The following is a 72,089-nucleotide window of genomic DNA, read 5'->3' as shown; positions in this document are numbered from 1 at the left end:
TATTTTAAAAGTTTAACATTTTGAAAAGTTCTTAGTAAGTGTTGGAATAATGTATACCTTAAATAAATAAAATAGAAAAAAAAAGAAAAATATACTAAAAAAATCTCATTTTCGATACTCGAACTGATGTCCAGCAAAACTGAACGGCTCGTTCTGCCGATCAGGGCACGAAGCTTCGTACCCGGAGAGCGTCTGAATGGCCTAAGACTCTCATTAAGATTATAAACTAAAAGTTTTAACTCGGTGTCATTCTGGTCTAAAATCATAATGCTTTGGATAGGAATGAATTCTGCGCATGTGCGTGAACTTGACTCCTAAAATTTCTCTTGAATATAGAAATATTTTGACATTAAATTTTATTTTAAAAGTTTAACATTTTGAAAAGTTCTTAGTAAGTGTTGGAATACTGTATACCTAAAATAAATAAAATAGAAAAAAAAAGAAAAATATACTAAAAAAATCTCATTTTCGAGACTCGAACTGATGTCCAGCAAAACTAAACGGCTCGTTCTGCCGATCAGGCCACGAAGCGTCGTACCCGGAGAGCGTCTGAATGGCCTAAGACTCTCATTAAGATTATAAACTAAAAGTTTTAACACGGTGTCATTCTGGTCTAAAATCATAATGCTTTGGATAGGAATGAATTCTGCGCATGTGCGTGAACTTGACTCCTAAAATTTCTCTTGAATATAGAAATATTTTGACATTAAATTTTATTTTAAAAGTTTAACATTTTGAAAAGTTCTTAGTAAGTGTTGGAATAATGTATACCTAAAATAAATAAAATAGAAAAAAAAAGAAAAATATACTAAAAAAATCTCATTTTCGAGACTCGAACTGATGTCCAGCAAAACTAAACGGCTCGTTCTGCCGATCAGGCCACGAAGCTTCGTACCCGGAGAGCGTCTGAATGGCCTAAGACTCTCATTAAGATTATAAACTAAAAGTTTTAACAGGGTGTCATTCTGGTCTAAAATCATAATGCTTTGGATAGGAATGAATTCTGCGCATGTGCGTGAACTTGACTCCTAAAATTTCTCTTGAATATAGAAATATTTTGACATTAAATTTTATTTTAAAAGTTTAACATTTTGAAAAGTTCTTAGTAAGTGTTGGAATAATGTATACCTTAAATAAATAAAATAGAAAAAAAAAAAGAAAAATATACTAAAAAAATCTCATTTTCGATACTCGAACTGATGTCCAGCAAAACTAAACGGCTCGTTCTGCCGATCAGGGCACGAAGCTTCGTACCCGGAGAGCGTCTGAATGGCCTAAGACTCTCATTAAGATTATAAACTAAAAGTTTTAACACGGTGTCATTCTGGTCTAAAATCATAATGCTTTGGATAGGAATGAATTCTGCGCATGTGCGTGAACTTGACTCCTAAAATTTCTCTTGAATATAGAAATATTTTGACATTAAATTTTATTTTAAAAGTTTAACATTTTGAAAAGTTCTTAGTAAGTGTTGGAATACTGTATACCTAAAATAAATAAAATAGAAAAAAAAAGAAAAATATACTAAAAAAATCTCATTTTCGAGACTCGAACTGATGTCCAGCAAAACTGAACGGCTCGTTCTGCCGATCAGGCCACGAAGCTTCGTACCCGGAGAGCGTCTGAATGGCCTAAGACTCTCATTAAGATTATAAACTAAAAGTTTTAACACGGTGTCATTCTGGTCTAAAATCATAATGCTTTGGATAGGAATGAATTCTGCGCATGTGCGTGAACTTGACTCCTAAAATTTCTCTTGAATATAGAAATATTTTGACATTAAATTTTATTTTAAAAGTTTAACATTTTGAAAAGTTCTTAGTAAGTGTTGGAATAATGTATACCTAAAATAAATAAAATAGAAAAAAAAAGAAAAATATACTAAAAAAATCTCATTTCCGAGACTCGAACTGATGTCCAGCAAAACTAAACGGCTCGTTCTGCCGATCAGGCCACGAAGCGTCGTACCCGGAGAGCGTCTGAATGGCCTAGGAATCTCATTAAGATTATAAACTAAAAGTTTTAACACGGTGTCATTCTGGTCTAAAATCATAATGCTTTGGATAGGAATGAATTCTGCGCATGTGCGTGAACTTGACTCCTGAAATTTCTCTTGAATATAGAAATATTTTGACATTAAATTTTATTTTAAAAGTTTAACATTTTGAAAAGTTCTTAGTAAGTGTTGGAATAATGTATACCTAAAATAAATAAAATAGAAAAAAAAAAAGAAAAATATACTAAAAAAATCTCATTTTCGAGACTCGAACTGATGTCCAGCAAAACTAAACGGCTCGTTCTGCCGATCAGGGCACGAAGCTTCGTACCCGGAGAGCGTCTGAATGGCCTAAGACTCTCATTAAGATTATAAACGAAAAGTTTTAACACGGTGTCATTCTGGTCTAAAATCATAATGCTTTGGATAGGAATGAATTCTGCGCATGTGCGTGAACTTGACTCCTAAAATTTCTCTTGAATATAGAAATATTTTGACATTAAATTTTATTTTAAAAGTTTAACATTTTGAAAAGTTCTTAGTAAGTGTTGGAATAATATATACCTAAAATAAATAAAATAGAAAAAAAAGAAAAATATACTAAAAAAATCTCATTTTCGAGACTCGAACTGATGTCCAGCAAAACTAAACGGCTCGTTCTGCCGATCAGGCCACTAAGCTTCGTACCCGGAGAGCGTCTGAATGGCCTAAGACTCTCATTAAGATTATAAACTAAAAGTTTTAACACGGTGTCATTCTGCTCTAAAATCATAATGCTTTGGATAGGAATGAATTCTGCGCATATGCGTGAACTTGACTCCTAAAATTTCTCTTGAATATAGAAATATTTTGACATTAAATTTTATTTTAAAAGTTAAACATTTTGAAAAGTTCTTAGTAAGTGTTGGAATAATGTATACCTAAAATAAATAAAATAGAAAAAAAAAGAAAAATATACTAAAAAAATCTCTTTTTCGAGACTCGAACTGATGTCCAGCAAAACTAAACGGCTCATTCTGCCGATCAGGCCACGAAGCTTCGTACCCGGAGAGCGTCTGAATGGCCTAAGACTCTCATTAAGATTATAAACTAAAAGTTTTAACACGGTGTCATTCTGGTCTAAAATCATAATGCTTAGGATAGGAATGAATTCTGCGCATGTGCGTGAACTTGATCCTAAAATTTCTCTTGAATATAGAAATATTTTGACATTAAATTTTATTTTAAAAGTTTAACATTTTGAAAAGTTCTTAGTAAGTATTGGAATAATGTATAAATAAAATAAATAAAATAGAAAAAAAAGAAAAATATATTAAAAAAATCTCATTTTCGAGACTCGAACTGAAGACGAGCAAAACTAAGTGGCTCGTTCAACCGATCTGGCCACGAAGCTTCGTACCCGGAGAGCGTCTGAATGGTCTAAGACTCTCATCAAGATTATAAACTAAAAGTTTTAACACGGTGTCATTCTGGTCTAAAATCATAATGCTTTGGATAGGAATGAATTCTGCGCATGTGCGTGAACTTGACTCCTAAAATTTCTCTTGAATATAGAAATATTTTGACATTAAATTTTATTTTAAAAGTTTAACATTTTGAAAAGTTCTTAGTAAGTGTTGGAATAATGTATACCTAAAATAAATAAAAAAGAAAAAAAAAGAAAAATATACTAAAAAAATCTCATTTTCGAGACTCGAACTGAAGCCCAGCAAAACTAAGTGGCTCGTTCAGCCGCTCCGGCCACGAAGCTTCGTACCCGGAGAGCGTCTGAATGGTCTAAGACTCTCATCAAGATTATAAACTAAAAGTTTTAACACGGTGTCAATCTGGTCTAAAAGCATAATGATTTGAATAGGAATGAATTCTGCGCATGTGCGTGAACTTTACTCATAAAATTTCTCTTGAATATAGAAATATTTTGAAATTAAATTTTATTTTTAAAGTATAACATTTTGAAAAGTTCTTAGTAAGTGTTGGAATAATGGATAAATATACCTAAAATAAATAAAAGAAAGAAAAAAAACAAAAGAAAAATATATTTAAAAATTTTCATTTTCGAGACTCGAACTGATGTCCAGCAAAACTAAACGGCTCGTTCTGCCGATCAGGTTACGAAGCGTGGTACCCGGAGAGCGTCTGAATGGCCTAAGACTCTCATTAAGATTATAAACTAAAAGTTTTAACACGGTGTCATTCTGCTCTAAAATCATAATGCTTTGGATAGGAATGAATTCTGCGCATGTGCGTGAACTAGACTCCTAAAATTTCTCTTGAATATAGAATTATTTTGACATTAAATTTTATTTTAAAAGTTTAACATTTTGAAAAGTTCTTAGTAAGTGTTGGAATAATGTATACCTAAAATAAATAAAATAGAAAAAGAAAGAAAAATATACTAAAAAAATCTCATTTTCGAGACTCGAACTGATGTCCAGCAAAACTAAACGGCTCGTTCTGCCGATCAGGCCACGAAGCTTCGTACCCGGAGAGCGTCTGAATGGCCTAAGACTCTCATTAAGATTATAAACTAAAAGTTTTAACACGGTTTCATTCTGGTCTAAAATCATAATGCTTTGGATAGGAATGAATTCTGCGCATGTGCGTGAACTTGACTCCTAAAATTTCTCTTGAATATCGAAATATTTTGACATTAAATTTTATTTTAAAAGTTTAACATTTTGAAAAGTTCTTAGTAAGTGTTGGAATAATGTATACCTAAAATAAATAAAATAGAAAAAAAAAAGAAAAATATACTAAAAAAATCTCATTTTCGAGACTCGAACTGATGTCCAGCAAAACTAAACAGCTCGTTCTGCCGATCAGGCCATGAAGCTTCGTACCCGAAGAGCGTCTGAATGGCCTAAGATTCTCATTAAGATTATAAACTGAAAGTTTTAACACGGTGTCATTCTGGTCTAAAATCATATTGCTTTGGATAGGAATGAATTCTGCGCATGTGCGTGAACTTGACTCCTAAAATTTCTCTTGAATATAGAAATATTTTGACATTAAATTTTATTTTAAAAGTTTAACATTTTGAAAAGTTCTTAGTAAGTGTTGGAATAATGTATACCTAAAATAAATAAAATAGAAAAAAAAAGAAAAATATACTAAAAAAATCTCATTTTCGAGACTCGAACTGATGTCCAGCAAAACTGAACGGCTCGTTCTGCCGATCACTCCACGAAGCTTCGTACCCGGAGAGCGTCTGAATGGCCTAAGACTCTCATTAAGATTATAAACTAAAAGTTTTAACACGGTGTCATTCTGGTCTAAAATCATAATGCTTTGGATAGGAATGAATTCTGCGCATGTGCGTGAACTTGACTCCTAAAATTTCTCTTGAATATAGAAATATTTTGACATTAAATTTTATTTTAAAAGTTTAACATTTTGAAAAGTTCTTAGTAAGTGTTGGAATAATGTATACCTAAAATAAATAAAATAGAAAAAGAAAGAAAAATATACTAAAAAAATCTCATTTTCGAGACTCGAACTGATGTCCAGCAAAACCAAACGGCTCGTTCTGCCGGTCAGGCCACGAAGCTTCGTATCCGGAGAGCGTCTGAATGGCCTAAGACTCTCATTAAGATTATAAACAAAAAGTTTTAACACGGTGTCATTCTGGTCTAAAATCATAATGCTTTGGATAGGAATGAATTCTGCGCATGTGCGTGAACTTGACTCCTAAAATTTCTCTTGAATATAGAAATATTTTGACATTAAATTTTATTTTAAAAGTTTAACATTTTGAAAAGTTCTTAGTAAGTGTTGGAATAATGTATACCTAAAATAAATAAAATAGAAAAAAAAAGAAAAATATACTAAAAAAATCTCATTTTCGAGACTCGAACTGATGTCCAGCAAAACTGAACGGCTCGTTCTGCCGATCACTCCACGAAGCTTCGTACCCGGAGAGCGTCTGAATGGCCTAAGACTCTCATTAAGATTATAAACTAAAAGTTTTAACACGGTGTCATTCTGGTCTAAAATCATAATGCTTTGGATAGGAATGAATTCTGCGCATGTGCGTGAACTTGACTCCTAAAATTTCTCTTGAATATAGAAATATTTTGACATTAAATTTTATTTTAAAAGTTTAACATTTTGAAAAGTTCTTAGTAAGTGTTGGAATAATGTATACCTAAAATAAATAAAATAGAAAAAGAAAGAAAAATATACTAAAAAAATCTCATTTTCGAGACTCGAACTGATGTCCAGCAAAACCAAACGGCTCGTTCTGCCGGTCAGGCCACGAAGCTTCGTATCCGGAGAGCGTCTGAATGGCCTAAGACTCTCATTAAGATTATAAACAAAAAGTTTTAACACGGTGTCATTCTGGTCTAAAATCATAATGCTTTGGATAGGAATGAATTCTGCGCATGTGCGTGAACTTGACTCCTAAAATTTCTCTTGAATATAGAAATATTTTGACATTAAATTTTATTTTAAAAGTTTAACATTTTGAAAAGTTCTTAGTAAGTGTTGGAATAATGTATACCTAAAATAAATAAAATAGAAAAAAAAAAGAAAAATATACTAAAAAAATCTCATTTTCGAGACTCGAACTGATGTCCAGCAAAACTAAACGGCTCGTTCTGCCGATCAGGCCACGAAGCTTCGTATCCGGAGAGCGTCTGAATGGCCTAAGACTCTCATTAAGATTATAAACAAAAAGTTTTAACACGGTGTCATTCTGGTCTAAAATCATAATGCTTTGGATAGGAATGAATTCTGCGCATGTGCGTGAACTTGACTCCTAAAATTTCTCTTGAATATAGAATTATTTTGACATTAAATTTTATTTTAAAAGTTTAACATTTTTAAAAGTTCTTAGTAAGTGTTGGAATAATGTATACCTAAAATAAATAAAATAGAAAAAAAAAGAAAAATATACTAAAAAAATCTCATTTTCGAGACTCGAACTGATGTCCAGCAAAACTAAACGGCTCGTTCTGCCGATCAGGCCACGAAGCTTCGTACCCGGAGAGCGTCTGAATGGCCTAAGACTCTCATTAAGATTATAAACTAAAAGTTTTAACACGGTGTCATTCTGGTCTAAAATCATAATGCTTTGGATAGGAATGAATTCTGCGCATGTGCGTGAACTTGACTCCTAAAATTTCTCTTGAATATAGAAATATTTTGACATTAAATTTTATTTTAAAAGTTTAACATTTTGAAAAGTTCTTAGTAAGTGTTGGAATAATGTATACCTAAAATAAATAAAATAGAAAAAAAAAGAAAAATATACTAAAAAAATCTCATTTTCGAGACTCGAACTGATGTCCAGCAAAACTAAACGGCTCGTTCTGCCGATCAGGCCACGAAGCTTCGTACCCGGAGAGCGTCTGAATCGCCTAAGACTTTCATTAAGATTATAAACTAAAAGTTTTAACACGGTGTCATTCTGGTCTAAAATCATAATGGTTTGGATAGGAATGAATTCTGCGCATGTGCGTGAACTTGACTCCTAAAATTTCTCTTGAATATAGAAATATTTTGACATTACATTTTTTTTAAAAGTTTAACATTTTGAAAAGTTCTTAGTAAGTGTTGGAATAATGTATACCTAAAATAAATAAAATAGAAAAAAAAAGAAAAATATACTAAAAAAATCTCATTTTCGAGACTCGAACTGATATCCAGCAAAACTAAACGGCTCGTTCTGCCGATCAGGCCACGAAGCTTCGTACCCGGAGAGCGTCTGAATGGCCTAAGACTGTCATTAAGATTATAAACTAAAAGTTTTAACACGGTGTCATTCTGGTCTAAAATCATAATGCTTTGGATAGGAATGAATTCTGCGCATGTGCGTGAACTTGACTCCTAAAATTTCTCTTGAATATAGAAATATTTTGACATTAAATTTTATTTTAAAAGTTTAACATTTTGAAAAGTTCTTAGTAAGTGTTGGAATAATGTATACCTAAAATAGATAAAATAGAAAAAAAAAAAGAAAAATATACTAAAAAAATCTCATTTTCGAGACTCGAACTGATGTCCAGCAAAACTAAACGGCTCGTTCTGCCGATCAATCCACGAAGCTTCGTACCCGGAGAGCGTCTGAATGGCCTAAGACTGTCATTAAGATTATAAACTAAAAGTTTTAACACGGTGTCATTCTGGTCTAAAATCATAATGCTTTGGATAGGAATGAATTCTGCGCATGTGCGTGAACTTGACTCCTAAAATTTCTCTTGAATATAAAAATATTTTGACATTAAATTTTATTTTAAAAGTTTAACATTTTGAAAAGTTCTTAGTAAGTGTTGGAATAATGTATACCTAAAATAAATAAAATAGAAAAAAAAAGAAAAATATACTAAAAAAATCTCATTTTCGAGACTCGAACTGATGTCCAGCAAAACTGAACGTCTCGTTCTGCCGATCAGGCCACGAAGCTTCGTACCCGGAGAGCGTCTGAATGGCCTAAGACTCTCATTAAGATTATAAACTAAAAGTTTTAACACGGTGTCATTCTGGTCTAAAATCATAATGCTTTGGATAGGAATGAAATCTGCGCATGTGCGTGAACTTGACTCCTAAAATTTCTCTTGAATATAAAATTATTTTGACATTAAATTTTATTTTAAAAGTTTATCATTTTGAAAAGTTCTTAGTAAGTGTTGGAATAATGTATACCTAAAATAAATAAAATAGAAAAAAAAAAAGAAAAATATACTAAAAAAATCTCATTTTCGAGACTCGAACTGATGTCCAGCAAAACTAAACGGCTCGTTCTGCCGATCAGGCCACGAAGCTTCGTACCCGGAGAGCGTCTGAATGGCCTAAGACTCTCATTAAGATTATAAACAAAGTTTTAACACGGTGTCATTCTGGTCTAAAATCATAATGCTTTGGATAGGAATGAATTCTGCGCATGTGCGTGAACTTGACTCCTAAAATTTCTCTTGAATATAGAAATATTTTGACATTAAATTTTATTTTAAAAGTTTAACATTTTGAAAAGTTCTTAGTAAGTGTTGGAATAATGTATACCTAAAATAAATAAAATAGAAAAAAAAAGAAAAATATACTAATAAAATCTCATTTTCGAGACTCGAACTGATGTCCAGCAAAACTAAACGGCTCGTTCTGCCGATCAGGCCACGAAGCTTCGTACCCGGAGAGCGTCTGAATGGCCTAAGACTCTCATTAAGATTATAAACTAAAAGTTTTAACACGGTGTCATTCTGGTCTAAAATCATAATGCTTTGGATAGGAATGAATTCTGCGCATGTGCGTGAACTTGACTCCTAAAATTTCTCTTGAATATAGAAATATTTTGCCATTAAATTTTATTTTAAAAGTTTAACATTTTGAAAAGTTCTTAGTAAGTGTTGGAATAATGTATACCTAAAATAAATAAAATAGAAAAAAAAAGAAAAATATACTAAAAAAATCTCATTTTCGAGACTCGAACTGATGTCCAGCAAAACTGAACGGCTCGTTCTGCCGATCAGGCCACGAAGCTTCGTACCCGGAGAGCGTCTGAATGGCCTTAGACTCTCATTAAGATTATAAACTAAAAGTTTTAATACGGTGTCATTCTGGTCTAAAATCATAATGCTTTGGATAGGAATGAAATCTGCGCATGTGCGTGAACTTCACTCCTAAAATTTCTCTTGAATATAGAATTATTTTGACATTAAATTTTATTTTAAAAGTTTAACATTTTGAAAAGTTCTTAGTAAGTGTTGGAATAATGTATACCTAAAATAAATAAAATAGAAAAAAAAAGAAAAATATACTAAAAAAATCTCATTTTCGAGACTCGAACTGATATCCAGCAAAACTAAACGGCTCGTTCTGCCGATCAGACCACGAAGCTTCGTACCCGGAGAGCGTCTGAATGGCCTAAGACTCTCATTAAGATTATAAACTAAAAGTTTTAACACGGTGTCATTCTGGTCTAAAATCATAATGCTTTGGATAGGAATGAATTCTGCGCATGTGCGTGAACTTGACTCCTAAAATTTCTCTTGAATATAGAAATATTTTGACATTAAATTTTATTTTAAAAGTTTAACATTTTGAAAAGTTCTTAGTAAGTGTTGGAATACTGTATACCTAAAATAAATAAAATAGAAAAAAAAAAGAAAAATATACTAAAAAAATCTCATTTTCGAGACTCGAACTGATGTCCAGCAAAACTGAACGGCTCGTTCTGCCGATCAGGGCACGAAGCTTCGTACCCGGAGAGCGTCTGAATGGCCTAAGACTCTCATTAAGATTATAAACTAAAAGTTTTAACACGGTGTCATTCTGGTCTAAAATCATAATGCTTTGGATAGGAATGAATTCTGCGCATGTGCGTGAACTTGACTCCTAAAATTTCTCTTGAATATAGAAATATTTTGACATTAAATTTTATTTTAAAAGTTTAACATTTTGAAAAGTTCTTAGTAAGTGTTGGAATAATGTATACCTTAAATAAATAAAATAGAAAAAAAAAGAAAAGAAAAATATATTTAAAAATTTTCATTTTCGAGACTCGAACTGATGTCCAGCAAAACTAAACGGCTCGTTCTGCCGATCAGACCACGAAGCTTCGTACCCGGAGAGCGTCTGAATGGCCTAAGACTCTCATTAAGATTATAAACTAAAAGTTTTAACACGGTGTCATTCTGGTCTAAAATCATAATGCTTTGGATAGGAATGAATTCTGCGCATGTGCGTGAACTTGACTCCTAAAATTTCTCTTGAATATAGAAATATTTTGACATTAAATTTTATTTTAAAAGTTTAACATTTTGAAAAGTTCTTAGTAAGTGTTGGAATACTGTATACCTAAAATAAATAAAATAGAAAAAAAAAAAGAAAAATATACTAAAAAAATCTCATTTTCGAGACTCGAACTGATGTCCAGCAAAACTGAACGGCTCGTTCTGCCGATCAGGGCACGAAGCTTCGTACCCGGAGAGCGTCTGAATGGCCTAAGACTCTCATTAAGATTATAAACTAAAAGTTTTAACACGGTGTCATTCTGGTCTAAAATCATAATGCTTTGGATAGGAATGAATTCTGCGCATGTGCGTGAACTTGACTCCTAAAATTTCTCTTGAATATAGAAATATTTTGACATTAAATTTTATTTTAAAAGTTTAACATTTTGAAAAGTTCTTAGTAAGTGTTGGAATACTGTATACCTAAAATAAATAAAATAGAAAAAAAAAAGAAAAATATACTAAAAAAATCTCATTTTCGAGACTCGAACTGATGTCCAGCAAAACTGAACGGCTCGTTCTGCCAATCAGGCCACGAAGCTTCGTACCCGGAGAGCGTCTGAATGGCCTAAGACTCTCATTAAGATTATAAACTAAAAGTTTTAACACGGTGTCATTCTGGTCTAAAATCATAATGCTTTGGATAGGAATGAATTCTGCGCATGTGCGTGAACTTGACTCCTAAAATTTCTCTTGAATATAGAAATATTTTGACATTAAATTTTATTTTAAAAGTTTAACATTTTGACAAGTTCTTAGTAAGTGTTGGAATAATGTATACCTAAAATAAATAAAATAGAAAAAAAAGAAAAATATACTAAAAAAATCTCATTTTCGAGACTCGAACTGATGTCCAGCAAAACTAAACGGCTCGTTCTGCCGATCAGGCCACGAAGCTTCGTACCCGGAGAGCGTCTGAATGGCCTAAGACTCTCTTTAAGATTATAAACTAAAAGTTTTAACAGGGTGTCATTCTGGTCTAAAATCATAATGCTTTGGATAGGAATGAATTCTGCGCATGTGCGTGAACTTGACTCCTAAAATTTCTCTTGAATATAGAAATATTTTGACATTAAATTTTATTTTAAAAGTTTAACATTTTGAAAAGTTCTTAGTAAGTGTTGGAATAATGTATACCTTAAATAAATAAAATAGAAAAAAAAAGAAAAATATACTAAAAAAATCTCATTTTCGATACTCGAACTGATGTCCAGCAAAACTGAACGGCTCGTTCTGCCGATCAGGGCACGAAGCTTCGTACCCGGAGAGCGTCTGAATGGCCTAAGACTCTCATTAAGATTATAAACTAAAAGTTTTAACACGGTGTCATTCTGGTCTAAAATCATAATGCTTTGGATAGGAATGAATTCTGCGCATGTGCGTGAACTTGACTCCTAAAATTTCTCTTGAATATAGAAATATTTTGACATTAAATTTTATTTTAAAAGTTTAACATTTTGAAAAGTTCTTAGTAAGTGTTGGAATACTGTATACCTAAAATAAATAAAATAGAAAAAAAAAGAAAAATATACTAAAAAAATCTCATTTTCGAGACTCGAACTGATGTCCAGCAAAACTAAACGGCTCGTTCTGCCGATCAGGCCACGAAGCGTCGTACCCGGAAAGCGTCTGAATGGCCTAAGACTCTCATTAAGATTATAAACTAAAAGTTTTAACACGGTGTCATTCTGGTCTAAAATCATAATGCTTTGGATAGGAATGAATTCTGCGCATGTGCGTGAACTTGACTCCTAAAATTTCTCTTGAATATAGAAATATTTTGACATTAAATTTTATTTTAAAAGTTTAACATTTTGAAAAGTTCTTAGTAAGTGTTGGAATAATGTATACCTAAAATAAATAAAATAGAAAAAAAAAGAAAAATATACTAAAAAAATCTCATTTTCGAGACTCGAACTGATGTCCAGCAAAACTAAACGGCTCGTTCTGCCGATCAGGCCACCAAGCTTCGTACCCGGAGAGCGTCTGAATGGCCTAAGACTCTCATTAAGATTATAAACTAAAAGTTTTAACAGGGTGTCATTCTGGTCTAAAATCATAATGCTTTGGATAGGAATGAATTCTGCGCATGTGCGTGAACTTGACTCCTAAAATTTCTCTTGAATATAGAAATATTTTGACATTAAATTTTATTTTAAAAGTTTAACATTTTGAAAAGTTCTTAGTAAGTGTTGGAATAATGTATACCTTAAATAAATAAAATAGAAAAAAAAAAGAAAAATATACTAAAAAAATCTCATTTTCGATACTCGAACTGATGTCCAGCAAAACTAAACGGCTCGTTCTGCCGATCAGGGCACGAAGCTTCGTACCCGGAGAGCGTCTGAATGGCCTAAGACTCTCATTAAGATTATAAACTAAAAGTTTTAACACGGTGTCATTCTGGTCTAAAATCATAATGCTTTGGATAGGAATGAATTCTGCGCATGTGCGTGAACTTGACTCCTAAAATTTCTCTTGAATATAGAAATATTTTGACATTAAATTTTATTTTAAAAGTTTAACATTTTGAAAAGTTCTTAGTAAGTGTTGGAATACTGTATACCTAAAATAAATAAAATAGAAAAAAAAAGAAAAATATACTAAAAAAATCTCATTTTCGAGACTCGAACTGATGTCCAGCAAAACTGAACGGCTCGTTCTGCCGATCAGGCCACGAAGCTTCGTACCCGGAGAGCGTCTGAATGGCCTAAGACTCTCATTAAGATTATAAACTAAAAGTTTTAACACGGTGTCATTCTGGTCTAAAATCATAATGCTTTGGATAGGAATGAATTCTGCGCATGTGCGTGAACTTGACTCCTAAAATTTCTCTTGAATATAGAAATATTTTGACATTAAATTTTATTTTAAAAGTTTAACATTTTGAAAAGTTCTTAGTAAGTGTTGGAATACTGTATACCTAAAATAAATAAAATAGAAAAAAAAAAGAAAAATATACTAAAAAAATCTCATTTTCGAGACTCGAACTGATGTCCAGCAAAACTAAACGGCTCGTTCTGCCGATCAGGGCACGAAGCTTCGTACCCGGAGAGCGTCTGAATGGCCTAAGACTCTCATTAAGATTATAAACGAAAAGTTTTAACACGGTGTCATTCTGGTCTAAAATCATAATGCTTTGGATAGGAATGAATTCTGCGCATGTGCGTGAACTTTACTCCTAAAATTTCTCTTGAATATAGAATTATTTTGACATTAAATTTTATTTTAAAAGTTTAACATTTTGAAAAGTTCTTAGTAAGTATTGGAATAATGTATAAATAAAATAAATAAAATAGAAAAAAAAGAAAAATATATTAAAAAAATCTCATTTTCGAGACTCGAACTGAAGACGAGCAAAACAAAGTGGCTCGTTCAACCGATCTGGAAAAGAAGCTTCGTACCCGGAGAGCGTCTGAATGGTCTAAGACTCTCATCAAGATTATAAACTAAAAGTTTTAACACGGTGTCATTCTGGTCTAAAATCATAATGCTTTGGATAGGAATGAATTCTGCGCATGTGCGTGAACTTGACTCCTAAAATTTCTCTTGAATATAGAAATATTTTGACATTAAATTTTATTTTAAAAGTTTAACATTTTGAAAAGTTCTTAGTAAGTGTTGGAATAATGTATACCTAAAATAAATAAAAAAGAAAAAAAAAAGAAAAATATACTAAAAAAATCTCATTTTCGAGACTCGAACTGAAGCCCAGCAAAACTAAGTGGCTCGTTCAGCCGCTCCGGCCACGAAGCTTCGTACCCGGAGAGCGTCTGAATGGTCTAAGACTCTCATCAAGATTATAAACTAAAAGTTTTAACACGGTGTCAATCTGGTCTAAAAGCATAATGATTTGAATAGGAATGAATTCTGCGCATGTGCGTGAACTTTACTCATAAAATTTCTCTTGAATATAGAAATATTTTGAAATTAAATTTTATTTTTAAAGTATAACATTTTGAAAAGTTCTTAGTAAGTGTTGGAATAATGGATAAATATACCTAAAATAAATAAAAGAAAGAAAAAAAACAAAAGAAAAATATATTTAAAAATTTTCATTTTCGAGACTCGAACTGATGTCCAGCAAAACTAAACGGCTCGTTCTGCCGATCAGGTTACGAAGCTTGGTACCCGGAGAGCGTCTGAATGGCCTAAGACTCTCATTAAGATTATAAACTAAAAGTTTTAACACGGTGTCATTCTGCTCTAAAATCATAATGCTTTGGATAGGAATGAATTCTGCGCATGTGCGTGAACTAGACTCCTAAAATTTCTCTTGAATATAGAATTATTTTGACATTAAATTTTATTTTAAAAGTTTAACATTTTGAAAAGTTCTTAGTAAGTGTTGGAATAATGTATACCTAAAATAAATAAAATAGAAAAAGAAAGAAAAATATACTAAAAAAATCTCATTTTCGAGACTCGAACTGATGTCCAGCAAAACTAAACGGCTCGTTCTGCCGATCAGGCCACGAAGCTTCGTACCCGGAGAGCGTCTGAATGGCCTAAGACTCTCATTAAGATTATAAACTAAAAGTTTTAACACGGTTTCATTCTGGTCTAAAATCATAATGCTTTGGATAGGAATGAATTCTGCGCATGTGCGTGAACTTGACTCCTAAAATTTCTCTTGAATATCGAAATATTTTGACATTAAATTTTATTTTAAAAGTTTAACATTTTGAAAAGTTCTTAGTAAGTGTTGGAATAATGTATACCTAAAATAAATAAAATAGAAAAAAAAAAGAAAAATATACTAAAAAAATCTCATTTTCGAGACTCGAACTGATGTCCAGCAAAACTAAACAGCTCGTTCTGCCGATCAGGCCATGAAGCTTCGTACCGGAAGAGCGTCTGAATGGCCTAAGATTCTCATTAAGATTATAAACTGAAAGTTTTAACACGGTGTCATTCTGGTCTAAAATCATATTGCTTTGGATAGGAATGAATTCTGCGCATGTGCGTGAACTTGACTCCTAAAATTTCTCTTGAATATAGAAATATTTTGACATTAAATTTTATTTTAAAAGTTTAACATTTTGAAAAGTTCTTAGTAAGTGTTGGAATAATGTATACCTAAAATAAATAAAATAGAAAAAAAAAGAAAAATATACTAAAAAAATCTCATTTTCGAGACTCGAACTGATGTCCAGCAAAACTAAACAGCTCGTTCTGCCGATCAGGCCATGAAGCTTCGTACCCGAAGAGCGTCTGAATGGCCTAAGATTCTCATTAAGATTATAAACTGAAAGTTTTAACACGGTGTCATTCTGGTCTAAAATCATATTGCTTTGGATAGGAATGAATTCTGCGCATGTGCGTGAACTTGACTCCTAAAATTTCTCTTGAATATAGAAATATTTTGACATTAAATTTTATTTTAAAAGTTTAACATTTTGAAAAGTTCTTAGTAAGTGTTGGAATAATGTATACCTAAAATAAATAAAATAGAAAAAAAAAGAAAAATATACTAAAAAAATCTCATTTTCGAGACTCGAACTGATGTCCAGCAAAACTAAACAGCTCGTTCTGCCGATCAGGCCATGAAGCTTCGTACCCGAAGAGCGTCTGAATGGCCTAAGACTCTCATTAAGATTATAAACTAAAAGTTTTAACACGGTTTCATTCTGGTCTAAAATCATAATGCTTTGGATAGGAATGAATTCTGCGCATGTGCGTGAACTTGACTCCTAAAATTTCTCTTGAATATAGAAATATTTTGACATTAAATTTTATTTTAAAAGTTTAACATTTTGAAAAGTTCTTAGTAAGTGTTGGAATAATGTATACCTAAAATAAATAAAATAGAAAAAAAAAGAAAAATATACTAAAAAAATCTCATTTTCGAGACTCGAACTGATGTCCAGCAAAACTAAACGGCTCGTACAGCCGATCCGGCCACGAAGCTTCGTACCCGGAGAGCGTCTGAATGGTCTAAGACTCTCAACAAGATTATAAACTATAAGTTTTAACACGGTGACAATCTGGTCTAAAAGCATAATGATTTGAATAGGAATGAATTCTGCGCATGTGCGTGAACTTGACTCATAAAATTTCTCTTGAATATAGAAATATTTTGAAATTAAATTTTACTTTCAAAGTATAAAATTTTGAAAAGTTCTTAGTAAGTGTTGGAATAATGGATAAATATACCTAAAATAAATAAAAGAAAAAAAAACAAAAGAAAAATATATTTAAAAATTTTCATTTTCGAGACTCGAACTGATGTCCAGCAAAACTAAACGGCTCGTTCTGCCGATCAGGCTACGAAGCTTGGTACCCGGAGAGCGTCTGAATGGCCTAAGACTCTCATTAAGATTATAAACTAAAAGTTTTAACACGGTGTCATTCTGCTCTAAAATCATAATGCTTTGGATAGGAATGAATTCTGCGCATGTGCGTGAACTTCACTCCTAAAATTTCTCTTGAATATAGAAATATTTTGACATTAAATTTTATTTTAAAAGTTTAACATTTTGAAAAGTTCTTAGTAAGTGTTGGAATAATGTATACCTAAAATAATTCAAATAGAAAAAAAAAAGAAAAATATACTAAAAAAATCTCATTTTCGAGACTCGAACTGAAGCCCAGCAAAGCTAAGTGGCTCGTTCAACCGATCTGGCCACGAAGCTTCGTACCCGGAGAGCGTCTGAATGGTCTAAGACTCTCATCAAGATTATAAACTAAAAGTTTTAACACGGTGTCAATCTGGTCTAAAAGCATAATGATTTAAATAGGAATGAATTCTGATCATGTGCGTGAACTGGACTCATAAAATTTCTCTTGAATATAGAAATATTTTGAAATTAAATTTTATTTTTAAAGTATAACATTTTGAAAAGTTCTTACTAAGTGTTGGAATAATGGATAAATATACCTAAAATAAATAAAAGAAAAAAAAAGAAAAGAAAAATATATTTAAAAATTTTCATTTTCGAGACTCGAACTGATGTCCAGCAAAACTAAACGGCTCGTTCTGCCGATCAGGCCACGATGCTTTGTAACCGGAGAGCGTCTGAATGGCCTAAGACTCTTATTAAGATTATAAACTAAAAGTTTTAACATGGTGTCATTCTGGTCTAAAATCATAATGCTTTGGATAGGAATGAATTCTGCGCATGTGCGTGAACTTGACTCCTAAAATTTCTCTTGAATATAGAAATATTTTGACATTAAATTTTATTTTAAAAGTTTAACATTTTGAAAAGTTCTTAGTAAGTGCTGGAATAATGTATACCTAAAATAAATAAAATAGAAAAAAAAAAAATATATACGAAAAAAATCTCATTTTCGAGACTCGAACTGAAGCCCAGCAAAACAAAGTGGCTCGTTCAACCGATCTGGACACGATGCTTCGTACCCAGAGAGCGTCTGAATGGTCTAAGACTCTCATCAAGATTATAAACTAAAAGTTTTAACACGGTGTCAATCTGGTCTAAAAGCATTATGATTTGAATAGGAATGAATTCTGCGCATGTGCGTGAACTGGACTCATTAAATTTCTCTTGAATATAGAAATATTTTGAAATTAAATTTTATTTTTAAAGTATAACATTTTGAAAAGTTCTTAGTAAGTGTTGGAATATTGGATAAATATACCTAAAATAAATAAAAGAAAAAAAAAAACAAAAGAAAAATATATTTAAAAATTTTCATTTTCGAGACTCGAACTGATGTCCAGCAAAACTAAACGGCTTGTTCAGCCGATCCGGCCACGAAGCTTCGTAGCCGGAGAGCGTCTGAATGGTCTAAGACTCTCATCAAGATTATAAACTAAAAGTTTTAACACGGTGACAATCTGGTCTAAAAGCATAATGATTTGAATAGGAATGAATTCTGCGCATGTGCGTGAACTTGACTCCTAAAATTTCTCTTGAATATAGAAATATTTTGACATTAAATTTTATTTCAAAAGTTTAACATTTTGAAAAGTTCTTAGTAAGTGTTGGAATAATGTATACCTAAAATAAATAAAATAGAAAAAAAAAGAAAAGAAAAATATATTTAAAAATTTTCATTTTCGAGACTCGAACTGATGTCCAGCAAAACTAAACGGCTCGTTCTGCCGATCAGGCCACGAAGCATCGTACCCGGAGAGCGTCTGAATGGCCTAAGACTCTCATTAAGATTATAAACTAAAAGTTTTAACACGGTGTCATTCTGGTCTAAAATCATAATGCTTTGGATAGGAATGAATTCTGCGCATGTGCGGGAACTTGACTCCTAAAATTTCTCTTGAATATAGAAATATTTTGACATTAAATTTTATTTTAAAAGTTTAACATTTTGAAAAGTTCTTAGTAAGTGTTGGAATAATGTATACCTAAAATAAATAAAATAGAAAAAAAAAGAAAAATATACTAAAAAAATCTCATTTTCGAGACTCGAACTGATGTCCAGCAAAACTAAACGGCTCGTTCAGCCGATCCGGCCACGAAGCTTCGTACCCGGAGAGCGTCTGAATGGCCTAAGACTCTCATTAAGATTATAAACTAAAAGTTTTAACACGGTGTCAATCTGGTCTAAAAGCATAATGATTTGAATAGGAATGAATTCTGCGCATGTGCGTGAACTTGACTCATAAAATTTCTCTTGAATATAGAAATATATTGAAATTAAATTTTATTTTTAAAGTATAACATTTTGAAAAGTTCTTAGTAAGTGTTGGAATAATGGATAAATATACCTAAAATAAATAAAAGAAAAAAAAACAAAAGAAAAATATATTTAAAAATTTTCATTTTCGAGACTCGAACTGATGTCCAGCAAAACTAAACGGCTCGTTCTGCCGATCAGGCTACGAAGCTTGGTACCCGGAGAGCGTCTGAATGGCCTAAGACTCTCATTAAGATTAAAAACTAAAAGTTTTAACACGGTGTCATTCTGGTCTAAAATCATAATGCTTTGGATAGGAATGAATTCTGCGCATGTGCGTGAACTTGACTCCTAAAATTTCTCTTGAATATAGAAATATTTTGACATTAAATTTTATTTTAAAAGTTTAACATTTTGAAAAGTTCTTAGTAAGTGTTGGAATAATGTATACCTAAAATAAATAAAATAGAAAAATAAAGAAAAATATACTAAAAAAATCTCATTTTCGAGACTCGAACTGATGTCCAGCAAAACTAAACGGCTCGTTCAGCCGATCCGGCCACGAAGCTTCGTACCCGGAGAGCGTCTGAATGGTCTAAGACTCTCATCAAGATTATAAACTAAAAGTTTTAACACGGTGTCAATCTGGTCTAAAAGCATAATGATTTGAATAGGAATGAATTCTGCGCATGTGCGTGAACTTGACTCATAAAATTTCTCTTGAATGTAGAAATATTTTGAAATTAAATTTTATTTTTAAAGTATAACATTTTGAAAAGTTCTTAGTAAGTGTTGGAATAATGGATAAATATACCTAAAATAAATAAAAGAAAAATATATTTAAAAATTTTCATTTTCGAGACTCGAACTGATGTCCAGCAAAACTAAATGGCTCGTTCTGCCGATCAGGCTACGAAGCTTGGTACCCGGAGAGCGTCTGAATGGCCTAAGACTCTCATTAAGATTATAAACTAAAAGTTTTAACACGGTGACAATCTGGTCTAAAAGCATAATGATTTGAATAGGAATGAATTCTGCGCATGTGCGTGAACTTGACTCCTAAAATTTCTCTTGAATATAGAAATATTTTGACATTAAATTTTATTTCAAAAGTTTAACATTTTGAAAAGTTCTTAGTAAGTGTTGGAATAATGTATACCTAAAATAAATAAAATAGAAAAAAAAAAGAAAAATATACGAAAAAAATCTCATTTTCGAGACTCGAACTGAAGCCCAGCAAAACAAAGTGGCTCGTTCAACCGATCTGGACACGATGCTTCGTACCCAGAGAGCGTCTGAATGGTCTAAGACTCTCATCAAGATTATAAACTAAAAGTTTTAACACGGTGTCAATCTGGTCTAAAAGCATTATGATTTGAATAGGAATGAATTCTGCGCATGTGCGTGAACTGGACTCATTAAATTTCTCTTGAATATAGAAATATTTTGAAATTAAATTTTATTTTTAAAGTATAACATTTTGAAAAGTTCTTAGTAAGTGTTGGAATATTGGATAAATATACCTAAAATAAATAAAAGAAAAAAAAAACAAAAGAAAAATATATTTAAAAATTTTCATTTTCGAGACTCGAACTGATGTCCAGCAAAACTAAACGGCTTGTTCAGCCGATCCGGCCACGAAGCTTCGTAGCCGGAGAGCGTCTGAATGGTCTAAGACTCTCATCAAGATTATAAACTAAAAGTTTTAACACGGTGACAATCTGGTCTAAAAGCATAATGATTTGAATAGGAATGAATTCTGCGCATGTGCGTGAACTTGACTCCTAAAATTTCTCTTGAATATAGAAATATTTTGACATTAAATTTTATTTCAAAAGTTTAACATTTTGAAAAGTTCTTAGTAAGTGTTGGAATAATGTATACCTAAAATAAATAAAATAGAAAAAAAAAGAAAAGAAAAATATATTTAAAAATTTTCACTTTCGAGACTCGAACTGATGTCCAGCAAAACTAAACGGCTCGTTCTGCCGATCAGGCCACGAAGCATCGTACCCGGAGAGCGTCTGAATGGCCTAAGACTCTCATTAAGATTATAAACTAAAAGTTTTAACACGGTGTCATTCTGGTCTAAAATCATAATGCTTTGGATAGGAATGAATTCTGCGCATGTGCGGGAACTTGACTCCTAAAATTTCTCTTGAATATAGAAATATTTTGACATTAAATTTTATTTTAAAAGTTTAACATTTTGAAAAGTTCTTAGTAAGTGTTGGAATAATGTATACCTAAAATAAATAAAATAGAAAAAAAAGAAAAATATACTAAAAAAATCTCATTTTCGAGACTCGTACTGAAGCCCAGCAAAACTAAGTGGCTCGTTCAGCCGCTCCGGCCTCGAAGCTTCGTACCCGGAGAGCGTCTGAATGGTCTAAGACTCTCATTAAGATTATAACCTAAAAGTTTTAACACGGTGTCATTCTGGTCTAAAATCATAATGCTTTGGATAGGAATGAATTCTGCGCATGTGCGTGAACTTGACTCCTAAAATTTCTCTTGAATATAGAAATATTTTGACATTAAATTTTATTTTAAAAGTTTAACATTTTGAAAAGTTCTTAGTAAGTGTTGGAATAATGTATACCTAAAATAAATAAAATAGAAAAAAAAAGAAAAATATACTAAAAAAATCTCATTTTCGAGACTCGAACTGATGTCCAGCAAAACTAAACGGCTCGTTCAGCCGATCCGGCCACGAAGCTTCGTACCCGGAGAGCGTCTGAATGGCCTAAGACTCTCATTAAGATTATAAACTAAAAGTTTTAACACGGTGTCAATCTGGTCTAAAAGCATAATGATTTGAATAGGAATGAATTCTGCGCATGTGCGTGAACTTGACTCATAAAATTTCTCTTGAATATAGAAATATATTGAAATTAAATTTTATTTTTAAAGTATAACATTTTGAAAAGTTCTTAGTAAGTGTTGGAATAATGGATAAATATACCTAAAATAAATAAAAGAAAAAAAAACAAAAGAAAAATATATTTAAAAATTTTCATTTTCGAGACTCGAACTGATGTCCAGCAAAACTAAACGGCTCGTTCTGCCGATCAGGCTACGAAGCTTGGTACCCGGAGAGCGTCTGAATGGCCTAAGACTCTCATTAAGATTAAAAACTAAAAGTTTTAACACGGTGTCATTCTGGTCTAAAATCATAATGCTTTGGATAGGAATGAATTCTGCGCATGTGCGTGAACTTGACTCCTAAAATTTCTCTTGAATATAGAAATATTTTGACATTAAATTTTATTTTAAAAGTTTAACATTTTGAAAAGTTCTTAGTAAGTGTTGGAATAATGTATACCTAAAATAAATAAAATAGAAAAAAAAAGAAAAATATACTAAAAAAATCTCATTTTCGAGACTCGAACTGATGTCCAGCAAAACTAAACAGCTCGTTCTGCCGATCAGGCCACGAAGCTTCGTACCCGGAGAGCGTCTAAATGGCCTAAGACTGTCATTAAGATTATAAACTAAAAGTTTTAACACGGTGTCATTCTGGTCTATAATCATAATGCTTTGGATAGGAATGAATTCTGCGCATGTGCGTGAACTTGACTCCTAAAATTTCTCTTGAATATAGAAATATTTTGACATTAAATTTTATTTTAAAAGTTTAACATTTTGAAAAGTTCTTAGTAAGTGTTGGAATAATGTATACCTAAAATAAATAAAATAGAAAAAAAAAGAAAAATATACTAAAAAAATCTCATTTTCGAGACTCGAACTGATGTCCAGCAAAACTGAACGGCTCGTTCCGCCGATCAGGCCACGAAGCTTTGTAACCGGAGAGCGTCTGAATGGCCTAAGACTCTCATTAAGATTATAAACTAAAAGTTTTAACACGGTGTCATTCTGGTCTAAAATCATAATGCTTTGGATAGGAATGAATTCTGCGCATGTGCGTGAACTTGACTCCTAAAATTTCTCTTGAATATATAAATATTTTGACATTAAATTTTATTTTAAAAGTTTAACATTTTGAAAAGTTCTTAGTAAGTGTTGGAATAATGTATACCTAAAATAAATAAAATAGAAAAAAAAAAAGAAAAATATACTAAAAAAATCTCCTTTTCGAGACTCGAACTGATGTCCAGCAAAACTAAACGGCTCGTTCTGCCGATCAGGCCACGAAGCTTCGTACCCGGAGAGCGTCTGAATGGCCTAAGACTCTCATTAAGATTATAAACTAAAAGTTTTAACACGGTGTCATTCTGGTCTAAAATCATAATGCTTTGGATAGGAATGAATTCTGCGCATGTGCGTGAACTTGACTCCTAAAATTTCTCTTGAATATAGAAATATTTTGACATTAAATTTTATTTTAAAAGTTTAACATTTTGAAAAGTTCTTAGTAAGTGTTGGAATAATGTATACCTAAAATAAATAAAATAGAAAAAAAAAAGAAAAATATACTAAAAAAATCTCATTTTCGAGACTCGAACTGATGTCCAGCAAAACTAAACGGCTCGTTCTGCCGATCAGGCCACGAAGCTTCGTACCGGGAGAGCGTCTGAATGGCCTAAGACTCTCATTAAGATTATAAACTAAAAGTTTTAACACGGTGTCATTCTGGTCTAAAATCATAATGCTTTGGATAGGAATGAATTCTGCGCATGTGCGTGAACTTGACTCCTAAAATTTCTCTTGAATATAGAATTATTTTGACATTAAATTTTATTTTAAAGTTTAACATTTTGAAAAGTTCTTAGTAAGTGTTGGAATAATGTATACCTAAAATAAATAAAATAGAAAAAAAAAGAAAAATATACTAAAACAATCTCATTTTCGAGAATCGAACTGATGTCCAGCAAAACTAAACGGCTCGTTCTGCCGATCAGGCTACGAAGCTTGGTACCCGGAGAGCGTCTGAATGGCCTAAGACTCTCATTAAGATTATAAACTAAAAGTTTTAACACGGTGTCATTCTGCTCTAAAATCATAATGCTTTGGATAGGAATGAATTCTGCGCATGTGCGTGAACTTGACTCCTAAAATTTCTCTTGAATATAGAAATATTTTGACATTAAATTTTATTTTAAAAGTTTAACATTTTGAAAAGTTCTTAGTAAGTTTTGGAATAATGTATACCTAAAATAAATAAAATAGAAAAAAAAAAGAAAAATATACTAAAAAAATCTCATTTTCGAGACTCGAACTGAAGCCCAGCAAAACTAAGTGGCTCGTTCAGCCGCTCCGGCCACGAAGCTTCGTACCTGGAGAGCGTCTGAATGGTCTGAGACTCTCATCAAGATTATAAACTAAAAGTTTTACCACGGTGTCAATCTGGTCTAAAAGCATAATGATTTGAATAGGAATGAATTCTGCGCATGTGCGTGAACTGGACTCATAAAATTTCTCTTGAATATAAAAATATTTTGAAATTAAATTTTATTTTTAAAGTATATCATTTTGAAAAGTTCTTAGTAAGTGTTGGAATATTGGATAAATATACCTAAAATAAATAAAAGAAAAAAAAAAAAGAAAAGAAAAATATATTTAAAAATTTTCATTTTCGAGACTCGAACTGATGTCCAGCAAAACTAAACGGCTTGTTCAGCCGATCCGGCCACGAAGCTTCGTAGCCGGAGAGCGTCTGAATGGTCTAAGACTCTCATCAAGATTATAAACTAAAAGTTTTAACACGGTGACAATCTGGTCTAAAAGCATAATGATTTGAATAGGAATGAATTCTGCGCATGTGCGTGAACTTGACTCCTAAAATTTCTCTTGAATATAGAAATATTTTTACATTAAATTTTATTTCAAAAGTTTAACATTTTGAAAAGTTCTTAGTAAGTGTTGGAATAATGTATACCTAAAATAAATAAAATAGAAAAAAAAAGAAAAGAAAAATATATTTAAAAATTTTCATTTTCGAGACTCGAACTGATGTCCAGCAAAACTAAACGGCTTGTTCAGCCGATCCGGCCACGAAGCTTCGTAGCCGGAGAGCGTCTGAATGGTCTAAGACTCTCATCAAGATTATAAACTAAAAGTTTTAACACGGTGACAATCTGGTCTAAAAGCATAATGATTTGAATAGGAATGAATTCTGCGCATGTGCGTGAACTTGACTCCTAAAATTTCTCTTGAATATAGAAATATTTTGACATTAAATTTTATTTCAAAAGTTTAACATTTTGAAAAGTTCTTAGTAAGTGTTGGAATAATGTATACCTAAAATAAATAAAATAGAAAAAAAAAGAAAAATATACTAAAAAAATCTCATTTTCGAGACTCGAACTGATGTCCAGCAAAACTGAATGGCTCGTTCCGCCGATCAGGCCACGAAGCTTTGTAACCGGAGAGCGTCTGAATGGCCTAAGACTCTCATTAAGATTATAAACTAAAAGTTTTAACACGGTGTCATTCTGGTCTAAAATCATAATGCTTTGGATAGGAATGAATTCTGCGCATGTGCGTGAACTTGACTCCTAAAATTTCTCTTGAATATAGAAATAATTTGACATTAAATTTTATTTTAAAAGTTTAACATTTTGAAAAGTTCTTAGTAAGTGTTGGAATAATGTATACCTAAAATAAATAAAATAGAAAAAAAAAGAAAAATATACTAAAAAAATCTCATTTTCGAGACTCGAACTGAAGCCCAGCAAAACTAAGTGGCTGGTTCAGCCGCTCCGGCCACGAAGCTTCGTACCCGGAGAGCGTCTGAATGGTCTAAGACTCTCATCAAGATTATAAACTAAAAGTTTTACCACGGTGTCAATCTGGTCTAAAAGCATAATGATTTGAATAGGAATGAATTCTGCGCATGTGCGTGAACTGGACTCATAAAATTTCTCTTGAATATAAAAATATTTTGAAATTAAATTTTATTTTTAAAGTATAACATTTTGAAAAGGTCTTAGTAAGTGTTGGAATATTGGATAAATATACCTAAAATAAATAAAAGAAAAAAAAAAGAAAAGAAAAATATATTTAAAAATTTTCATTTTCGAGACTCGAACTGATGTCCAGCAAAACTAAACGGCTTGTTCAGCCGATCCGGCCACGAAGCTTCGCTGCCGGAGAGCGTCTGAATGGTCTAAGACTCTCATCAAGATTATAAACTAAAAGTTTTAACACGGTGACAATCTGGTCTAAAAGCATAATGATTTGAATAGGAATGAATTCTTCGCATGTGCGTGAACTTGACTCCTAAAATTTCTCTTGAATATAGAAATATTTTGACATTAAATTTTATTTTAAAAGTTTAACATTTTGAAAAGTTCTTAGTAAGTGTTGGAAGAATGTATACCTAAAATAAATAAAATAGAAAAAAAAAGAAAAGAAAAATATATTTAAAAATTTTCATTTTCGAGACTCGAACTGATGTCCAGCAAAACTAAACGGCTTGTTCAGCCGATCCGGCCACGAAGCTTCGTAGCCGGAGAGCGTCTGAATGGTCTAAGACTCTCATCAAGATTATAAACTAAAAGTTTTAACACGGTGACAATCTGGTCTAAAAGCATAATGATTTGAATAGGAATGAATTCTGCGCATGTGCGGGAACTTGACTCCTAAAATTTCTCTTGAATATAAAAATATTTTGACATTAAATTTTATTTTAAAAGTTTAACATTTTGAAAAGTTCTTAGTAAGTGTTGGAATAATGTATACCTAAAATAAATCAAATAGAAAAAAAAAGAAAAATATACTAAAAAAATCTCATTTTCGAGACTCGAACTGAAGCCCAGCAAAACTAAGTGGCTCGTTCAACCGATCTGGCCACGAAGCTTCTTACCCGGAGAGCGTCTGAATGGTCTAAGACTCTCATCAAGATTATAAACTAAAAGTTTTAACACGGTGTCAATCTGGTCTAAAAGCATAATGATTTGAATAGGAATGAATTCTGCGCATGTGCGTGAACTGGACTCATAAAATTTCTCTTGAATATAGAAATATTTTGAAATTAAATTTTATTTTAAAAGTTTAACATTTTGAAAAGTTCTTGGTAAGTGTTGGAATAATGTATACCTAAAATAAATAAAATAGAAAAAAAAAGAAAAATATACTAAAAAAATCTCATTTTCGAGACTCGAACTGAAGCCCAGCAAAACTAAGCGGCTCGTTCAGCCGATCCGGCCACGAAGCTTCGTACCCGGAGAGCGTCTGAATGGTCTAAGACTCTCATCAAGATAATAAACTATAAGTTTTAACACGGTGACAATCTGGTCTAAAAGCATAATGATTTGAATAGGAATGAATTCTGCGCATGTGCGTGAACTTGACTCATAAAATTTCTCTTGAATATAGAAATATTTTAAAATTAAATTTTACTTTTAAAGTATAACATTTTGAAAAGTTCTTAGTAAGTGTTGGAATAATGGATAAATATACCTAAAATAAATAAAAAAAAAAAAAAGAAAAGAAAAATTTATTTAAAAATTTTTTTTTTTCGAGACTCGAACTGATGTCCAGCAAAACTAAACAGCTCGTTCTGCCGATGAATAGGAATGAATTCTGCGCATGTGCGTGAACTTGACTCCTAAAATTTCTCTTGAATATAGAAATATTTTGACATTAAATTTTATTTTAAAAGTTTAACATTTTGAAAAGTTCTTAGTAAGTGTTGGAATAATGTATACCTAAAATAAATAAAATAGAAAAAAAAAGGAAAGAAAAATATATTTAAAAATTTTCATTTTCGAGACTCGAACTGATGTCCAGCAAAACTAAACGGCTCGTTCTGCCGATCTGGCCACGAAGCATCGTACCCGGAGAGCGTCTGAATGGCCTAAGACTCTCATTAAGATTATAAACAAAAAGTTTTAACACGGTGTCATTCTGGTCTAAAATCTTAATTCTTTGGATATTAATGAATTTTGCGCATGTGCGTGAACTTGATTCCTAAAATTTCTCTTGAATATAGAAATATTTTGACATTAAATTTTATTTTAAAAGTTTAACATTTTGAAAAGTTCTTATTAAGTGTTGGAATAATGTATACCTAAAATAAATCAAATAGAAAAAAAAAGAAAAATATACTAAAAAAATCTCATTTTCGAGACTCGAACTGAAGCCCAGCAAAATTAAGTGGCTCGTTCAACCGATCTGGCCACGAAGCTTCGTACCCGGAGAGCGTCTGAATGGTCTAAGACTCTCATCAAGATTATAAACTAAAAGTTTTAACACGGTGTCAATCTGGTCTAAAAGCATAATGATTTGAATAGGAATGAATTCTGCGCATGTGCGTGAACTGGACTCATAAAATTTATCTTGAATTATAGAAATATTTTGAAATTAAATTTTATTTTTAAAGTATAACATTTTGAAAAGTTCTTACTAAGTGTTGGAATAATGGATAATTATACCTAAAATAAATAAAAGGAAAAAAAAAGAAAAGAAAAATATATTTAAAAATTTTCATTTTCGAGACTCGAACTGAAGACCAGCGAAACTAAGTGGCTCGTTCAGCCGATCCGGCCACGAAGCTTCGTAGCCGGAGAGCGTCTGAATGGTCTAAGACTCTCATCAAGATTATAAACTAAAAGTTTTAACACGGTGTCAATCTGGTCTAAAAGCATAATGATTTGAATAGGAATGAATTCTGCGCATGTGCGTGAACTTGACTCATAAAATTTCTCTTGAATATAGAAATATTTTGACATTAAATTTTATTTCAAAAGTTTAACATTTTGAAAAGTTCTTAGTAAGTATTGGAATAATGTATAAATAAAATAAATAAAATAGAAAAAAAAAAGAAAAATATATTAAAAAAATTTCATTTTCGAGACTCGAACTGAAGACCAGCAAAGCTAAGTGGCTCGTTCAACCAATCTGGCCACGAAGCTTCGTACCCTGAGAGCGTCTGAATGGTCTAAGACTCTCATTAAGATTATAAACTAAAAGTTTTAACACGGTGTCATTCTGGTCGAAAATCATAATGCTTTGGATAGGAATGAATTCTGCGCATGTGCGTGAACTTGACTACTAAAATTTCTCTTGAATATAGAAATATTTTGACATTAAATTTTATTTTAAAAGTTTAACATTTTGAAAAGTTCTTAGTGAGTATTGGAATAATGGGTAAATAAAATAGAAAAAAAAAAGAAAAATATATTAAAAAAATCTCATTTTCGAGACTCGAACTGAAGCCCAGCAAAACTAAGTGGCTCGTTCTGCCGACATGGCCACGAATCTTCGGGCACGGAGAGCGTCTGAATGGTCTAAGACTCTCATTAAGATTATAAACAAAAAGTTTTAACACGGTGTCATTCTGGTCAAAAAGCACAATGCTTTGAATAGGAATGAATTCTGCGCATGTGCGTGAACATGACTCCTAAAATTTCTCTTGAATATAGAAATGATTTGAAATTAAATTTTATTTTTTGAAGTATATAATTTGGAATAATTCATAGTAGTTGTGGGTATAATGGAGAAAAATAACTAAAATAAATTTAAAACAAAAATATTTATAAAAACTTTTTTTTGTTTCGCAGACTCGAACTGAAGACCTACAAAACTAAGTGAAGTGCCTTGCTGATCTAGCCATCAAGCCTCCCTTCCCGAGAGCGTCTGACCGGTCTAAGATTCTAATTGTGATTAGCCAATTAAAGCTTTAAGACGGTGTCAATCTGGTCTACAATGTTGTGAATAGGTACGAATTCTGTGTATTTGCGTTAACTTGACTCGTAAATTTTCGATTAAATATCGAAATATTTTGACATTAAACTTTATTTTTGAAGTATAAGATTTGGAATAGTTCATAGTAAGTGTGGGAATAATGGATGGAAATACCTAAAATAAATTTAAAAAAAAGAAAAGAATAGTATTAAAAAAGTGACCGTTGAAGTAGATTAGTAAGTTGCGAAAGCTTAATGTAAAACGCTATGAAACCGAGAATGTATGTTTTAATTCAGAATTGTTCATTCATTTATTGTTTATATATCAGGCATTTGTTTGCATTATATATAGCGTGCTTCTCGCCAGAAATTGTTTTGCATAAAGGTAGGACTTCGAAAGTCTTTACTTCGGAAGAATTGGATATCCCAAGTCCAAAAAGTTCCGAACGAAAGCATTTTGTATAAGGAAGTTAAAAATCACTCGGTAATATTTACTACATGTATTTTTTTAAAAAAAAAGAACAAAGAATTTTTTTTTAATTTTTTAAAATCAATAATTTTTTATAAATTATTTGCTTGAAAAACACCTATATCATAATATTATTATAATCACAATAATTCTTACGATCTTAATAGATGAATCTGAATTGTTACTTTGAGCAATAATGTGTAATAATGTTTGAATCCTGTTTGTTATGTATTTCATTACAGCATAACAATAGCTAAATAATAATTAACTGTTGTAACAATATTTCAAAGGTATAACAGTGTGAATAATGTTATGTTTTTTCATTATTTGCTTGTTTTTCTTGAGATACGGTGAGCTTTACTTCGACTGAAAATCGACGTTTGATTTTTCAAAGTGCTTTTGATTTTAAAAACTGCAATTCAAAATGACGAAGGAGATAGTAGCTACTGTTTGCCTTTTGCTCTTCTGGTTGTGGAGTTGGTTTGAAATATTCTGCAATCTTAACTTTTGGCACTGTTTCAATCTTTTTCCATATGTGGTTTTCTTCATGATTTTGAACCATTTGGACTCTAAAGGCAAAGGGCGTCAAGATGTAGCTTTGCAAGCGGAAATTGAAATAGTGAAGGATGTTTCCACTCAAACGAATGATTTGTTTGATGAAATGAAAGTTCATGGACGTATGCTGCTTCTTGTCAAACGTTTTGTAAACAAATTGCTCACTTAGTTTGAACATTGATAATGAAACAGTTACGATGATTTTCCGGCAAATACCTGTACCCTACTTGCGATTTATATTCCAAATGAACTGAAACAAAACAGCGTTTTCGACAAATAGCTAGGATTCCTCTGCATTTTCTTCTTCTATTCAGCTGAAAAGCACGCACAAGATAAACTTTTTGTGACATATTATGTTTGAAACTCCATTACAAAGAGACACTTACTATTAAAACCACAGAAAAATATAAACTGCAATCTTTTCTGCTCACTCGTACAATAGTTTTGTCAAGAATTATCCGAATATTGAGATTTCTTCAGCACTGAAAAAAAGAAGCAATGAAAAATCCTCAAGTAAATCTACTCTGGTATCTCCTCGTCATTTTTGAGTATTTTGTAAATACTCGTGTAAATATTGTACATAGATTTTATTTTTATTATTTTGTTTGTATATATATTATCACTGCGGACTCTATTATTATTATTTTTTAGTACATATACTTTTTATCACTTTGGACTTTATTTTTAGATGAAGATAAGTAATTTCTTCTAATATTGTGAAAATACTTATCCAAATGTGACATATGAAGCCTCATGAAGGCACCACGGACTATGACATTTTGGCCTGCTCTTTAAGGCCTACCCGATTTTGACTTCTGCCTCAGTGAGGTATCCCGGACTTTGACTGTGGACATGTAATTGGAAGATTGAATGAACATACGAGACCAGCATCTGGCATTGATACTTTTTGAATGAACTGATATCGCAAATTGTAGCGGCAAGACTCTGGCACTGACTTCTGGTTGAACATCTAGTGGGTCTGTAAGAACGTACAAGACTGAATCACACCTCTCAGCATCTTCTGACTTGGCGACGGCAGCTCTGGCACTGACTTCTGGTTGAACATCTAGTGGGTTTGTAAGAACGTACAAGACTGAATAACACTACTCAGCATCTCTGGAACTAGTTTCTTTGAACATTAAAAAAATGGATCCTGAGCAATTTCTCGTTGTTTTGATATAAACATTTTTTCTTACAATAGTCAAAATTTGCAATAGCTGGTTCACTCAAAAAATAAAATTTCGGCTTCAACCACATATATGTGTATTTGTTTCCTTTATTTTATAGGTTTCTCATAATACCCCTATTTATCGTCTCTAGCAACCACATGATTCATCCATAACCTTAATAGCATTAACTTCTTTGTGCTAACCATCTTTAAAATCTACAATTTATTCCGCTTTTGGTAAGCTGAAAGCATTCGTTGTTATGATAAATAAATAAAGAATAAAATAAATAATTTCAAAATTTTTTTTAAAAATTAGAAGTTAAGAAAGTATATTAGAAATGAGTTTTAATATTTTATCTGAATTTTGATATATTAATCAAATCAAAAAGTGCGTAAGTTCTGTGTTTATTGATATATATAATTTGCATACCTTTTTTTTTATATTAAAGTTGCTAAAATATTTTGCAGAACGAATCTATTCAATATGTAATATTTAATGAGCTACTTATTGAAAGTGCTTTATTAACTTAATTAATTAAACATGAATTCTAATTAAACTTTTATAAGATTTGACGCAAACTCTTAAGACAGCAGCGTTTTGCTAAGTTTTTATTTATTCGAAATTCTAATGCAAATTTCCTCAAAAGAATATCTTTGAGTTACATATTCCCAAATTACTAAGTAAATAAGTATCAAGTTTGGTAGCATTAGGTAAAAAAATTCGCACTTTTGAGAGCCTGTGTAGTTAAACACATAGTTATATACACACATTCATCTCGATTATTATTATTATTATTAGAGATTTGAATTAAATTTTGATGCATTAATGGAATAAAATGGGCCGACTATAATTTATCCAAAGATGTTAATTCTTTTTATTGGTACGTTAATCGATTATTAAAGATTGAATCTGCTGAAGATATGAAATTAAATTATTTTTTTTATTGTAATCATATATATTTTCATGTGAGTTTCAAATATGTATACTTAATTGGATAGCTTCATTCTTAGAAAATATTAACTTAAGTAAATTATAAGTTAAAGAAAGAATCGGAAACAAAAATCTACTAAAAGTAATGAAAAAAATAGATTTTTAAAACTGACTTTTAATATAAAAAAATAACTGCTGAAAGTTACAATCTTTAATTTCAGATACTGAATAAAAATATATGAACTGAGAAAAAAAATAAGAAAATAAAGAAAATGAGCTATAATTTTTTTTAAATAAAATAAAATAAACTAAGATTTATAGTTAAGAAATAATAAAAAAATTGTAATATATAGAAACAACATACTACGAACATGCTTATCGAAATGCATAAGTCTTTAAATGAATATAAGTACCAAGTAAGCTGTAATTTATCATAAAATATAATTTAATTTTTTTTCTTCGGACAATAAATGTAAATTTCTATTTTATCAAAGCAAAGAATTTAAAGACTCACAGATGCACGTATAATTTTAATGAGATATTGTTAGGATTTTTTAAAGAGTTATTTATATTGAAAATCTTAGTTTGTTATCGTATGATATTTGTGAACTCTGTGAATTAATAACGTTAATTTAAAATAAATTGAATAATTATACTCCATGGATCCTCCAAAGATGACTATTAATATATAAAATAAAAACTAAATGTTAAAAGATACTGTTTTTCCTACCTTAAAGAGATTCACAATAGACTTCGATATTTTATTATAGTATCATGGAGCTGGAATAGATTAGAATGACTCATAAACCGAATAGGTATAAACTCATAAAACAAAACAGCTTTGATATCCCTCCTAATTTGATTCTTAAAACTATTCTCTAGGGAGAATAATTTTTTTATTATATTATAATGGAGCTGGAATAGATTAGAATGAATCATAAACAGAATTGGTACAGAAAACACAAAAACAAAACAGTTTGGATATCCCACCCAATTTGATTCTTAAAACTATTTTCGTGGAAGAACCTTTTTTTTATTATAGTGTCTTGAAGCTGGAACAGATTAGAATGATTCATAAACAGAATAGGCATAAAGCTCATAAAACAAAACAGCTTTGATATCCCTCCCAATTTGATTCTTAAAACTATTTTCTTCCGAGAATTATTTTTTTATTATAGTGTCGTGGAGCTGGAATAGATTAGAATGATTCATAAACAGAATAGGTATAAAATTCATAAAACAAAACCGCTTTAATATCTATCCCAATTCCTACTTCGTAACCACAGAGCGTCTGAATGGTCTAAGACTCTCATTATGATTATCCACTAAAAGTTTTAAGACGGTGTCATTCTGGTCTAAAATCATAATGCTTTGAATAGGAATGAATTCTGCGCATGTGCGTGAACTTCACTCCTAAAATTTCTCTTGATTATAGAAATTTTTTGACATTAAATTTTATTTTAGAAGTATAAGATTTAGAATAGTTCATAACATCTGTGGAAATAATGAAAAAAAAAAATACCTAAAATATTTTTTTTAAAAAAAAGAAAAGAATAATATTAAAAAAATTATCATTTTCGAGACTCGAACTGAAGACCAGCAAAAGCAACAGGCTCGTTCTGCCGATCTAGCCAGGGAACATCGTACCCGGATTCCGACTGAATGGCCTAAGACTCTCATTAAGATTATAAACTAAAAGTTTTAACACGGTGTCATTCTGGTCTAAAAGCACAATGCTTTGAATAGGAATGAATTCAGCGCATATGCTTGAACTGTGAACTTGACTCTTAAAATTTGGATGAAATATAGAAATATTTTGATATTTATTTTTTTCTTCAAGTATATGATTTGGAATAATTCATAGTAGCTGTGGTTATAATGAAGAAAAATATCTCAAATTATTTTTTTAAAAAAAAAAGAAAAAAATATGTATATAAAAACTTTTCTTGGATTCGAGATTCGAGCTGAAGACCTGCAAAACTAATTGCCGCGCTTTCCTGATCTAGCTACCAAGCAACGTATTTTAAGATCGTCTGAACAGTTTAAGATTCTTATTATGATTATCCAATAAAAGTTTTAAGACGTTTGCAATCTGGTCTAAAAACGCAACGCTTTGTATAGGAATGAATTCTGCGTATTTGCGTTAACTTGACTCTTAAATTTTCGATTAAATATAGAAATATTTTGAAATTAAATTTTATTTCTGGAGTATATGATTTGGAATAATTCATAGTAAGTGTGGGAATAATGGACAAAAATAACTAAAATAAATTAAAAAAAGAAGAAAAGAAAAATATATTCCTTGATTTCGAGATTCGAACTGAAGACTTGCAAAACGCAGTGTGAAATATATTATGAATGCAATTGAAATTCCAAATTATCTAAAATATCCCCTTCGATATCTCACAATTTTTATGGTATTATTTTGATATCCATATTTTTTAAAAAAAACAAGAAAGTATCATAAGAAAGTAGTATTAAGACATTTATTTTTTGAATAGAATCATTATTATTTTCGCGAATTAAAATATTTGCTCTTGTAGTTGAATTTTAAAAATATATTCTGCATACAAAATAGAATTTTGAAAGTATTAGAAATGAAGGCTTATTTTTCCTGTCTCCTAAATAAAATCTTCCATTATGTAAGCTTTCAAAGTCGCATGCCATGTGTCAGATTCCAGACCTTTGCGTCATGGATGCTTCTTTATTGAGAATCATTCCGACACTGTTCCTAACCTTCTCCAGTGTTCTTTTTAATCAATTTACTATAACGTCTCCGTGTTTATTTTTCTGTACAGAATAAATGCTTTAAATAATCCTTCATAAATCTCCCTTCCATTCGTATAAATTTAAAGCCGAAATATTTTCCCCCTATGATTTTTTATGGCTGTTTAGAATAGTAAATTCGGAGAAAGCTTTTCTATTCCCGGTGAGAGCTTTAATGGTATTCTTTCCTCTAAAATTGCAAATATTTTTTTAATAAAATTTAGATGAATTATAAATAGAAATAGGATTTCAATTCATTGAAAGATTTTCTACCTATACCTCACACATTTACGATTTTTGTTTTGACTTCCAGATTTAATATATTTTTCTTTTAATACTTTGATAAAATATTTAAGTTTATAATAATGCAATTTTCATTTATGTGAAATTTCACACTCTTAGGATATTCTTTTAATAGTTAGTCATTTAATCTAGAAACGAAGACCAGAAGATATTCATAATATAAAATATTACAATTCTGTAACTGACAAAAAAGAAAAAATTTTCTTTACAATAAAAATTAGCTATCTGTCACAATTTACAAATCGGAAAAGAGTAGAAATCAGGAAATCAAATTAAAAATAATATTTAAATGAAATAGTATATATGTAATAACCGATTTTAAGAAAGTAATAAAAGAACATTTTAATTCATTTTCAGATAAATTTTAATATGAAAAATAACAACGAAACTTCAAAGCAAATTTTACAATTCACATCCTAACGAGTTCTAAGTTTCTAAAAATGCATTCTGCACCAAGATAAAGATCTTAAATTTACCCATTGACTATCAGAAACGAACATACCAATAGTCTTTAGTTTTAAATTCGAAATCATATGAACACGACTTAAACAATGAAATTTTTATGAACACATTGTTAAAAAGCAGACTAAAGTTCCAATTCGTCAAATTCTTTTAAAGCATTTCTAGAGCATGGCCTATTTCTAACTTTTTATCTGTACTCTATCATTAATTTAGCGAATGAATTCCAATGATTTACATGCAACTAATTTACGTTTGAAAATAATAAAATCATTTAAGGTAAAGGATAGAAACAAATCTATTGATTCATCTTGTGCTTTTCTACTTTTAATTTAAAATCAACTCAATATTCTTCAAAGGACTTGGATGTATGTACGTCTTACACTCAGTGCACGGATTTGTTACAGGAGTGGCTTTCAAGAAATTTAATACTTTTGTCGAGACAATTATTCGAAAGGAAACAAGAATATTTGAATATTAAATACAAAATGAATTCTAATTATACAAACTTTATTTGCAAGTTTAATATACAAAAATTGAATGTCACAAAAAAAATCGTTTACAAAATTACTACAACATTAAAGTAGAACATAAAAGCATTGAATTCAGAATTCAGTACAGATATCAAATTAAATTAAACAGGTATCAAACTGCCAAAGCAATAATTCAAACAATTTTGAAAATAAAAGTACTCAGTTAACATAAAATTTATATACTTGAAATGGAAAATTTAATACAAGTATTGATTATTAAAATGTAATTAAGGAAACAACACATTTATAGAAATTATTATTTAAGGATAGTATATAATTTGAACATTCATTCTAAGATTTTTCCAATACATAATTCAATTTAGAATAAGTGAGAATTTAATATTTTATTAAATAGCATAGAATAAAAATTAAGAACTTCTGAAAATCTGATAAAACTTAATTTACTCGTATTAATAAAAGAAAGCAATCTAACCTACGTTATTCAACATTCATCGCATCCATTCACATTTTTTCCTCAACTAATATTTTATTATACTTTAGTAGATTTTTAGAAATATGATTCATGCTAATCATGCGCGAATATCATTTTCTGCGAAAGCATTCTGATCATTGTGGTGATCAGACACAATGATCAAATGCCTTCGAAGAATCTGAGGACATTTTGATTGGCTGGCCGGCCGAGTCAATCAAAGTATCCTCTATCTGCGGATGTACACATTTAAGTAAAATTGAAGGCCAAAATGACGAGATTTAGAAATTATTACTTATTAAAAGATTAATGGTGAACTTGGAATACTAAGCATTACTAACTTTTTATTTTTAATAAATTAATCATTAATTTAACCTGAATAAATTTAACAAGAATAAAATCTTTTAAAAACCTAACTGCAAATGGATGCAACGGACAGATGCTTATTTAATATAACTACAAATACAATGCCAAAATTTTTCTGAAAGTATTGCAATTAGATTACAAATGAATGATCATTGATACCATGTTTTTAAATTTCTGTTCAGGAAAAATGAATGTTGTGCATTTTACGGTTATTCAAATGTGAAAGTTAATGAAAAGAGAATAAAGCCCTATCGTATCCCATAATTTAAGAATAATTACAGTTCCAATAATTAATATTATCAAATTCAATATATAAGCATAAGACATCTTTGCAATGCACAACATTGTTTCACGTGGGCAAACACATAACTTAAGTTTGAGCAATATTTATTGAAAATATTTAAATTTCAAATAATCTTTAAGAAAACAAAGTAGACATGTGGACAACGCATTTTTTTTTCTTTTGCCATTTCTTTCATGCAAGGTACAGGCGCGTTTCCCCTGCCATTGACAGCAGTGATTATTTATATATTTTAAATTAGACAAACATACAAATACATATTAAAGAAAATTTCATTTTCACAAATTTTGCTTTCACATCAAAATTTTAATAAAAAAAAATTGAGATCTTGATAACAAGGTATAAAACAATATTTCAAAGGCTAATGTTAAGACACTTATAGAAAAAAAAATATTTGTTGCTAAATCAGAATTATACGCACATAGCCACTACAGTAAATATACCGAGTTTGTAATAACTTATTTCATAGTCACAAAGTGAAGTTCTATTAATCATTAATTATCACCCATTTTTAATAAATTTAATAAGAATAGAATTTTGATTTAAAAAAATAATTGCAAATGGATGCAATGTACAGATATTTGCTTACTATAGCTACACAAATCATGATAAAATTTCTCAAAGTGCTGGAATTAAATTTCAAATAATGATCTTTGATACCATGTTTTTAAATTTCTATTCAGGAAAAAATGAATCAAATTGCTTTCGCGATCTTTGACATTCAGTAATAAATGAAAACAATGGAAGACTATTTTGTAAAATCTATCAATAAATTGAAAACTGTCTACAAACAATTATGCTGATGAAAAGGAATAATAGCTAATCGGTTATCAATAACAAAAAATTAAATTTTTAGAATTTTAATAAGGCAGTCGATGATGAAAAATAATCTTAACAAATCATCTAATATCATGAAGATGCCTTCTCTGTTTACAATGACGGAGAAATGTCAAATGCAAATTAAGTCGTTTTATACTTTTTTTTTTCAAGTAATTGCAATTCTGGGACAGTTGCTGCGATCCCTGGCTATATCGCTGGGTCAGTAAAAAAAAGTCTAACTTACTAACTTTTAATAAGAGTATGGTTACAAATGAAATTTTAAAGTCAATTTTAGACATCCTGAGAGAAAAATTCTTCTTTAGGTCTTGTTGAAAATTGGTTTTAGATAACTTAGAAAAATCAAATACTTACAAATTTTAATTTATCCATAAAAATGTTTCATATGTCTAGAATATTAAAAAAAATACTTGTTTCTAAAAGAGTAGAATATAAACATCAACTTTGAAGGAAATATAATGAACCAAAAGCTTAACAATTTCCAAAACTTAAGAAATATTGATTCATATGCCAAACAGGCTTTGAATGATGTACATTTCATGCACTTCAACCTTTTCCAAGTTCGAAATGAATTACTGCATTGGTTGAAAGAATTCTCCAAAAATATATAAATATTCAAAACCTTAAAAATGGAAGAATAAAACATTTTAGAGATGTATTGATGTCCTCAAGTAATGTTAACTCCATATACATTTACATTTCCACTATGCAGATCATTGACAATATTTTGGTACCAAATATGCATTTTGGGTTTGGTCTAATATTTACAATTTTACAAACTGCATATGTTGGATCTTCATGCAATATTTCATTACTAAGGCTCCGAGTTCCGATATGCGCTTGAACATTCCGGATGTCATCCGTTGTACCACGATCATTTCGGCCAACTCATGTCAATATCTGAAAAGAATAAATATTTGAATTAATATAGATCTGAAACTATCAAGAATATCTTTATATTCTGGAGTAGAAGCGACTTTATTTCGCTCTTTAAATCAATTATTCAGTTTTTCGATAAGAGAATTTGCTTACAATTTCGTTATTCATAGAAGTGAAAATAGAAATTTTAAAATATAGATTTACTAACATCTTACCTTACTTACCTTTTCGGTTTTTGAAATTTAAATTTATTTTAAAATTGAATTTGAATCATTGGCTAAATAAAAAATATTTCTTTCCTGAATCTTCCGAAAATGTTTATGCTGTGAGGATCAGAAGTGGCACGAATAAGAAATGCTCAAACAACCGTCCAATAACCGCAGTCATTGGTTATACTTCTGAATACAGTAGGTTATTTTTGTGAAGTCCTCAAAACGTTCACAAAACCCTCTTAGGCTCCGAAAGCAGACGCATTCGTCCATAGGACAAAAAAACATGGCCTAAAGTTTCGCTTGAAAAATATTTCTTTCGTAGACTTGTAGATGAAATTTTCTGGTTTATTTAAATACTTGAAAACGAGCTTACTAATATCAGTATGTACCGATTATTACGACTAACGAATATGACATTTTAAACATTAACTGCAATATGTTTTTCATTCTAAAAAATGAGCTGATGAAAGAGGACACGAAACAAAATTACATGGAAACATCTTTTACTTATTTCTCACATGCGCAAGTCTGAAAAGGTTTCTGGCCATACAACATCTCTTGAAAGCCTGAATGATTCTCAAATGTCAAATCTTAGATTTCTATTATAATTCAGGAACTTGGCATGTCCTCGAATGTCATCTTAAGAGAATGTTTTCCATGAATTAAGCACAATTAATGTGTATTGAGGGAGTGAGTATGGAATCGAGAAAGTTGTGTGATACCGAGTGCTAATAGTTTTTTTCAGAACAGTGGAATCGGTAAATTGTTAAACCTATTTATATAACCAACAAAATGAAAAGGTATACTTTTAGTTATTTGATAGTCGAGTCAGTTGATTGGATACAATCTTCATTTCGATACGACAATTATTTTAATTTGCAGAACTTACCGAAACCACTTCAGTACTGCTCTTTCCTGGGCATCCAGACATCCTCTGTATATAGAATTTGTAGCTGGAACTGAAAAGGACATTCATTCTATAGATGGAGAGTGCCATTGTTCAAATAAATGACATGAGTTGTATTCTTTGCACAATGCGCTGCTGTAGAACCAAGTAGTATTTAGGTATTAGGAAGGTTAAGTAAAGTGGTTCAAACGGATGTTATCTCACAAATTCTTGCTGGCATTACACAAAAAAATCGTCCAAATTAACATTGGTTCCATAGTTGAAAACAGTATAAGAAGAAATCTTCATGGTTATTTTCTCCTATCACAAGTTAAGCATGTTAAATCCACATGATTCTGATCTCGTTTCTTTGAAACCACTCGTCTGGCATATGGAGAGATTATAAACCTTTCACTTTCAATCCACTGTGCATATTGAATGTAAGTTTCCGTAATTTGCGAGTACCAAAGACGATGCATTTTGAACTTGGTTCAAGATTTCTAGCTCTTAAAACTATCAATTAAATCTGTTGGACCACGAATATATTTTAAAAACGGCTCAAATTCCAAAATCCTCTTGAAGATTCCAGGTATTTCCTGTTGGGCCATGGTCATTTCGGGCAAAACATGTCTATCTGAAAAAATTAAATAATTTAAATCAGCAGATATGAAAACATCCATCAAAAATATCATGAAATGAAGGATTATATTGATTTGAAATTTTGCACTTTCAAACTACACCGATAATTCAAAATCACAAAAGAATTTACTATTTTATTTATAGAATGAAATTTACTGTTTCTTAAACAAGAAATGTTTTAGAATTTTCATCAGGTCATTTTACCTTTAAAACTAAATCTTTTCGTATTTGTAATACATCAGTAAAACCTTTCATCCAACCATTTCATTCTTTCATTATAAAAAAGACAATTCTAATTTTTTTTCGAGCAATAGCCTATTTATTTAGAAAAAATAAATGGAGCATCCAGTTTATAAATTATTCTTCAGGCACAATTGTTGATTATACTTGATATCAAAGTTTATATGAAAACGAACTTTTTTTCCCGTTAGAATGCTCTTCTAAAAAAAAAAAAAAGAACCACAATATGCATCGAGATAATATATGAAATTTTATTTAAGAACAAATCAGTTTTAATTTTGTAAGACTGCAGTTTTAATTTCATAAATTTTCTTAATTAGATGCTTAAACAGGAATTTGATGATCTTAACAAAAAACATTTACTGTTACGACAAATAAAGAATCGGAAAGAAAATAATTATAATTTTTTTACGTAACAGTAATACGTTTGGTCATTCTAGAAAGAAAGTTTCAGTTTGGCTTATACAAAAACAATGCAAAGTTGCCTACAATTTTTTTTTTACCTTTTCATAGGTGCTGGAACCGATTATCTGAAATGGTTCCTGGCCAAGCAGTATTTTTCGAGCGAGATGACATACAGATGACCATTCCAAGCAGACTTCCCTCTCAGGCGAGTAATTACTTGGAAACCTAGGTATACAAATTTGTCTCATGGTATAACACGCATTTAATATTCCAATTCTTGTAGTTCTTTTACTGGGAGGAATCCGAATGAAATATTTTGATAAATACTGCTAAATAATTATCTTTAGCGTCTTTTTTGTAGCCTCCAGAAACTTGCTTTCTAGATGAACAAATTAAAATAGCTTCCAAATGCCATATCGTTTTGTCAGTTTCATTAATAAAATTCGAGTACTTACTGTGCCTTTGGATACATAGACGTATCTTAAGCGAATACTTCCTCGCATCCAGGAAGAGTGATATAGATGGATGGCATGTGTACGAAACTGAGAAAATACTGTGGTTGGTGGCATACCTTTATCACGCAAGCTGGTATCTATTAAGTGTCAAAAGTTATCCAGCCTATGAATAAATAATGAAACACAATGAATACATTTTTATAGTTCCAATTACCATTTGAGTAAATCAAATGATTTTATTTAATCTTCATTCCGATATAACAATTATCATAAATAGCATAACTTACCGATATTACTTCTGTGTCAAACAATAAAATGTTTTCTGGCCGTCTGGACAGCTGCTCTCCGTACTATTTGCCAATAGCTGTAAATGCAGTCAATCTTCTTATGGGGAATGACGTTGCGCAATTGTTCCCATTAAACGCAGATGTCTGCTCAGGATAATCTGCTTCTTTAATGATGTCTGTGACTTTCCATTTCACTCAAATGATTAAAAAAATGTAATGAATCCAACAGAAACTATGTGGTTTTAGTGAAACAGTTTAAATACAAGATCTAATGTTCGAATCATTTTTACACATTGAGCCTACCAACTTAACATTACTTCACTCGGCACATCTGTAGAAAAAGGCACAAGAAAACAATCATCACGGTTCTTTACTCTGTCATATTAACCTGTACCATGTAAAATCCAAATAATTGTGGCACTCGCATCGTTTAGAAGCCACGTGTATTGAATATCCAGAGATTATTAATGTTTCTTCCTCATTTTTTCTAAGGATCCATAAAGCGTGTATATTTTAATTTATCTTAGAAAATTTCAAATAGTTTAACGGCAACTAATTGTTAGCGGTTACCATTTCTATATAGATATTATTCTTGTGTAAGATACTTTTGCAGGATAATCTGCGCTGAGAATCAAGGTTTAGAACATAACTAATTCAATTCAGAAAGCAAAGATAACCGTTTTTAAATTTTCGAAGGTGAATTGCTGGAAAGTGATCAAATCATGCGTTTTTGTTTACAATAAGCAAAGTTACTCTCAAAAAACGTCTTTATCTTAAAACATTATTTTATATTTTTAAGAAATTCTATGAAAATATTTTTTTTTTTTTTACATATCGAAGTACAAAGAAGTGCAATACCAGATTTGTTTAAATAAGTTTAGAATAGCTGCATTTAAAGTTTTTTTTTTTTTTTTTTTTTTTTTTTTTTTTTAATTTTTATCTCTAAAGCTCAGTTACCCAAGTTTTTCTATCGATGCTCTAGCCAATTACTTATTTTCATTGAAAACTATTGAAATCCTTCCCCCACCCACTGCATTCGATATATGAGGTTATTCAAACTTTCTTTTTGTTGTGATATGGAGCGAACTAAATTGTTTCTAAATTCTGGGAGGAAATGAAGTTCAAATAAGCTGATCTAGTATACTTTATTCAGAAGAAATTACATGCTTTCAACTTCAGAAATATCTTATCAGTTTAGGGTTGATCGATAATGCAATGCTCAATCAAAACTAATTTTTTATGGGATGCGAAATTGTTACATCAATTAGAAGAATAATATATATGCTATTTTAAACTCTTAATTTAATCAAATTAATTTCCAATACCTTATCTTAATTTAGCCCATAGTAAAATATGCTCTTATTTCCTGATCTCATTCCACGTATGAAGCTGTATAAAAATTACAGCGCAATCAATCCAAGTATCAAGTGAAAGCGATCCCTTCGGAGCCCTTGTCAAAGGTCACCACGTGTATTGAATTGGCGCGTGTCCGGAAATCTCATGTTGTAGAAGACTAGTGATCATTTGTTTCGTCACTTTTTTCTTACTTCTGCTTTTGTGTCACGCCGCGCCTGCTTGTAAATAAATCATGCATGTCTCCCTGGAGAGAATAAAACGAAATTAAAAATACAAAGTCTCTTCACTGCTTCTGAAACTTGCAATCTGCTTCAAACAAAATAATGTTACATATTATATACATATATATACACAGAGAGAGGGATACCAAATAGCGGAGGCCCACAAGATTACTTTTCATATAAGATAGGGATTTTAATTCCAAGACGGAGAAAGAGGGATTGTTAAAAGAATGAAATGTTTCATAATTGAACTTTATGGAAAAGGAGCTATTATTGTTTTTTATGGCAAGAACTACGAGTTGAAATTTAAAAAGACAATTAAAGTCAACTTTTATTCGAAATTATAGAAATTTTGACTTAGGCTTAATTCCAGTTAAGCGGTCCTCTTAAATGAGAAAAAGAGATTATTCGAAGAAATTTACAGGATTTTCTAAAAGAGTCCATAAGATAAATTTTATTTTTACTAGCATTTGAAATTTTATGGGGAAAAAAAAAAGGATTTTTAAGGACTCCTGTCTGTCAAATTTCAAATTTAACGAAATATGAATTTGAATCATTTCTGCTCCTCAAAAAGTAAGCATTAAAATGCTATGTGCCGATTCCACTCCACCATTAAATTTTACTACATTTATTGGTTACAATCTTTATGAATTGCATTTGTTGTCTTGATGCGAGAGTTCTCATTATGAGAGATTTTCTGAAATAATGTCATGAAGCAAATTTCATTAGTTCAGTCGATTTATCTGTTAATTTATTGTTCAATCTTTCGTCTGATTCGAGGATATTCCAAGACAAATCGGGAACTCGCCATAATTAATCAGTCATGTATCCATTGAAAAAAAATCCATAACTGCTGGATTGGTAAAATCCAAATTCATTTTTTTTTTAAAATTATTAACGGAGGCCTTCAGAAATAATCCGAGTTTAACATTTAGAAAAAGCTGAGCATTCTGTTAAGCCCTTTTTCGCATTACGTTTCTACTTCGATCTGTTCTACTTTATATCGAAATATTATTTGTAATGTGAAATTAAGTTCCGCTGAAATAGATAAAGTAGCTTATTATGAAGTACACAATTGCGGCAACATTTTTTCATTTAACGTTTTCCATTTCCACAATCCTGACACACACACACACACACACACACTAATACATTTTATACACTGGACCACAACTTACGAAATAACTATTCACATACATGCATTGCCCACGCCGACACCACTACTCCGAAATCACAATCCACACTCACACACATTATCCATACCACGTCCAACATGACCCTCGACATTACAATCCACACTCGCACACATTACCCATGCCGCTTACAGCGCCACCCTCGACATTACAATCCACACTCGCACACATTACCCAGGCCGTTCCCAGCACCACCCTAGACATTACAATCCACACGCATTACCCACGCCGCTCCCAGCACCACCCTCGACATTACAATCCACACTCACACTCATTACCCACGCCGCTCCCAACACCACCCTCGATATTACAATCCACACTCACACTCACTACCCACGCCGCTTCCAACACCACCATCGAAATGATAATCCACACTCACACTCATTACCCATGCCGCTTCCAGCACCACCCTTGAAATGACAATCGACACACATTACACAACCCGCTTCTAGCACCACCCTCGAAATTGATTGCAATTCCCACACACACCTACGCCGTCAACACCCGTACTCCGAAACCAGAATTCATACACTACCTAAGCCGCCAGCTACTCCTCCACTCCATGATTCTCTCATAGCAGTACGTATGTTGCTGACACCAGGTCCAGGTCACAATTCCCGTACCCTCACAGGCATAATTACTTAAGCCGATAACTCCATAAATTTCCGATTCTCAACTTTACATTCATCATTCGAAAACCGGACGAGTTAATCATTTCTATTCCCCAACATTTATGTACGGAGTTACCACCCCAACACCGTGCGCGAAGCACATCGTTGGTGCGAGTGGTGGAACCCGAGCAATTATCTACAAGAAGCTTACCACAGAGGTCTTCACCAAGGGACACACCCAACCCACCCGTTTGGCAGAGCAAACAGCGGCGGCTTGTTAAAGCCTAGGTATGCGGTCGTTTATCCACGCAATGATTTGGTGGATGACATGAATGTTGTTAGGAGCTTTAAGAAGCTGATGTTTATCATGCACGTTAATTAATTTTTGCCTGAGTAAATGAGTATGTTTGCACTCATATGTAATGGTCCGGTGTACCAACTTTGCCACAGTCGCAAAGTGGATCGTTGGTAAATCCAAATTTGTTAAAGTAGAAGGGAAATCTCCCATGACCTGAGAGGAATTGTATCAGGAAAGGATGGAATGATTTCATTTTAGTTGATACTTTAGGGAAATATTTGTGCGTTTGTGGGCCTTTTGTGCTACTTGCCCACTCGTTTTGCCATTCTGCTAATATGCAGCGCCGAATGTCAGCCTTCAAGGTACCATGTGACTTGGTGACATGCGTGTCGATGGAAACTTTTTCGGTACCAAGTTTTGCTTGCCTGTCAGCCTCTTCATTACCTTGTATTCCAATGTGGGCTTTGACCCAATGGAGGGACAGTCGAAGATGGGAGTTGACTGCTTTTATTCTGTCTGCTATTTGTTTTAGCATCCAGCTTTTGTGTTTAGGCGAAGCCAGAGCTGAAAGTAGCAAGAGCGAATCCGAGTATATAGAGACTTTGCTCCAAGGATTAGTGAGATCTATGTAATTGAGGGCCATGAAGAAGGCATAGGCCTCTGCTTGGAATACCGTTGAGTGGTCGTCTAGGCGATGGGAGTCCACAAAAACTAGTTTACCGAAGTAAAAGCAAGCAATGGCAGATCCCACCCGATCGCCAATTTTAGAACCATCAGTAAAAATTTCAATACCTTCACCAGATGGTTGTTTTTTCAGGAATGGGAAAGTTAGCCATTCACAGGGATGTTGGTCGTATGGGTTGTAAGTTGGTTCATACAGTTCGGGATCTAGGATTGTGTTTTCAAACTTAACTTGAATTTTTTGCACCTTAATTAGAAAGTTCGCGAAAAGCTCTTTTGCACGCAGGTGAAGAGGCAAGATACCTGCAAGAACTTGCAACGCGTGCGTGCTTGTAGTTCTATAGGCCTTTAGAATTTTAATTAGGGGCCTTCTCTGTATAATTTGAAAAGTGCGAGCTATTTGCTTCAATTTCAGACGGTGGCCCCATGCCCCATACCCAAATAGGACATAAGGCTCGAAGGCGCCTGTGTATATGCGTCTATGGAGATGATGATGTCTGGAAAAGAATCTGTTAGCAACTGTGTTAAGTTTGTACATAAGCAGATCGCTTTTCCGACGGACATGCCTAAAATGTTCAGTGAAAGTGAGCTTGTTGTCCCATATGACCCCCAAATATCTGAATGAAGAGACCACTTTAATGGTGGAGTTTTGGATGGAGATAGCCGGAGGGTCGTCTAAATTTAACCTGTTGCCGAATGTAATTGGCATGCGCACCATTTTGTCGAGCCCAAAAGCAAGCTTGTGCTCTTTACCCCAGTTAGTGAGGGTGTGCAGGATGGTAGCCCCTTTTGTCTCAATGTCTCCTTTGCAAGAGCCCCCTATGACAACCACGAGGTCATCAGCATATGCTTGAATGCAGCATCCAGGTGGGAGCGGAAGATTTAAAGCTGTGTCCACAATGATATTCCAGAACACTGGCCCGCTGCAGGAACCCTGTGGGACTCCTCTCTCTATTTCGAAGGACCATTTTTGTCCTTGCATTTCTATGGAACCTGTGCGTTGTTTGAAGTAATCTTGGACAAGTGCAAAGAGGTTTTGAGAGCAACCCGCCAAGGTCAGCTGATGTAAGATGCTATCGCGCCAGACGTTGTCAAAAGCGCCGCTGACGTCAACAGAAAGGACGCAAGCCTTTCCCTTATGCTGAAGAGCCTGCTGAATATTGCTCCAGAGTTGGAAATGAGCGGTTTCGCATGAGCGGCCCACTCTGAATCCATGTTGGTTTTGGTCTAGGAGCTGTTTCTGGTGTAGTAGATAAGTAATCCTTTGTGTGATGAGTTTGTCCAGAATTTTGCCAAAGATCGAAAGCAGACAAATGGGCCTATATGAATTAGCCAGACTGAGATTCTTGTCCAGTTTAGCAATTAATATGACTCTAGCGGTTTTCCATGAATCGGGAAAATACCCTATTTTAAGACAGGTGTTAAATAGCTGTTCAATGACACCTGGATTTTGTTTGAACAGGATTTTAATGGTATCTAAAGGAAGTTGGTCAAGACCAGGTGCCTTTTTTGGTTTGAGGGTATGTAGAACGTGCCGAATCTCCTGGCGCGTAAAGTCAGGGTCAGAGAAAGGAGAAACGTAAAGCAAATTTTTAGCCCTGATAGCTGCTTGTGCAAGAGTTTCTTTAGTAATGTCATCTTTTGGAAAGAGGGCATCAATGATGGCCTGAACTGAATTTTGTAGTGAGGATGTTAAAGACCCGAATTGGTCGGTCACATTTTGAATTATCAGTTGTTGTTTTAATTTGCCTTTGGCAATTTTATAAGGGAGGTCGAAGGGATTGTATTTGGTGGCCTCAACACAAAGTTCTTCTAATGCTTTCCGACTCTTATTGCCAATCATCCATTTGTATTTTGCCTCTTCTTTTTTATATTTAATTCTCCTTATGGATCTTTCATCTGGATTATGGCATCTCTGGAAGCGAGCACGTAGTGCTCTAGTTAGTTTTCTTTGGGTTTCCAGTTCCGAATCCCACCAGGGAACTGTATTATGTTTCTGGCTGTTCTTTGCAGAAACGAAACATGTTTTTTGCAAGAGCGCAGTGATATAAGCTATGAAATTGTTAACTTCAAGAGGTGTTTTGATGTTTTTAACCGTCTCGAGATGTGAGTTGAAGTGCTTCTCGAGCGTTTTTCCAAGAAGCTTTAGTTTTCTCTTGCTGAAACGGGAACGTGTAGGTGGCAAGTGGTTATTACCAGCAAGGGAAAAGAGAATGTAGGAATGGTCACTGAGTGTGCTACGTTCCAATTGCCACGCCTCTTTGCGGTCATAAAGTGATGACGTAGAGAGCGTGACATCTATCCAACTTCTACCATTGTTCGTTTCAAATGTGGGCCCTGCGGTATAATCATTCCAAACCAGGAGATTCCTATGAATGATGAAGTCAATCATCGGAGCTCCAATGTCTCTCTTACGTTTGATGTCGTCCCTATCAGGACCCCACAATTCTGATTGGATGTTGCCATCCCCCACAAGGAACCACTGCTTTGGTTTGATAACTTCTAACATGTCATTAAGATTTTGGAAAAGTGTGTTTTTGTTAGAGGAAGGTGGAAAATAAAAAGAAATTAAGGTAAACGTGTCCGGACCCTGGGAGACATCTACACAGACGAATAGCTTGTCAATATGTCTGGTAACCACTGCAATGTTAGGGTTTCTGATGGAGATGAGAACACTACCGTCAGGATGGTGTATAGTGCGCCATTTGGATGGGAAAAAAGAGGAACCGGCATGCAGATATGGTTCCTGGACGCAATAGATGTCTGGGGTATTACTATTGAATAGCATTGGTAACTCCTTGGTTGCTTTGAACGAGCGACCAAGATTACCCTGAAAAATTGACCAAGCAAATAAGTTAGAGGAAGGTGTACTAGTCATATTTGGTATGAGCTTTAAGTTTTTCGATGTTCTTCTTATAGAAGGGACAACTTAGAGAGGTGGCAGAGTGGTCTGTTTTGAAAGTAGTTTTTTGTTTTCTGTTACTTTCGCGACAGAACCGACACGTTTTGTTATTTTTATTGCAAGTTTTTGTTGCATGGTTTTCACAACATTTGCTGCAAGCTATTGGTGCAGTACAGGTGTTTTTGGTATGGCCAAATCTGAGGCAATTTTGGCATCGGATCGGCTCAAGATGTTCTTTAAATTTCTTGGATCCGAATCCGTAATGCAGCCTTTTGTCATTTTGAATGACCTTAAAGATGTTTGGGGATAGAGACAAAACCCAGTGTGACCTAGCGCCCCTGCCTGGTTTCCTGAAAAGCACTCTAATTTTACCATCCGGTAAATTATTATCCGCTTTAATTCTATTTATGAGGTTTTCTTCTTCAACATTTTTGTTTTAATCGGTGTTGTCAACATCGTAGATGATAATTTGCGGGTCACGCTTTTGTGGAAAGCGTGCCTCACAAATAGTTTTGAGGTAGGCATGTACATTAATCGCCTCCAAGAGTTTTGAGGCCATTTCCTGGGTGGGTACTGAGATCATGATGTTTTTCGATCTTGCCTCCCAACAAGAGATAATTCTGACCCCTAGAGCTTTGGGGCGTATATTTGCCTCCAGGAGAGATTTTATATTGAGGTTAGAGGTGTTTTCCTCCTCCATTGGGTCTGAGATTAGAGGAGCAACAAGGATTGTGGGCAAGGCCACAAATTCTGCCTTCTCTGTTATTTTCTGCCTTTTGGCTTGCTCAGGAGCCCGTTGTCTTACTGGTTGTTTAGCTGGTGTTTTAGCTGATTGTTTAGCTAATGGTTTAGCTGGTGGTTTAGCTGTATTAGTTATAGGAGGGTTATGATCCCTATTCTGTATTTGCAAATTTGGCGTGGGCAGGAGACCCTGCGACCACTGCTGAGCCACTGAGGCATACGTTTTTGTTGTTACAAGTTGGGCTGGAGGTGATGCTGGAATGCCCACTTTTTGTTCTAAAGTTTCTATCCTCTTGTTTATTGCTCCCATGTCAAAGCTTTCAACAAGACGGGTAAAAATCCCCATAAGCTCAACTGCAGCATTGCTTTTCAGCTTGTGTTTGGCAATGAAATTCTGCAGGTCATTTACCGCTGAGAAGTGGGACCTCTCAAAGTTGTTAAATATTCCCTGTTGGGACTCTGGAGTACCCGGGATGAGGTCCTCACTCTCCATATTGTCTATGTCAGTGTTACTGACCTTAGGGAGGGGTTTAAATGGAACACCCTCTGGAATGAGGTTGAGATGTTTTTCTGTCATTTTTTGTTTGGCTTTCTTCAACGATTTTGCCAGGCGCTTTTTGCGCTTTTGCTGTTTAGTTGTATCTGCGGTGTTTGCAGTCTTGTTGGCCTTAGCCATAAGAAACCTAGAACTAAGAGAGTGTTTCTTCTTATTATTTTTTAATTTCTCGACAACTACCGAAGTAGTTGGAGGATTACGCAGAGGAGAATCTGCCGCTAGTATATCATTTTCTTTCGCGTTTTCAAAAATATCGCTATCATCTGATAGGAAGTTTAAGCTTGAGCGGGAGTCGCTTTTCGCCATAATCGTATTATCTTTATTTGTAGCCATATTTGAGAATTGGGACAGGGTTTGTTCTTCTTTTTACGGTAGATGAAACCAGAACCGCCTCGTTCCTCTGGACTCCTAGTCAGGAGAAAGTTCCCGTCAAGAAAGTCCCTGGAGTCTACGAAGGCAAACTAACAGGGCCCTTACCAAAACTAACCCGTCTCAACGTGCCGTCCCAGCACGATCCGAGGGTACCTCCTCACCATACTTACGCGCAGCAAGGGACTCCCCCCAGAGGATTTCTCGAAAAGATCAAGTAAGTCAGGAACGTGGAGCCGTCCGTCTCCCCTTCTAAGAGCAAGGGAACACAACAGGTACCGAGCTAGAGGTGCCACTCCGAAAGTCTCCATCTGTCTTGCCGCCATCCCCGTTCTGCCGAAGGGCCTGGGTCACCCCAGTGATTCCCAACAGTGGCGTGAGATGGTTGCCATTGAAGGGCAGGTAAGACAGATTTCCTCTTCCTCGGTTTTTACGACTAGCCCAGTCACCACACAACGTGCATAATAGCTTCCGTGGTGCGGAATTTTAATTTATTTTTGTGTTTTTAATTTTGTACTGTTTTTGTAATTTTAGTGCGGCACTTAAACTGAATCAGGAGTCTAGAGGTGCTAATACGCACAGAAGAAGAAGAAAAACTGACTAACTAATGATATTTACATTATTTACATTATTTACATTTTTGGAAAAGTTAATGAAATATTTGCTGCGTAAAGGTTCTAACTCGCGAGCAAGATAACTAGAATTTGGAAAGAGTTTGTGTGTTTAAAACGTTTTTGAAACCTGCAATTTTAAGTATTTATTTTAACTATTTATTTTTGCCTGTAGAGGCCTGATAAAACAAAGTTAAGTCTAAAGGAACTTTAAGAAATTTATGACTGTAAACTAACAAGTGTCTAGCTGTTCTGCACTAAAGGGGTAACCTAATTCAAGGGGTTACGAGAGACCGAAAAGGTCACTTAACGAGAGAGACCCCCTCCCAGGCTCCTCACTACAGAGAAAACTGCTTAGACCGGTTAAGCACAAACAGCAGAGTTTGGTCCGCGAGGGCTCCATTCTCCAACTCTCCGGCACACACAGCCTAGACTGACGTCTCGTCCCAGCCCAGAACTGAGAGAGGGATGCGGGGGAACCAGAGGTTGGTTGTTCAGCAGCTTCCAAACGCAGACGGAGTTCAAGCTAACGCCTACTACGGGATGTCGCATCGTAGAAGTGCCAACTAGGGCGCCCGGTCGTCAACAAGAACAGAACCGCCGCTATGGTTTTCACAGCTGAAGCTCCTCGCAACTGGTATCCAGTGGAAATTTAGTTTGGAGTAAGAAGACTCTGCTACGCCAAGACAAGTTGGCGGAGTGTCTTCCTCCGTAACGTCTCGCGCCACGAGAAGGCATTTCCATTTTGGGTGAGGAGAGCCTATTTGAGACGGAATCACTCACCCTCCTCTCCTTTCGGAGAGGCGAGACTCTATTCCCCAACAGATGGCGAAATGACTTACTACGCTTTCGTATCTCCCATTGACCCTTTCCACATTCGACATTGTTGTATTCATTGCATACTTCATTCACTGCATAATGCACCATTGCAGAGATTAGACTTCACATATAATACCCAAATAAAGTACATTAATTTTCTTCCTCACAATATATCTATACGTAACAGGATACGTGAAACATGTGCATCAATCGGCAATTTTCGCATTATGCATTTCAAACTGAGAACAAAACATATGACAATACCCCCCCCCCACACACACACACACTGCGTCAAGGAGATCAAATATTTTGCATTGAAATTAACACGAAACCAGAATTTAAAAAATACCGAACCCAAGGTTTCTTTATCATGGTTTTGATGAGCGACATTTATTAAAGCAGCGAAATAGTAAATAAAACAGGATTCGTCATTTGTGAATGAGAAAGTATTAACTTTCGAAATTCCATAAAAATATTTCCTGTATTCCGTACTTCTTTCCCTGACAATTTATGAATTTTAATATTAGATTTCTCTCAAAAGTACAATACCAGCTTGTCCAAATCTGATCTCTACCAATTCCCGATCATGTCTCTGAACTGAAAAATTCGATTCATTGCAATCAAATTACATGATGAATAAATCAAATTTTAAAGTGTTGTTTGTATTGAATAATGCACGAATGATTCGATTCTTAAATTTGAAAATGCGTATTTGGATGCACGAATCTGACTAAAAGCATTTAGCGCTATTATTAAAATTTTCCTTGGCATTTCTTTAATTACACTTTACAATATATGAACTGAAAAGTTTTCAAATATTAGTGGCACTTAGATGGATACAAGACTAAAATTCAGAATGTTATTAGCTGAAACTTAAAAAAATATTTTCAACGTCAATTTAACGAAGTAATTTTCAGGCGGAAAACCTTAAAAATAAACCCACACTGAAATGTTAAAGCATCTCATTTCGAGTAATAGCATGTCTGAGAATTCATGATTTGAGTGAATAAAGACAAACCCAACGAAATGAAAGCGGATAATACTAACCGAATAGCACTAAATATAGTATATAAAAATTCAGAAATATCAAATATGTTAATGCAATTTAGAATTTTTCCATTAATATAAGCCTATACGAATGATATCAAAATAAATAGGAGAAACCTCCACTACTAATAAAAAGGAATTATTTCATTTTAATATCAAACAATAGACATTAAAGAAAATTTAAAGAGAAAGAATTAGTTTGAACAGCAAGAGAATGTTGAAGGCAACGATCGGCAATTTCAATAGGCACTATGGATTCGAAATACAAATTAACGAAAAGCACTTCATTCTTACTCAATGACAACTACTACAAAGTAATGCCATTTAATATCCTATAAAATGTTAGTGAAATAAGTGAGAATTTCAACAGAACAGAATTGGAAAAAATGCCTTATCACTCATAGAAATTACATTTTACCATCCAGAAGAAAAGTTTCGTTTTCATCACGACTATATTAACCTCGAATTCTCGAAATGTTCTTAAGCATTTAACATTAACTCTAAACATAGAAAATTTGAAATTCTTCAGTTCTATAGTGCAGGAAATTAATAGTATTAACGCTTGGAGTTTTAAAATTTATACCAACATTTTATTCCTTTTCTTAAAAAAACAAAACCTCTTGGATTCGATAAAATTCTACTTTGGCCCTAATATCAAGTATTAACTATAAAACTTTTAGGCGCAACAGCCAAATTAACCTTTGACAGTAAATTTCTCCATTTGAAAAAATTAATTTATATAACTCAATCCGCGATTTTCCATATCACAATTCAGAAGCAAAAGTTTGAATAACAGCATATAATCAGCAAAACTAGATCACGTTTGAATATTAGGTGGAAACTACAGGAATTGGAAAAAAGCTCGAGGAAATTTTCAGTATTAATTAGAAATATATCGAAATGAAACTATACTTGGGATTTAACTATACTGGGATGTTAGCCCTTTATGAAGAATCAATATTTAGAGGATACTTGATTGCTAAATAAGAAAAAAATAGCGAAAAGTATTAGAATAAAACATATCGATATTTTGTGCGATTTTGGAAAATTCACTTTAATGATTTTAATAATAATTATTGTATCAGAAAAATATTTAATTTTCGTTTTTAACTTCAGGGAATTGTAATTATTGCCAAGTTACTCTTCCTTTGCGGTTCATTCATTTCTGAAAGAATTCGATTGCTCCGTATTCAAATTGCCTTTCGTGTTCTTTTAAAAGTATCTTGATTGGAATTAAATTTGCTCGATTTGTAAATTCTGGGGAGGCAACAAAATCTAAACCTCTAGTATTTTGAAAGAATAGGGAAGAAACATTTAAAATTTCTGAATATTCGATGCATGCAATCTCTAAGCGGGTGAGATGCCACAATTTTGTAGACATACCTGGTCAGTCGAATGCGATAGAGTGGGAAATCCAAAAGAAAATATCTTCATCTTCCATCTAAAAATGGCTCGGTTCAGTTTGATGCAAATCAGATGGGGATCTTTTCGCAAACCAGCTTGGATCCAGTATTGTATTTTCAAAAAGAAATCGAAAGGACGACACTTGGCAGCGACGATAACTTGGATATATGCAATCCATCACATGAGGAGAGTTGGGTATAAAGATGAAGGCATCTCTTCTACTTCACACACCAAGTTATTATTTTGTATGGAGTGATGAGCTGTAAGAGAAAATGCAATTTTTAATATTTACGCAAATTATAAACAAACTTCAGAAAGAATTATTTTTCTTCCATTTTTTTTGAATTGGAACATATTTTATATTGTTTCATATCGATATTTTTTTCGCTTCACAATTACTTTGCATTACGAATAAAATTCGGAATTATACTTGATAAGGCGGAATTTCACTGTGTCTCTTATCTAGGCCACCAAACCACTGTTTACAATAGTAAAAATTCATCCTTGAGTTGCTTTATTTAGCTTTACAATAACATAGGAAATGTTAGAACAGAATGAATAATTTCTCATTGCACAAGGGCTAGAGCTGACCAAGCTGCACCAAATGAGGATGCAATGTCTATGTTAAAAACGCAATAGAATAATATTAAAATATTTGAACATCTCACTGCATGGCAGAAAACATGATCTTGCCCTAACAAAGATGTTACAGTTCTATGCGTTTAATAACATTTTACGTAAGATAAAGGAAATACAACTTTCATTGGCATTACTACAAATATTTTCGCACACGTACATTTAAAACGTTTCTCCTTAGCACTTTGAAAGCGTTACTAGTTTTACAGGGTTTTCTTGTGGCTTACCAAAGTGAGCGTTTTTATGCGATAAATGTTACTTTGAAATATTTTTTACAACAAGTAAGCTGTGGTATATAATCATATAATTTTATTTCACAAAAGTTATCGGTTACGCCCACGGCTTTGAACGTATTTACAAAATGTTTTTATAATGAAATTGAGATTTCTATTTCTTCAATTCTAAGCTTTTTAAGAAAACTGCGACACGAAATTAGAGCTTTGCGACGGTTTTGCATAACGTGCCATCGAAAAAATAAAGTAACTATAGAAAACATGGAAAAAAGCATGGGTTTATATTTTAAACATAAACAATACTTTTTGATATGTTTTATACAGCATTATTTTGTTTCCACACATTTGTATTAACGACGGTAAATGGGAAAATTTTATAAATATTGATATTCTTTCAAATCTTGTATTTCAAGAAACCTCTGCGCGCCAGTCATAGCATCACAGCCAAGTTGTACCTCTCACCTCTAATCCCTATGTCATACAACGAATTAATAATTTTGGACTATTAGAGGCACGGACTGTCAAAATTTACATCCTACATTATGCTGCTCTTTTAAGAAATTTTCCAACTAGGCCAGCAAGTTTTCCATAAATTGCGAGGTGTGATGACGCTCTTTACGCATTGTATGCAATGCTCTTCATGCTGACATTTGAACCCGAAACTATTCAATTTGGCTAATAGTAACTTACTGAGGAATGGCATTCAAAAATAGATTAATTTCTCTCCGTAATTTTAGATTTTTAATTAAAATTTAAATTCATTCCCAAATTTATTTCTACTAATGAAAAAAAAAAGTTTCAGCCATTTTGGAACATATGACAAACCTATTTTTATATGAAATCAAAAAATCTTTTCAGTGATGCTAAATTTTTTCCGTGTGTTTCATTTTTTTTCAAATTTAGTTTTAAAAAATAGTAATAACGCTTGTATTCTGTAATATTAATTCTGCTTACTAATAATTTTCATCTTTATTTGTAGTATAAATAGATAATTGTCACCTAAATTATTTTCAATTAAGGGAAATTTTGCCTTGCTAATTTTATATCAAGTTGATATTAGTCTGCCACAAGCAATTCATTTGGATGCTAGTGAATATCAAATCAGTTTTAAAATTTTATGTCATATATATATATATATAATGAACTCAAAAAAAATGTTCCCTTTTTCACTATAAAAACCTTTTACAAGCTTATTCATTTTTCTCACAATATATGTGGTTATTTTTAAATTTCAAAGCATAATATTGCATGAATTATGATATTCTAAACATTTAAATGCCATGAAAGAACTTAATAGTTATGTTTTGGTTTTTTTTTTTTTTATTTTCGAGACAATTTGAGAAGTTAAAATTTTTTTTAGTGAAGCCCTTCATATTCTTTTAAATAAAAACTAATTCAGTTTAAACTAATTTCTTATTTTTACGTACGATTTGAAAATATTTTATGATAAATGTCCTCAAAATGTTCGTTAAATCGTCGTAGGTTCTCATAACAGATACATTCGTGCATAAAACATGGTACAAAGTTTCGCTTGAAAAATATTTCTTTCTAGGGTTGCAGATGAAATTTCCTGGATTATTTAAATACTTGTAAATAACCTAACCGATATCAGTATGTACCGATTATTACGATTAACGAAGACAACATTTTAACCGTAACCAGTTTGATTCTTAAAAATAAGTTAACTGGAGAAGAAAGAAGACACGAAACAAAATTACACGAAAACACCTTTTACTTTTTTCTCGAAGGCGCAGGTATGAAAAGGTGTCTGGCCAAGCAACATACCTCTTTCAAATACACCATATAGGAGGCTTTCAATTTCTAGGAAATTATTGTTTAGGTTTCTTTCCTGATTCAAGACATTTTTTGAAGTTTCCAAATAAAAGGATTCTAGAATGTCAAATCTTTCAGATCTTTATAATAATTCAGGACCCTTCTTGCATGTCCTTCATGTCATCCTAAGAGATATTTTCCCCGTATAAAGAACAATTAATGTGTTTTGATGACTTGAATATGGAATCGAAAAAGCAGTATGATACCAAGTTCTGAGAGTTTCCCCCCCTGAGAAATAGAATGTATATGGTACCTAACCAATTAATATAAACAAAATAAAAAGTACATTTTTAGTTATAATTTGATTTGACTATCAAATAATAACTAATCTTCATTTTAGTATGATAATTATCATAATTTCAACAACTTACCAAAATTACTTCTGTACCGTTCTTTTCTGGGAATCTAGATATCCTCTGTATGTAGAATTTGTAGCTGGAACTGAAAGGGCCATTCTTTCCACAGATGGGGAGAATTGTTGTGCTGTTGTTCAAATCAACGTCATCGGATGTATTCTTTGCTCAGTGCACTGCTGTAGTATCAAATGCAGATGAGTTGACCTCGTTGTCGATTTATATGACATTCTGTTTCACCCCAGTAGTATTTGTAAGTAAAGTGATGCAAACGGATGTTATATCACTAGTTCCTGCTAGTACGTATGACTCCAAAGTTCTGGCTGGTGGTCATTAATGTCAGAGCATATCAATATCCGAAAAAAATTAATCAGGTTAGATCAACATAGATACGAAACCATCCGTCAAGAATACCTCAAAATGCAGGGGAGTATATGCAATTTAATTTTGCTCCTTCAATCTATATCGGTAATTCAAAAACCTGAAAAAGAATTTCCTTGTCAATGAAATCACAGGCAATAAATTTGGTTTTTAATTGGAAAAAAATCTCTTAATGCTTGTATTTTAATTTTTCCTTTAAAAATGAAAATATCCACATAGTTTGAAATACATCTGCAAAGCAATTCATCTAATCACTTCATTTATTCTTTCCAAAAAATACATGCCTATATTTTTCTGAGAGATGGTCGTATTTAGTTTAAAAAATAAATGTAACACCCAATTTATTTCCTTTAAACGCAATTATTGATTATATATGATATAATGATATGGTTTATTTGCCAACATTTAGAATGCTTTTCGAAATGGATCCGTAACACGCCTAGTCCTAAAATACGCTATTTCACTTAAGAGCCATTCAATTTTATTCTCTTCAGGTTTCATTAAAACTTTTCACAATATCTTATTTAGATGCTTGAAAAAAGCAGAATTTTGTGGCCTTAGCATGAAAAACATTAACTTACAATAAATGAAGGGTCGAAAAAAAGAATATTGACTTTCCAAATAATAGTAATACATTTGCGGTCATTCCAGAAAGAAAAATTCTTCAAACCAAACAGAGACAAAGCAACAAACCTAAAAGAAATTGTTTTGCCCCATCATATATGTTGGAATAGATCTTAAGAGGTTCTTGACCAGCAGTATTCCATTTGCGTCGATGACATGCAGATGACCGTCACAAACCGACTATTCTTAGGTGGGACATTACTTCGAAACCCATGTATAGAAATTAATCTTATGATACGACACGTTTTTCAATTCCTGTAGCTCTTATGTTGGGAAGTACCCAAAAGAATTATTTTGATAAATGCTTCCAGATGATTATCTTTCGCATCGTTTTTATAGCCTCCAGAAATTTGCCTTATAGAAGGAACAATTGAAATGGTTCCCAAATGATAATGTTTTTATTAATAAAATTCGAGAACTTACTCTGCCCTTGGGTACTTACACGTCATCTTAAGAGGAATATTTCTTCGCATCCAGAATAACTGACATCAAAAGATGGCGTGTAAATGGAATTGAGAAAGTAATACTGGTGCTTGATGGCGTGTCTTTATTGAGCAAAATGGTAACGAGGAAGTGTCAAGGTATCCAACCTATGAATAACTAAAGAAATAAAATGAATACATTTTTATAGTTCTAATTTCCCTTTGATAAATCAAATGAATATATTCTTCATTTCGATATGACTATTAGCATAAATAGCATAACTTACCGTTATTACTTCTGCACAAAATTGAAAAAAAAATATTTTCTGGCCATCCTGATAACTGCTATCTTTACTATTTGTCAACAACTGAAAGGCAGTCACTCTACTGATGGGGAACGAAATTGTACCGTTGTTTCAGAAAACGTCAACTTTGAACTGCTCTAATAACTGCAATGAAGTTTGCTTAGATAATTTCTGTGACCTTGCATTTCATTTAAATGAATGAAAAAGCTAATAAATTCAAGAACTCTTGTGTTAGTGAAACAATTTAAATTTTCGACCTGTAATGATCCTGTTATTTTTACACAAAGATTTGCCAAATTCATATTCCTTCTTCTCAGCTGCAGAAAATAGCACAGGAAAACAATCGTCATGACTCCTTGCTTTGTCGTATTAGACTGTACCACGTAAAATCCATACAGTTGTGACACTCTCGTCGTTTGGATGTCACATGCATGGAATATTCAGAGATTATTAATGTTTCTTCCGCATTCACGCTAGGCATCAAATGCGTAGATTTTATTTCCTCTTAGAAACTTTCAAATGGGTTAAAAATACTTCAAGGAACAACTAACTGTTAGGGATTACCGTTTTTAGATACATGTGGTATTCTGGCGCAAGATCCTATTGTAAGATAAACTGCTCCGAGATGTGGGGTTCATAACATAATTGTTATTCTGTTCAGAAAATGAAGAATTCCATTTTTAAAATTTTCGAAGGTAAAGAACGACATACATAACACAATATCGTGCTTTTTCTGTTGAAATAAGCAAATAGAACGAGAATCTTTGTCTTAAAGTAGTATTTCATACTTTATAAAAGCTTTATGAAAAGAGCAATTTACTTATATTTCTATGTATAGGGAAGTGCTATGAGATTTGTCTAAATAAATTCATAATAGCTTCAATTTGAGACGTCGCCTCCCCCCCCTTTTTTTTAAACTCTAATGCCTTATAAATCAATGCAATTGCCTACGTTTTTCCTGTCCCCTTTCTAGACAATTACTGTCTTTCACTGGATTCAAAAGGTAAATAAAATCCCTCCTTATTCGATATATGAAGTTATTCAAACTTCCTTTTAAATGTGAGATGGAACAAACTAAATTATTTCTAAATTCTGGAAGTAGAGAGTTTGAAATAGGCTTAGCTACGTTATTCAGTTGAAATTGCATGTCTTCCACCTTGAAAATATATCATTACTTCAGAACTGACCGATATGTAAGATCGAATCAAGCACAGGTTCTTTCCGAGGGATTCCGATTTGTTACATCAACTAGAGGACTAGTTAATAAATAGAATATTGAAAATACCGAGGCACACAAGATTTTCATATCATAAGATAGGGATTTTAATTCTAAGATCGAGAAAGAAAGGCGATTGGAAAACCGAAATGCTTCATAATTGAATATTATGGAAATGGAACCATCCCAGTTCTAAATGACGAGATCTGCACACCGAAATTTTAACCGATTGTTGAAAAGCAACTTTTAACTGAAGTTGTAGAAATTTTAAAATTAATCTAGGATTAATTCCAGCTAAGCGGACATTAGCTTCAATGTCCTCCGAAGTGAGAATAAGTGAATATTATTCGTAGAAATTACTAACATTCTAAAAAAGGGTGCATTAAAATATTTTAATTAAACTTAATAACGAATATTAGAACTTTTATCATACACCGTTACGGATAAGCTTTCGATTTCAAGGACACATGTCAGCTAATTCTTGATATAAATGAAATATGAATTTGAATCGATTCTGCTCTTCAAAAAAATGTACATAAAAAGCTATGCATCGTCGTTTCACACCATCAATAGCTTACTTCAGTTATTGTTTACAGTCATAATTAAAATTGTTGACATGAGCTGAGAGTTCTCCTTACAAGAGCGATTCTAAAATAATGTAATGAAACAAATTATATGAATTCAGTAGATTTATCTATTAAGTTATTGTTCAGTCCTTTTTTCTGATTTGAGAATATTCTTACAAAGTCTGACAACTCGGTACAACTATTCAGTCATGAGTCCACCAGGAGAAAAAAAAATATAGTTGTTGGTTCAATGGGATTCCAATACATATTTTTTTAAAAAAATCAAAACCCGTCATAAATGTTTAATTCAATTCATTTCCGAATTGCCTAAGCATTTGCTACTGATTTTTCCCCCTTATTTTTCTACTTTCCTTTCACACTCTTCAGTTCTTAAAACCCTACTTTCTTTCGAAACATTGTACGCGATGTGAAGCTGAACTACGCTGAATGGCAAGAAGTAGCGTATTCTTGGATAGTACACAATTTTAGCACCGTTTCTTCATTTAACCTTTTCTAAATCCTAATACACATGCACAATAATACATTTCATAAATGCCATTCTTCATGCACACATTACCCGCGCCATCTGCACCACCCTCGTAATCACAATTCACACACACACACAATAATACATTTCATGCCATTCTTCATGCACACATTACCCGCGCCATCTGCACCACCCTCGTAATCACAATTCACACACACACACACATTATCCGTGCCATCTGCACCATCGTCGTAAACACAATTCACACACACACACACACACACACACACACACACACACACACATTACCCGTGCCATCTGCACCATCGTCGTAATCACAATTCACACACACACATTACCCGTGCCATCTGCACCATCGTCGTAATCACAATTCACACACACACATTACCCGTGCCATCTGCACCATCGTCGTAATCACAATTCACACACACACACACATTACCCGTGCCATCTGCCCCATCGTCGTAATCACAATTCACACACACACACACACACATTACCCGTGCCATCTGCCCCATCGTCGTAATCACAATTCACACACACACACATTACCCGTGCCATCTGCCCCATCGTCGTAATCACAATTCACACACACACACATTACCCGTGCCATCTGCCCCATCGTCGTAATCAATTCACACACACATTACCCGTGCCATCTGCACCATCGTCGTAATCACCATTCATACATACATTACCCTCGCCATTAGCACAACATTCGAAATAATAATTGCCCACTTCACTACCGTCATCACTAATATGAAGCCATAATTCGTTCATTACCCACGCTCCCCGATATCTCGATTCATTAGACACACCGACGCCGCCGTCAACATTCATTCTCACGAGAACACAAGTCATTCATTACCCACACCACCGCCACCACTAATCCACCGCCACCACATTCCTACATTCATAAATTACACACGCCACCACCACCACTAATCCGAAATAACCATTCATACATTAACCACGCCACCGCCACCACTAATCCGAAACCACCATTCATACACTCATTACCCACGCCGCCACCAAAACTAATCCAAAACCACCATTCATACACGCATTACCCACACCGTCACTACCACTAATCCGAAACCACCATTCATACACGCATTACCCACGTCGCCACCAACACTACCCTCAAAAATCACACACACATGACCCATGCCGTTGCCAAAACCGTACTTGAAACAATCCACTCACACAACTACGCCGTCGCTACCACTAACCAGAAGCTAGGATTCACACATTATCCAAGCCAACATCTACACCTCCAGTCCATGTTTCTCCCAAAATATCACGCGCACTTCTAACACCAACCCCAGCCTGTAATTCTCATACTCGTCAGCACATTATTACTTATTCCATTGATCATTACTATTCCATAACCCATGCAGAATAACGTACCTCACTTATAGATCACCCATTGACCATTTCTGCTATGCTTTCACCTCATAATGCGCCACTACACAGATTAGGCTTCGCACAATAAAGTGCATGTCCTTCCGTACATTATATCTATATGTAACATGACAAGTGAAAAGTTTACATCATTGGACAATTTTCTCATTCGCATTATGCATTTCAAACTGAGAAAAAATGGATTTCAGTACACCCATTGGGTTAAGACCAAATATTTTGCATTGAATGAAACACAAAAACGGAATTAAAAAAATATTGAAGCCGGTGATTTTTATGCTGGTTTTGATGAACGATACAAAGGGATGCAGGGAAATAGTACGTAAAAGCAGATATGCGATTTGTTTGAAGGCATTAACTTTCGAAGTTCTACAAGAATATTCCCTATATTCTTTAACTGCTTTTCTCTGATAATTCATGGATTTTAATATTAGATTTCTTTCAAGGTACAATATAAGATTGTCCAAATATGATTTCTAGCAATTCCTGAACACTGAACAATTCGATTAATTGCAGTGAAAATACATTATGAATAAATCAAATTTCAGCTGAGGCGCTGTTTGTATGGAATATACGAGTCGTTTGATTCTTAAATTTAAAAAAAAAAACGTATTTGGATGCACGAGTCTGACGCAAGGCATGGAATAATATTAATATTTTCTTTGGCGTTTCTAAAAGTTACAGTTTCAAAAAAGCGATCTTAAAACGCTTCAAATATTGTAGCACTCACATGGATACAAGACAAGATGCATTCCTCAAAATTACAGCTAATAACATTTTGAATTTTGACATCAATTTAAAAAAGTTAGTTTCAAAAGGAAAACTATCAAAATACACCTCCGCTGAAATATTATACGAACAAATTTTATGTAATAACATGTACGAGAATTCAGGATTTGAGTGAATAAAGAGAAACGCTAAGAAAGGAAAATGAATAGTAGTAATTAAATAGAGATAAGTAAAGTGTTTAAAAAAAAATCAAAACTAAATTGTGAATTCGATTTTTTCCATTAATATAAGCCTAGACGAATGATTTCAAAATATGGAAACCTTTATTACTGATAACAAGGAATTTTTTTTAAATTTGAAAAATGAGTGTGCCATTAATGAAAATTTAAAAAGAGAACTAGAACTAGTTTAAACCAGAAGAAAATGTTTAAAGTAACGACCGTCAATTTCAAGATGCACTATGAATTCCACATACAAATTAGAGAGAGGCATTTCAATCTTGCTCTAGTTACAAAATAATTCCATTTAATATCCTGCGAAAGGCAAATGAAATTAGTTAGAACTTCAAAAATTTTGAAACAAAGGAAATGGAAAATTGACTTCATTCATAAGTAATTAATCATTTCTAAAAAAATCGGCAACACGTTTTTCAAAGTTAAAAAAAATATATATATATATTTTCCAACTTTCTTTTACAATTTGTTTTTTTCCTGCATGTTTTAACCTCGATCTCTCCAAACGTTCTTAAGTACTTAATACTAAATCATTTCTGTAAATATAAAAAAATGAAATTCTTCAGTTTTATGGTGCAGTAAATTAATAGCCTTAAAGCCTGTATTTTTAAAATCTGAACTGATATTTTATTCCTCTTATTACAAAACAGTTCATCTTGCATTTGATAAAACTTCTTCATTGATCCTAACATCGAGTATCGACAATGAAATTAATTTTTTTAGACGTAACAACACTCAGATTCATATTTCGATTAAGTATTCAAACTTATTTTGACAATTAACTTCTCCAGTTGAAAAATTTAATTTTTACTACTCAATTCGCGATTTTCCATATCACAATTCATAAGCAAAGGTTTGAATAACAGCATATAATCAGCAAAATTATAACACGTTATAATATGTTACCTGAAGTAAGTAAAAGCGGTATTAAGAAGAAACGCCAGGAATTGCATACATGTCCAATAAAATTCTCGGTATTGATTAGAAATCTACCGACATGAAACTATACCAGGATTTAAATGAAATACCTTTATGAAGAATCCATATTTAGAGGATACTTGATCTCCAAATAAAAAATAGCAAAAATTACTAAAATAAAAATGAATAGCAACTTGTATGATTCTGGAAAATTCTCTTCTGCGATTTTAATAATTATTGTATCAGAAAAATATTCAATTTTTGTTTTTAACTATAAGAGATTGTAATTCCTAAGAAGTTACTTTAAGCTTTGGGGTTCATTCCTTTCCGAAAGTGAATTCTATTGCTTCGTATTAAAATTTGTCTTTCGTGTTCCTATAAAATAATTTCGTTTGGGATTAAATATGTTCGATCTGTAAATTCTTGGAAGTCATCAACCTCTAATATTTTGAAAGAATGAGGACGAAACATTTACAATTTCTGAACATTCGATGCATGTAATCTCTAAGCGCCTAAAATGCCACAATTATATTGAAATACCTGGTTATTCTAATGTGACAGTAGTAAATCCAAAAGAAAATATCTTCCTCTTTCATTCGAAAATGGCATGGTCCGGTGTGATGGGATTCAGTTGGTGATTCTTCTTAAAATCAACATTGAATCAGTACTGCTTCCATCACATATGGAGTGTCGAGTATAACGATGAAGGTATCGCTTCCACATTATAGTTTCAATTATTTTTTTGTGGAATGATCAGCTGGAAGAGAAATTGATATTAATATATATGGGCAAATTATAAATAAAGAATATTAAGAATTATATATATTTTTTTCTTTTACTTTATTTAGAGTTTTAATTTATTGCTATCTTTTGTATATATTTATTTAGAAAAAAAATTGTATTGCGAATTATGCTCGTCAAACCGAGAATGAATTGTATCTCATTAATCTATTAAACGAAACTGCTGTAAATGGGGGTTTACAACAATAAAAATACCATCCTTGAGTCACTTTATTTGGTTTTAAATAGCATAGAAAACGTAAAAGAATGAATAATTTATGACCGAAGGGCAAGAGCTGATAAACTTGCACCAAATGATATAGTATCTACTTTAAAAACTTAACAGAATATTAAAATATATGAACTCATGTTCTTGTTCTAACCCGCCACGATGTATAATAGCTCTATACTTTTATAACGCTTCCCATACCATGAAGAAAGTAATTAAATTAGCTTTTGTTGACATTCCAATAGAAGAATATTTGTGTAAATGTGTTTAAAATTTTTTTCTTCTTAGAAGGTTGAAAGCAGTGATGGTTTTACGAAGTTTTCCCAAGGTACCGCGATGAGTTTTTTTTATGCGATAAATGTGTTGATTTGTTAAGCGATAAATGTGTTTGTTGAAATATTATCTACAATACATAAGTATAGAATCGTGTTTGGCTTTGGACGTGTTTACAAAATGTTTTGGTAATGAAACTGAGATTTCCATTTCTTCAAATCTAAACTTTTTAAAAAAGCTACTATAGGAAACTAGAACTGTACAACTGGTTTGCAAAATGTACCGCAAAAAACTCAAAACAGGAAAGTTCAAATGCAAAAGATTGTGATCCTATATTTTAAGTATAAACAAAACTTCTTTTATATGCTTTAATTTTTTGCACACCCTTGTAATAACGATAGTAATAAATTCATAAATATTGAAGTCTGTTCAAATTATGCATTTCTAGAAATTCTGGCTCCCCAGTGGCGTAATAACCAAGTCGAGCATCTATCAGCTGTATCCTCCACGACATTCAACGTGGTTATTAGTTACGAGTAATTACAAGCATGGACTATCGGAAATTACATCTACGTTGTTCCAGTAAGAAATTTACCAATTAATCTAGACAAATTTCCGTAAATTGCGAGTTTTAAAGACGCTCATCACGAACAGAATATTACGCTCTTCGGGCAGACATTTTGACCTAAAAATATCAAATTTTCCAATAGTGACTTCTTGAGAAAGGCATTCACAGAGAAAGATTAATTTACACCAAAAATTTTTAACTAAAAATTAGATTCATTCTAAAATTTATTTCTAATAAGAAATTTTTTCAATCATTCTGGAACATAGCATATGGCAAAAAGTTATTTTCTATACGAATTTAAAGATCTTTTCCGCGATACTAATTTTTTTCCGTATATTTATTTTTTTAAATTTAATTAAAAAATTAGTAACAATGTTTAGATTCTACAATTTCGTGTGTTTTTTTAAAATTTAGTTACGTATTTCAATCACGTGTTTAAAACAATGCTAAAGCAATAATTTATGAAAGCAAATTTATGAATTAATTCTGAAGTGCAACTTTCATTTCTATCAATAAAAATTTAGATATTTTAAATAATTATTTTTTCATGTAAATCAAATTATTGTAAAACTGCTTCGTATAGAACACATTAACAAAGTAAATAAAATAAATGAAGTTGATTGAAACATAAAATACAATGCTGCTAAGAAATAGAAATTCGAAATTAAACGAGGATATTTTTTCTAAATTCAATGTTGGTAGTGGCAAATAAAAAGGTTTAATCACTTTTAAATTACGGAATTTCGAAGATTATAACCCATATTGTAAATTTCAGTTAAAAGACAAGAACATTTCCAATGCAAATAAAAAAAAGCATTAAAATAATTCTATAAATATTTAAAAACAATATACATTCAAATATAACATTAAAGTGTGAAATCTAAATATAATTTTTAAGCAATAAAAGACATTTATATTATGAAAATAAATTTCGCGATGCAAATACGGGTTCCACATTTAGAATTTCCATGGAATACTACATTTTACTTTCTAACAATGAATCGACAGTATTAGAAGCCTGAGTTGGAAAATTTCAGAAGTTATCTGTTTACATGGCAATTACTTTGAGTATAATAAATAAATCACACAAGAAATATGTTTTTACCCATTCACTGCACATTGCGTATCGTTTTGAATATTAGATGCTTTACTTATTCTTATGAACGATTATTAAAAAACATCCAAAGCCGTGATTAATCAAATCTCTGCATAAGATGAATAGTTTTATTTGAACCAATGTTAGTTTGGTCTGTAAATGTAATACCAAAGAACATTTCTTAAGTTTCTTAAGTTTTTATTTTAAAGCATTTGCATTTAAAGCATTTTTTTTTTTGTTTCCGTGTGAACGAGAGTATTTGAAAAACAAATCCAATTTAGAGGTACATAAATCTGACACAAACACCTAAAAGACGAAAAAGTGCGATTTAAAATCATTTTATAATTACTGAAAACATTCACTGTAACCCTCTCGCATCTTCCAACAGCTTTAAGAAATTTAGTTTAAATGAAGAAGCAACCTTAACCATTGCAGTAAATGATAAATTATACAAAAACTAAATCTTTAACTGTGCAATATAAAGACTTAAATATTTTTCAACAGTATATACTTATATGTATGTTAGTTTTAATAAGTAATTTAACAATACTGATTAATTATTTCAGACTTTTTATAGCAATTTGCCTTTCGATACATACCCCAATTAAATTTTTTCTTCAGAAAATTCAACACAATTTTCATTATTGGGTATACTGTTATAGTTAAACCCAGGTTCTTAAAATAATAGCAGCCATTGGTGATCAAATAATTTCCATGTCATATTGGTTGTGTTTACTTCAAATTTGTTACAAATAATTTAATGTGCTCGAATCCTACAAGAACATATTTCTAGCCATCAAATTGTGACAGATATAACAGCCGTGTTATTTTAATAATCTGAAATCTATTTGGTCACTGTAATCTATATAGCATCTTAATAGCTTCGAAATGCCCGGATAATCTCCCGACTTTTGCTGTAACTGTAACTTCACTTTTAATTTTTGTAGATAACTATCTATATATTAAACGAGAATCCTTCTTTAATTTTCAGCATTGGAAGAAATTAACATGATTGAATACTTGGTAAAGCAATGAGAGCGGTTTGAATTCCCAGGCTGCATTGTAATCTATTGTTGGGTAGTAAAACAAATATTTAAAAATTAGAACAAAGTTGGGAAAATTCTGTTGAGCAATAAAATAGTGTCAGGTGTTTTTAATTTTGGAACGGTGTAAATATTTTTTATGCAGTAGCAATTTGGAAAGTCCCCAAATTCTGCTTGTTAAAGATTCTAATTAAAATTCCTAAAACTCTTTCTGAGATGCGCCTTTCTACCCTCTAAAGTATGTATGTGCCGAATTAGGTAGCTGCAGGTCAAATGAACCATTCTGTGGGGTACCAATACACACACACACACACATCTCTATTATCAGAAGAAATGCAGATAACTGCCTCCAAAAATATATTCAAACAAGGGAAACGTTACCTTGCTAATTTCTTATTATTTTGATTCTAGGCTGCCACAAGCAAATTCATTTGGATGTTGGTGATTATCAAATCCCTCATACAAGAAACCGTCATTAGTGCTGATATTATTATGCGGAAAACATAATTTCGTTTTTATTTTGCTCAAAAAACTGATGCATTCGAAGCCCAAAAGACTTAAAATGGGCTTTACCAAAATTCCAGAGGATTTTACAATGCACCGTTTTACACTTAAATTGAGAGATGTATAGGTGCATGCATACAAATTATTAGGTAAAGCAAATAAATTTAGAAGAAAAATCAAACTACGCTATATATGACACTACAGTTTTTTCCTCTTTTAATTTTTAAATGAATAATAAATATTCATAAATTAAGTAAGTAGTGCAATTACTAGGACCTTATTGAAATAAACAGAACCAAGCGCATTTCCGATCTAGATAGTATTCGAAGTCATGAAAATAAATCTTTTTAATAGAAAACAGGCATTTGGAAAAAAAATTAGAGAATTGTAATAATTTTAACAGGAGTTCTGTGCATGACTTGAATATATTTTTATATTTTATTTACTTTCCCCAAGATTTCTTCATTTTTATGAAAACAAAAAAATTCAGATTTTTTTTTTTTTTTTTATAGAAAGAAAGTTCTAAATATTTCTATTCTATTTATCTTAATTAAGTGCATTCATAAAATGTATCAAGAACATTCATTTTTGGTGAAATTTTGAATGAAATATTGCTTAGAAGAATTAAAACAACAGACTGATTTTACCAGAGCAGAATAGTAGTGTCGGATTTTCAGTTGACATTCCCAATTCCAGAAACTAATTTAACAAAAATTTAAATTATATAATATTAATATTATGTTTTATACCATTTCATAAAATTTCATAAGTCTGGTGAAAAACTTTCACATTTCAAATTCGTTATGTCATTCGTCTAGAAAAAGAAATGAAGTTTATATGGTAATGGTTAGCTCAATAACTGTTTAAATTGTGCTAAACATTCGACTTTAAAAGATAATCTCGGTTAAAAACATTAACATTTATAAAAATTTTATGAACATAAAAATTTATTCGAACTGACATATTAGTGAGAAAAGTCTCCTAAACTTCGATAGATAATGAAAAATAACTACTCATAATTCATTACTATATTTATGTGAACACGAAAGATCAAAGTAACTTACCCAATATTACTCAGTTCATCATCAATGGTGAGCAGTTTTTGAAAACGCGATATGTTATCTCTACTTCAACATAAACAGTGTGGGATCTAGCGAAGAAGACTGTTATTCCCTGGCTGCTGAGAGGTTACAGTTAGATCATATTCAAGGACTTGAATAAAAAGGATAAAACGTGTTTGTTTGAGAGAGCTTCAGACAGAAGAAAGGCGAATCAGATGTCCGATTCTTCAATTTTAAGTTTTTTTGCAAAGCGCAAGTGATATGGTATAAAGGATTTATAGATAAATAAAATATTATTTAGGCTTTTTATGTAA

General features: G+C 32.3%; 1 long non-coding RNA gene across 1 annotated transcript; it reads right to left on the bottom strand.

The window, feature by feature from the left end:
• Positions 1 to 37,221: 37,221 nt before the first annotated feature.
• Positions 37,222 to 43,855, bottom strand: LOC129976091 (uncharacterized). The gene is made up of 4 exons (XR_008785084.1): positions 43,034 to 43,855; positions 42,747 to 42,909; positions 41,011 to 41,641; positions 37,222 to 39,930 (listed from the first exon to the last, which is right to left on the bottom strand). It is a non-coding gene; the product is annotated as an uncharacterized LOC129976091 (long non-coding RNA).
• Positions 43,856 to 72,089: the final 28,234 nt, after the last annotated feature.

The sequence above is a fragment of the Argiope bruennichi genome, chromosome 7 (assembly GCF_947563725.1).
Source record: "Argiope bruennichi chromosome 7, qqArgBrue1.1, whole genome shotgun sequence".
Classification (NCBI taxonomy): domain Eukaryota; kingdom Metazoa; phylum Arthropoda; class Arachnida; order Araneae; family Araneidae; genus Argiope; species Argiope bruennichi.
Note: the sequence above shows the minus strand (reverse complement) of the source record. Positions and strands in the feature narration are given on the sequence as shown.